The sequence below is a fragment of the Pleurodeles waltl genome, chromosome 2_1 (assembly GCF_031143425.1).
Source record: "Pleurodeles waltl isolate 20211129_DDA chromosome 2_1, aPleWal1.hap1.20221129, whole genome shotgun sequence".
Classification (NCBI taxonomy): Eukaryota; Metazoa; Chordata; class Amphibia; order Caudata; family Salamandridae; genus Pleurodeles; species Pleurodeles waltl.
In genome coordinates, this window is record NC_090438.1 from 462778385 (window position 1) to 462850473 (window position 72089).

General features: G+C 45.4%; 1 protein-coding gene across 1 annotated transcript; it reads right to left on the bottom strand.

Annotated features, from left to right (window-relative positions):
* Nucleotides 1–2712: 2712 nt before the first annotated feature.
* GLA (galactosidase alpha) lies at nt 2713–54605 on the bottom strand. The gene is made up of 7 exons (XM_069213499.1): nt 54215–54605; nt 31784–31958; nt 26519–26696; nt 25299–25390; nt 21819–21980; nt 16393–16590; nt 2713–5384 (listed from the first exon to the last, which is right to left on the bottom strand). Exons 1-7 carry the CDS (start codon nt 54364–54366, stop codon nt 5061–5063), a joined length of 1281 nt encoding a protein of 426 aa, XP_069069600.1. The 5' UTR covers nt 54367–54605; the 3' UTR covers nt 2713–5060.
* Between the last annotated feature and the right edge of the window lie 17484 nt (nt 54606–72089).

The window sequence follows — 72089 nt, forward strand, 5'->3', positions numbered from 1 at the left end:
TCCTACTGTAAACAGGCACAAAATGCCATGTTATTTTCAACATGATAAAAGTATTTGACCACACTGAATTTAGGTGATGGGTATGTAGAGGAATATATTAAGGTATTCACGTGTGTCCTCCCACATCCAACACCAAAATTCAGTTTGTTGCAGGCAAGAACTGTCCTGGCATCCTGTTCTCCATCTTTCAAGTGCACCTAAGTGTTACATGTAGCTTAATTAATCTTTCAGGCAAGATTTGACACTGTGGTGTCAACAGAAAGCCCACAGCCCCACCCTCCATATTCTATTGAGCTCAGAGGAGCCACCTGTGCTTTTTCAGGTCAGCCTATTATCTGCTCCTGGAAGGAATTTCACACCCGTTTCTAGGTTAGGCAAAGGCAGGGGAGGGGGGGTGGCTTTAAAAAAAAGTTATTTTCCTTAATTGTTATAAACGCTCTGACTTAAGTCAGTGAATAGAATTTAATAATTATTAAAAAATAGTTGTTTGATCACTATTCTGGCTGGTCCCAATCCAGAGATAACTATTAGTGTTTATTTAATATGTAATATGATTTTCTATACAGGACACCTAGGCCTGCCAGAGTGAAAATGGCTTTTATGACCTTGTCCCTGTGGTGACATACTATGAATTTTCTACCTGTTCCACTTTGAAATACTATGCACCCTGCCTTATGGGCTACAAGGCTGAAATAGTGGTGATTCACTAATGTTTAAAATGCAGGACATTATCTGTCAGAAGGGTTATTTTGACAGGCAGCACTGCAGATTTTATACTTCAGCAGTCACAATTCACCGGGGTAGGCCTGAAGCCATGTTTGCTTTACCACTTTTGTGGATGGCACAAATAAGTGCTTCAGTCCACAAGTGACACTTAACGTTTAGGCCGTTTGCCCTTTCCAAGCCATATTCTAGCAGCTTACAGGGAATTTAAACCTGCAGCTCAAGCCAGCAAAAATAGGGTTCAGGAAAAAAAAAAAAAAAAAAAAAAAAAAAAAAAAAAACACATTTAAAACTTGGAAAAACCATATAGAAGGTGTATTTCATAAACTAAGCAATTGTTTCTTTTTGGGCCTACAGGAGTCAGCTGGCACAGACGTTATGAGGTGACCATTTTCGGCAACTGCAGAATCAGTCATGGACATCAAGTGGCACTAAAAAGGACATGCCTCAGTATGTCCTCATTGTGACTTGGACTACCTACACATTTATTACAAGTAGTTATCATCATGTCCTATCATGAATACTGATTAGCATTAATTTGTCAAAACATATGAACAATTTCTTCAATGAGGACTCCCGCCCCCAAAACCTCTCGCTCCAAGACACTCAATATTGGAAGCCGGTTGCAGCTTAGGACAGCAGTGATTTTACACTTATCCTGGTGGCAGCAACAGCTTAGTATGTAAAAGGAAGTTTAGTTAAACAACTGATAGGTGTGTACATAACCCATCCTTTTTTGAGCCACGGGGAACAAATGCCAGGAGGCGAGTGGTGGGGCAATGGCAGTGGGCTGAGGCTCCAAATGCCAGGGCATACTTTAATCCCTCAGTGTTGCCGACTTCTAGCCCTCTTTATGTAGAGTTGTAATTATAAATCTGACAAATTGAAGGGGTGCTGCATTCACACTGCAATTAGACATAGAAAAAACACAAGCCCTTACCTGAAGGCCAGCACTTTGATAAAGACTGGCCTCAGGAGCGAGAGCATGGTAACACCCTGGACCAAGATAATCTATTATTTTACCTTTTTTTGGTGCTTCACAATATAGAGCTCGGCTTCACGGTTGCAGGTGGCTTTCGGGCTCATCTCTGCACCTCTATCACCAGGTGAAGAATTGTGCTTGGAGCAGAGACAGACCTACCTCGTGCTAGTATCCGACATTTGCTGATGGCAATCCTTATGCGGCTAGAACCCAGTCTTAGGTGGGGGACATGTACCTAGCACACTGGTAGAATTTTAAGAAGGGGGGTGGGGAAGAGCTCCTTGAGAGCAGAGCCATCTGTAATTGGGGATGGCACCGATTTAACAGCCCCCAACATCACATACAGGTTGTTATGGGCGCAACACCAGCACAAAAGGGAGTTATGAAAATCGTCGGGATCCAGCCTGGCGCAGAAGTGAAATTCACAAGATGAGGGATCTGCGGTTGTAAGCCTTTGCCAGAAAATTAAATTAACATGAGGTCCTAGCTCGGTGCTGACCTGAAGCAGGATCATAACAGTAAATTGAGACTGACTCCAAGATTTAAGTCAGTGAGCCGGAGGAACCATAAAATAGTTTATTGGTTCATCCTTTTGGGATGATGTGAGGAGTATGCTCTGTACCATCTTACCCTCTTCCTCCATCAACCAGATATGCACAAGCAGAAACTTTAAAGTCATACACAAACACAAAATATAGATCATAATCTGTTCAACAGTTTGGTTGTTTCTCTGAATCAGTAATGCTACTGCTCGGCATTCTATCGAGTGGTCTGAAGGTGATGTAGCTGGCTTTATACAACTATGTCTAATTGCTTAATAGGACAACTGCTAGCTGTTTAATCTAGTTCGAGCAGAAAGCACAAACACTGTCTAATCAAAAGGTTGTGGACTTCTTACTTTCAGGAAAGCCACTGACCCTTCACCTGAAGGTCCTAGTTACATGAAACTGTTTTGTAAAAATTAACCATAAATAAAAAAAAAATTAAAAACACACGACATGGACACATGACTTTGTGAGCATTTAATGGTTTCAATGAAAAATCCAGCACTTTATATTCAACCTCAATTTGAGACTAACAATCATTATTTCGCAAAAAGTGTACAATTTCTTGATTGAGATAGCATTGAGCGGTGTTCCCTTCAGCCCTAAAGTGCACTTTGCAGAAGACATTGTTAAAAAACAAATAAAAAAAAAACAAACACTTAATTACCTTAATATCCAAAACACATTTAATCTATTGATTTAATAAAAAAAAAATAATAAAAAAAAAACAGCATTTCTGAGCAGTAGAGGTTTTGCTTTCATACTTATCACTTAACGTCCCTTTGCGGAATACAATATATACACATTGATTAGGGCAGTTTTAAAAACTGACTAGTCAGCAGTGGAACGATTTTTTTCCAGAGTGTTAATTTGGTGTTTATTTCAATGGAGGTTCTTTCCAATTGAGATATTTTCCAGTTTAGTTATAAATGTAAAAGGCGAGAAGGCAAGAATCCTCTTTCCAAACAACTTAGAATGAAGAGATTTGGAATGTATTGTATTCTTTAACCTTATTATTAAGGGGGGGAATTTGTACCAGCTTTACTAATAAATCTAACACAAGTACCAGACAGAAATTTGAAGATAAGTGGAAAGTGATCATTATATTGGTTATTCATACAGAATTCAATAAATTCACAATAATGTATATTTGAAGGCAACACGTTATAACTGGTTCCACAATGGAGAAATTACTCAATGGAGAAGACACAAACGAGTTAAGAAATTTGATTTCTTTTTCTTCTATACAAACAGCTTTGAGCAGAATTTATTTTACAGTAACTACTTTTTTTTCATCTCCTCTTTAATGTTTAACAGCACTGCATACTTTTTTTTTATATTCATGCAGTATTAGTGTACATTCATTGCACTACCCAAATATTTCATAATGAATTTGTGCTGCGTTGGGTGGAGAATGCACGTTTTTCTGCGCATTAAATCGCATGCACCTTCTTCAAACAACATTTTCTAAGGTGTAAAACAGAAGTGCTAGAAGCTTTCTGCAGAGCACAGCACAAGTGTTTAAAAAAAAAAGCTAGGAAGGAAATGTCCCCCTGGGGTAACTGGCTCCCAGTTCACTTGGCTTAGTGGTCAGAGGACACGCAAAATATCTAGGTTAAAAAAAAAAAAAAACAAGTGAAAATACTAAGTTCTTTTCATTGTAAGATTACTGTGAAAAACAAGGTTCCAGGAGATGGAATTCAAATCTTTAGCTGAAGTGAGTAAAAAAAAAAATCCCCTGTCCATAGAGGCAGACAAAAAGAAGTCATTGTAGTGAAGGCAACGATCTATCCAAACAGTTCCATCACCAGACTCCTGGTAGACTGGTGCAGGGTCAATTTTTAGTTTTTAAACAGACATCATAGGGCAAGACTGCAATCTATTGCAGACATCATAAACGTTTGCCTGCTACAAATGATTTCAATAAAGTAAAATGTATTAAAGATCCATCTAGTACACACGCTTTGCCAATTGTCACCTGTTACATTTCAAGCATACCCTCTATGAAAGTGACATCAGAAAAATATGGGTCAATTTGAGTGTTATTATAGTAGCACTTTATGACATCTTATGTCCCTTTTTAATAAATCCTCTGAAAATATTTACATCAACTGTAGGGGCTACAACACAACTTACTCAATTTGACCAATTACTACTTTAACAAGTTAAGTGTTAGTGCATTTTCAATACGGCTGCCCATTAACAATGGCGAACGTTTATCAGAGTATTCTGGAGTCTATTCCATCTATTAAATTCAAGTAGCATGAAGAACAACATCTTAAAATCACCTAATAGAAAGACTGTTTAACATCTTATTTTGCGTCCATTCCAACCACCAAAACAACCATTTATTGACAAAGCATTTCGAACGTTTTGATATTTCAGCAAGGGGAGACTGACTCTGTAAGTAAAAGATGATTCATTGGAGGATGCCCCACAACCTCTGGACCACACAATTTGTAGGTAACAAACAATAGAAGTAGTTTTAAGGCTTAAATGTTGCTTTTCTGCTAGGTCGAGCTGAAACAGTTGTTGGTAAACAAGGTGCCTCGACACCACGTTATAACAGCAGTGTTCCTACCACAAACAGGAGGTACTTTTGAAAGTTGTAGTCTTGCTACGCCCTGTGACTGCTGAAAGTGCAGGGGAGCAGCAGGAACACTACCTCTAGAGAATAACTCTAGCCAGAATTGCTTAAGCTGGAGGAACTTTCTAATCAATGCAGCTGCTACCCAAACAGGAGTTCAGAGTTGAACATATACCCACAGCTTCAGGTCCTAGCAACAGAAGAAAAATATTGTCTCTCGTGCTCATAATATATCATTTCGGTGCTTGTCCTCGTGCACAAAAGTAAGCTTTGGGTAAAGCTCTCTATGCACGGTTACCTTCAGCAACACAGTACTTGTTGGGTTTACTTTGATTTCTAAGGCATGGTTTGAACGCTGCCATCCAAAGTCCCATCTGTAAGGCAGGATCTGGGTAATGCCGCATCCTTTAATGCATGCAGTCCCATCACCAATGAAATATAACGGAAGCTTGAAAACTCTGGGGCCACCAATTTCAAGTCTGTTGAAAACAGCAACGGCAAATGATGCATTTGCTAAAGGTCGCTCCCACAGTTCAAAATTGTTCACCTGCAAACAAAGAAAGAATATTTCAGGCTACACCAAAAACTACAATTTAGTCACAAACATCAATCAAGATACTAATTAAGTCACGGTTTCTATTAAGTGAAAAAAATGGGGTCATTGCAGGCCAGAGGACTGAGACCTTAAGCAAAAGGAAACTTAACCAGAGCATATACCATTACCTTATTACAATCCAGTGTAGGAGGCTGGCCTGTAGTGGGTACCAAGGGGTACTTACTCTGTACCAGGTCCAGTTATCCCTTATTAGTGTAGAAGAGGTGTTTCTAGCAGCTTAGGCTGATAGAAGGTAGCTATAGCAGAGCAGCTTAGGCTGAACTAGGAGACATGCAAAGCTCCTACTATACCACTGGTCTCCTATGCATAATATCATAAGAAAACACAATACACAGATATACTAAAAATAAAGGTACTTTATTTTTATGACAGTATGCCAAAAGTATCTCAGTGAGTACCCTCAGTATGAGGATGCCAAATATACACAAGATATATGTACACAATACCAAAAATATGCAGTAATAGCAAAAGGAAGTAATGCAAGCAGTTTAAAGTTACACTAGATTGCAATAGGAGCACATCGGTATAGGGGCAACACAAACCATATACTCCAAAAGTGGAATGCAAACCACGAATGGACCCCAAACCTATGTGAGCTTGTAGAGGGTCGTTGGGACTAAGAAAACAGTGAGGGTTAGAAAAATAGCCCACCCCAAGACCCTGTAAGGTAGGTGTAAAGTGCACCTACAACCCTCAGAGAGCACAGAAGTCGTGATAGAGGGGATTCTGCAAGGAAAACCAACACCAGCAAAGCAACAACAGTGGATTTCCGGACCCGAGTACCTGTGAAACAAGGGGACCAAGTCCAAGAGTCGCGACAGTGTCGGGAGTGGGCAGATGCCCAGGAAATGCCAGCTGAGGGTGCAAAGGAGCTGCCACCGGATGGAAGAAGCTTGGTGTTTTGCAAGAACGAAGAGGACTAGGAACTTCCCCTTTGGAGGATGGATGTCCCACGTCGTGAAGAAGCTTGCAGAGGTGTTCCCACGCAGAAAGACCACAAACAAGCCTTGCTAGCTGCAAGGGTCGCGGTTAGGGTTTTTTGGAAGCTGCTGTGGCCCAGGAGGGACCAGGATGTTGCTACTTGGATGAGGAGACAGAGGGGGCGCCCAGCAAGTCAGGGAGCCCTAACAGAAGCAGGCAGCACCCGCAGAAGTACCGGAACAGGCACTTAGAGGAGTGAACCGGAGTCCTCCCGAAGTCAGAAAAGGGAGTCCCACGACGCCGGAGGACAACTCAGAAGGTTGTGCACTGCAGGTTAGAGTGTCGGGGACCCAGGCTTGGCTGTGCACAAAGGAAATCCTGGAAGAGTGCACAGGAGCCGGAGCAGCTGCAAATCACGCGGTACCCAACAATGCAGTCTAGCGTGGGGAGGCAAGAACTTACCTCCACCAAACTTGGACTGAAGAGTCACTGGACTGTGGGAGTCACTTGGGCAGAGTTGCTGAGTTCCAGGGACCACGCTCGTCGTGCTGAGGGGACCCAGAGGACCGGTGATGCAGTCTTTTGTTGCCTGCAGTTGCAGGGGGAAGATGCCGTCGACCCACGGGAGATTTCTTCAGAGCTCCTGGTGCAAGAAGGAGGCAGGCTACCCCCACAGCAGGGCAGAAACTGTCTGAGGGGTTGGCAGCAGCAGCTGCAGCGAAACCCCGGGAAAGGCAGTTTGGCAGTACCCGGGTCTGTGCTAGAGACTCGGGGATCATGGAATTGTCTCCCCAATGGCATTGGGGCATTGGGGAGACAATTCCATGATCTTAGACATGTTACATGGCCATGTTCGGAGTTACCATTGTGACGCTATACATAGGTAGTGACCTATGTATAGTGCACGTGTGAAATGGTGTCCCCGCACTCGCAAAGTCTGGGGAATTTGCCCTGAACGATGTGGGGGCAGCTTGGCTAGTGCCAGGGTGCCCACACACTAAGTAACTTTGCACCCAATCTTCACCAGTTGAAGGTTAGACATATAGGTGACTTGGAAGTTACTTAAGTGCAGTGGTAAATAGCTGTGAAATAACGTGGACGTTATTTCACTCAGGCTGCAGTGGCAGGCCTGTGTAAGAATTGTCAGAGCTCCCTATGGGTGGCAAAAGAAATGCTGCAGCCCATAGGGATCTCCTGGAACCCCAATACCCTGGGTACCTCAGTACCATATACTAGGGAATTATAAGGGTGTTCCAGTATGCCAATGTGAATTGGTGAAATTGGTCACTAGCCTGTTAGTGACAATTTGGAAAGCAGAGAGAGCATAACCACTGAGGTTCTGGTTAGCAGAGCCTCAGTGAGGCAGTTAGTCATCACACAGGGAACACATACAGGGCACACTTATGAGCACTGTGCCCCTGGCTGGCAGGGTCCCAGTGACATACACTAAAACAACATATATACAGTGAAATATGGGGGGTAACATGCCAGGCAAGATGGTACTTTCCTACATCCAGCCATCCACAATTTGGAGCTCTGTCAGAGGACTTTGAAGCAGAGCATGCATTTATTTTTTGTGTGACAGAAAAATTCCTGGGTGCAGCCTTCAGTGGTTGTACTTTAGGTTAAGGAATTCTGTTCTGTGAAGTGTCAAAGATGGTCAGGGTAGCGTTCAGCTGATGATTACATTGTTAAACACCGCCTGTAAGAAACAAGGAGTCTACTCCTTCAGCCTGAAGAGTGCTGCCAACTTTTGTAGGTTTAGGCTGCATAGGAAACATGGGAGAAGGTCGTCCTGAACTAGTAATGGTGGGCGGACTAGTTGGAAGCACCGGTGCCACTGTACCCGACTGCCTATGGTATGAGAAGGTAAGACAGCATTTTAATCAATAACATGTTGTGAGGTAAAGTAGCGTGTAACTGCTTCATGAGCACTGCTAGGATGCCCAGTAAGAGACTGCATCTGGTGGATTGAGTAACTGATGATTGGGATAGCCTTACAGTTATGAAAGAACGATTCTGTGAGAGTGTCAGCTTTGGGATGTCTGGAAAAAAGAGCCACAGCAGTTAACAAAAAAAAAAATAATAATAATAATAAACCACACACAACACACACACGACCGCTAGAGCTAACCTCGAGCGTTCCCATTGCCTAAAAATGATCAGAGAACAAACAATACGTATTAGATACTATTTTAGGCAGTATTCACAGCTAAGAGTTTGTAACCCCGTCTCATGATCCCTGCGCAAAAGTCTGGTCTCATGAAGTAGACTTGATGTATGTTTAACACTGTTACAAAGTTTTTACTAAGTGTGGGCTGGAGAGATAAAATCAGATTCTCAGAACTGACAGGCAAATCGGTGATCCAGTTGATAGCACTGGTTTGATCTGAATATGTGGTGCAATTTGACACTGGATCACAAGGGGGTAAACCTCTTCCCTGGGTTCAGCCTCTCAGATTAGAAGATAATTGAATGAAGAAACCAAACACTTCAAATCACAGCAGCGAGCTTGGGAGTTACGTTTTTTTCTGAGCCACAGGGAGGTTTGCCTGCTAAAGGTGTGTAGCCTGTATCTTTTCTTGGAGGTAAGGCAAGGCTGATTAAAGGTATTTCGTGGGAAAAAAAAAAAAACAAACAAAAAAAACAACAAAAAAAAAAAAAAAAAAAAAACACACACACACACACACACACACACACACACACACACCACCACAGGTCTTGCAAACTAATATTTTGTTTGGGGAAGTTATTTATCTGGAATGATCGTTCTATATCATGGGTGTCTTAATAACATTAACATCTTTAAATTGTAGAAATTAAAGACTGTCCCATTAAAACTAGTGATTTGCTCTGTTCCTATTTGTCTATGAGGTGGAGTTCGATTTAAAGAACATTACATATAAATGATTTAGATGGGCTGGTAATACCTAGTAGAAAAGGGCACTGCATAATTATGCTGAAAACTTTTGAATACATTGTCTCAAAAAGAAGTCTCCTTCTTCTCGTGTTTATGTTAACTGCGCGAGAAAACGAAGGAGACTTGCTTCTCGGCAACTGCAGATTTACAGGTTGTTTTTTGCAGATATGTCGTGTGGACGCTGCCATTCAGTGTTGGGGTTGGAATATCAACTTATCAGTGCGAATAGAATGACTTGCAATCACGTCCTCCAAAGCCGACATTCATGCAGGAGAAAGACCCCTCAGAATATAATAATCAATGTCCATTTTGTGCGTCGCTTAGCCTCGAGAGGTGGGACGGACACGTGCATGAGAAAACCAGTGGTTACAAGTTAATTAACATTTTCTGTTTACAGAATGCATGTCCTACATATTAGACACAGACCAGAATGCAGTATCCACTTCACACAAAGCAGTATGTATGCTGTATAGTGGAGGGCAAACAAGCAGACATCTGTAACACAATCTAAACATTTCAAGTTCGGGAACCTTAAGGCTTTGAACTCTTAAAACGCAACCTATCCGACTTCACTTGTGCATTACTTAGCCACCGCTTATATGATAGTTATTGAAATCCTTTAAGAATTATGGCATGGAGTAATTCTGTGTGCCCAACGGAAATGCATTAAACAATCCAAATAACAGATCAAAGTCTAGTGCCCCCCCCCCCCCCCCGCAGGTGTGAAATATTTTAGTAAACTTGTCTATGTCCCACTTACGTCTTTTCTGATGATCTGCAAACTTGTTTGATGTACAAGAGTGCTAGTAAGTCTAGAAGTTGGCTACATTATGGTGTGGCTTATGTCAGGGTAAATATGTGCAGTGCACTTTTAGAGACCAGTCCGAGGTCGAAGAGTATCTGCACTGGTCTGCATTGTCATTTTTTTTGAACGGTTGACAGGGCGAACAGTTAAATTCCACATGGTCAGAGGGGAAGCAGAGGATGCAAACTGATCGTCTAATCACATGAACTTGGAACTGCACTTAAGAGCAAAAGTGGCAGGGTGTGTCCTCATTACCACTTATGTTTGTAAGAAACACACCACAAATCACAACATCTAGAGCAGCATATGCTACAAACAAAAAGCTTCTCAGACTTGGAAGTAGGTACGCCTGCTACCCTATTGGAAGCAGACTAGCAAGCAAATGTTCCAATTCTGGGTAGATGTTCTTTCCTATACAGATTTGCAAACCTCACTGGCTACCTACCACTTGTCATGGCCTAAAGAGAAGGAGAAGCACTGGACCCCAAGGCAGAAGGCCTGAGCTAGCAAATGGGTCTTTTTTTCCTTCTTAAGTTTCACATATTCTTCTATTCCTAAATATTCTAGCTGCCATCTAGTTTTCTCAGATTCTGAGCACCATAGGGAAATCAACTAAGCTAGTTCAAACATGTCTGAACAAGATTGTTAACTGCAGACGCTGCATCTACTGAAATTGGAACCAGCACCAAAGAACAGGGGGGCGCTGAAGGAAACAGGACTTTTGCAGATTTCCCTCCCCAACTACTAGATGCTGGTTTTCAACTGACTGTGCACTAAGGCCTGCTAATCAGACCTCACTGACAGTGCTATGGTCCCTCAAACAAGTAAGGCCTAATTGTAACCCATCTGGCATGGCATTCATAATTCCCTAGTATATGGAACACCTGGTACCTAGGAAATGGGCACTAAACAGGGTCCCTAAGGACTGCAGCATTTCTTCTGCCACTTTAAAAAGGACCCACCATTAATCAATCAATTTTGAACCATTTAAAATACACACACAAAAAAAACACCACTACTTAAAAATCCGTTGTTCATGCAATCGTTATTCAGGCAAAACAGTTTACCACAAAGTACTGAACAACTACTGTCTAGAGACTTTAGTTGTTTAGCAGTAGTGGTTCAGGCAAGTAGTGGTTTAGACCTCGTTGTTTAGGATGTTTCCCGTAGGAGACTGGTGTCAGGATGGGGAAAGGGGTCGGCGGGGGGGGGTGCATTGCTCTTAAAACCAGGGCACAAATTACAGCTGTGAGTCCTTTAGGTCTCACCTACACACAGCACTTAACTGTCTGCTGTTGAAAGACCTCTTGTGGACCAAACCAATAACTTAGTGGGCTATTATTCAAAGACGTTCCTTACACATTTTGCATATGTCCCTTATCTGGGCAATAGGTGCTTTACTGTCCTTTTAATTGGAGGTATCATATCCTTCCACTGCTCACATTCAGGGACCTGTTCTTTATTCAGCACTCCATGAGAGTGCATGCGTTTTCTTGCTCTCCCTTGCATGCCACTGACCCAGTCCCCTAATGTCCATCTTACACTGCCAGTGCTGCCCAAGAACCCTCCCAGCTAGCCTGCAAGAGCACAGGAAAAGGTTTTGTTTTGCAGGATACAGCTAAACAGCTGACTTGAAGGCTTGCTTTTGTCTCATCTCCTGTATTACACATTTTGCATCAAAGCACAGACCTCTGCACACTTTTTACGATACTGGGGTAGAGGCAGTATGCTGCACTCTCAGTTGGGCTTTGAGCATGAAAGTGTACTTAGGACTAAAAGGAAATGTCTTCTGGAGGCCCTTAAATCTGTGCCCTGTCCTACTGCAGAAAACCAAATGTTTGGAGCATCTATTTCAGTTCAGGCTTTTGTGGAAATTAAATTAGACCTCAGCATGCGGTTTCTTTTGACTTCGGACACTCCCTTATTTCGTAATTCTGTTTAGAGATTAATAGAAACGTATTTGAAATATAAACAATGGCAGTTATTAAAAAATATACTGACTTCCATATGCCGTTTTGAGATCCCTGGAGATCTGTTTACTTTCCTTTCCTTTTTTCCCCTTTAACAGTGCTTTACAAGAAAGCATTGGCAATGCTAATAGAACAGCACTACTGCCATTGCCAAAGCTTTTTGTAGTTCTAGGGTTCGTGAATTACTGGGACCACATCCCATGCTGGTACTTCAAATTACTAACTGGTTTACCAGTTGTAGCATTTGTTACTCCCCGTGTCACGTGATTCTCTTCATATTAGGTCCAAACAGTCCCGCCTTACTCAATGACATGCAGGCTAGTGCATTGCATGGATAAGGGTGGGAGTAGAACAAGCCTTGGCAAAGTCAACAAATAGGACACTTAGCTAAACTTTCCTTAAATAAGTTACTAAGTGTCAATGCGGTTGGTTATAAATACTGTAAGTTAATAACTCCCGCAGGGAGATGGTCAAGGGGACCAGCAATATCCTCAAGAACAGTTACCTTCATAGAAGCAGCAGTCCTTCAGCAGTTCCAGGCACTTTAATCTGCCTTGAAATGGACTACTAGCGAGTAATCCTGATACAAGGGATGAAGACGCTGCAAGAATGTGACTGGTCGACAGGGGTCTTCCTGCAGGAATTCCTTGGTACAAAAATATTTGGGGGGGGGGGGGGGGTCCTGCTTACAGGGTTGGCAGCCCATTAAGTCCTCACTGAACGGGCTGAAGTCCAGCCACCACTGGACTACCTGTCACAGGCCAATCCTTCCGGAGTCAATAACTTGCCTTCTAAGGGACTCATCAACTCTCCAACAGCACTCCTGGCCTCAGTAAACTGTGTTGGGCCTCTGTGCTACACAATGGCAGTGGTAGCAGCTGGAAGACTTTGGGCGACCGCTTGCTCTAGGTTGCTTCTTCAACTATTGACACCCTGTGCTGCAAACTGGAGGCCTAGCAACTGGCTCTTTGTGTTCTTTTGGCTTGACTAGGCTTTGAAGACAGCTTCTCCTTGAAGAAGACATGGTATACTAGCCACCAGGTGCAGTCTTTGTCAGTGCAACCTCTTTGCTTCTCCCTCCATGTAGCAGGGCAGTCCCTTTTTGGTCTTTCTTCCAAGTCTGTCGAGATCAGAGTGCCGTATTTATCTAAGAAAATTCCCTCAGAGTAGGATGCAGTTGGTAGCCAATGGGCTACAAAGTTCCTTCCTTCCTGATGACCATTTCCTGGGAAGTGTGGAATATGGCTATCCCAGGATGCACCATTCTGCCCACTCATTGTGCCAAGACCCCCTTCCCAGCACTCGGGGCTCTCCAGCCCATTCCCAGAGGTTTGGCTACACACCCCTGGAAAAAACTGGTTTGACACTTGGCTTCTCTCAGCAGCACCAGCTCGTCTGCCTAACCAGGGTTCCCCTCTACTAAGTGTTACCCATTTGCCCTTCAAAAGGTGCTTCTACGAAGCTCGCCTTTTGGGCTAACATGTGACTTTCTGCAGGAGGGAGGTAACAACTCTCTCCATTGCAGGTCCTTTCCAGGAAGTCTTTAGCACGTCTTCCCAGGAGGGCAGAAAGACATCTGCAGGACAAGCCCTGTACACATCAGTAAACGGGCACTGGAAACCTTGGGCATCTAAAGTGGAAACTTCTAAAACCGCACCTTGCCCACCAGTGACCAAATTTGATGTAACCATTAAAATTGGATTTAATGCACAGATTCTTCTGATACTAAATGGTCCCATCCTTGGTAGTTCTATCCAGAAGCTGGCAGGGCTGGGGTGCCAGCCTGTGACTCTGTACTTTCCAATGGGGTTACTAGCCTTTCCACAGTAAAGCACACAAAATTACATGTTTCATTTGCTCATTAGCCTTACCCTAGGAGTGGCTTACATATTTTAAAAAGGAAGGTTTGGGCTTTGCAAATACTTTACATGCCAAAGGAGTTAGTTTCACACTGCCCTTACAGTCAGCAGTGGCAAACTGGAAGCCATGTTTAACCTGGTCATACTTGTGCAGTCCCATGGAGATCTCAGCCTACTGGCCCCAGGCAACCCAGGTACAATACACTAGGGACTTACAAGTAGGTTGGGTTATGCCATTTGGGAACAAGCCAATTAAACATACACCATTTTAAGGGTCAGAGCAAATGCATCAACTCCTGTTTACTAGGGCATTTCCACTACACTTATAACTAGTAGTTAAAATGGAGGCAAAAAGTTGGGTTAAACCTTCAAAAGGCCTGTTTCCTTACTGGCATCCTTCTCAGATTTTTAATTCAGGCAGGAATACATAAATGGTTCATGACCACAACTGATGAATTACAGACCTCTGTGACCCCCCCATCCTTGTTAATTAGGGTATGATGCCAAATTTCTTACAATAATACTTTAACACAAGCAGGACCCTCCTAGTTTCAGGTGAACCAGTCCTTTGGGGACAACATGGTTGTGGAACGATTTCGGGGAGCATGGAGATTGGGTAGGTCATATGGACCGCTACGTTCCTGGAAACAATTAGTTCTACTAGCACCAAGGTTATACCTAAGGGTCCTGATCACCTGACTAAGGATTATTTCATTGGCAGAACGACTAGTGACCATGTGAGAAAGTGTCAACTTTTCAAACCTGTAAAGAATTTTCTTGCAAAACGTACTTACCAGATTTTATTCTGGTGCATATGAGAGAAGATACTTTTAATTTTGTAAATTGGTGTGGCTCTCCTTATTGAGTTGTGAGACTCATTTGACTGTGTGCATATGGTAAATGTCTAACACTCTTCCCTGATATGCCTCCATGATCACACTACCCCCCCTAAGAGGAGCACCATGGGATTGCTAGAGACAACCCCTGTCTGCTAGAAAGGGAACTCCTGGACTCTGCAAACTATACCACATTTTGGTATACCATATAAAGAAACATCTTTCTACAGTGCTCTATACTTCAAGTGACTACTCCCATCCAAAATAAAATAAAAAAATAGCAGCAAACCAAAGTGCCACTGACTTACACTTTCACATGTGTGACAAGAGAGCAGAGAAAGGATTTGGCAGCTCTACTCTCTCCCCGTTGCAATGCGCTTCAAGCATTTACAACAGTGGCCAGCCAACCATGCTCTCCTCCCAGAAGTCAAGTTTATCCTATTGGAATTTGAAAACTACACCAGGAGCCGCAGTGTATCACACTGTGTCCCAAGCTCCAGGTGCTGTACTGCCAGCCCTTCTCCCTTCTGGCTGCCTTTACGATGTGAGCTTGGAATAACGTCAAAGTACTTGGCCATGGGTGGGGCCAGACAGCTTCAGGACACCTATCCCGAGACGACAGTCCCAGTTCTCACAAATAAAGCGCTAGGGATGCCCACCAGAAAATGAAGGTAAGTTTGAAAAGGAGGTAAAAATCTGCAGGGACAGGCAAAAATGGTAATAACAAAAGCAAGGGAGGAGGGTATTATGGGACATGGTGTGATGGTAAAGCAAGAAATGGCTGAAAGAGAGGTGGGGATGGAATCCATGACCGTGATTGTGAGGGAGGGAAGGAAGGAACACTACTTAAGCAGTAGTAGGAGAATGTAACTTATGGATACCCTGGTAGGCCTGTTCTGAAAGCCAAATCTCTCACCCCAAACCCTTGTATGCACTTGTCTGCTGTGTGAGTGTGGTCAAGTCAAGATAATAGCTCTTGCCAACTGCCATAGGTGCCTGTAGGGAAGACTAAAAGGAAAGTCGTTGTTTAGGTATCCATTCAATGAAAAAGCTATGGTAAATGTTCACACAGTTCCAGACACCAGAGCACTATTTTCACATCACTCAGTAGTGCTGAATAGCACAGCCCTCTGTAGGTTTAGCCAGATCTCGGAAAAGACATTCGACGACAGGTTGGTTGCTCAAGTTACACAGCTTTCAGCAGCACTTTAACACAGTTACTTACTTCAATATTAAAGAGCATGCCAATTAATAGAGGCTCTGGCCAGCCAGGGAAGCATAATGCACCACCCAAGTAAACAATAAACCACTGTGGCATTTCAGACAGCTGTAAATGATGAACTACATCTGGAGTCACTTCAGCAAACCCTTGGTGGCTTACAATGAGTATGTCAATTTACAAGATTCAAATTGAAACACCATGTACAAATATGGTCATTTTAAAAATATTATGCAGCAGTTCAACTCCCTTTTGTGGTTAAGCATGTGATGGAAGCCATGTTACAGCAAGTTTCTCAAAAATGCTTTTGCCCTCCCTCTTTTTGCAAGTTTAGTACCTTGATCTCATTTTAACAGATGAATTATCACTTCACCAGAACAAAATTCCATCACCACATGAAATGGATTACCTTAAAGAATTGCCGTCCTTGAACACCCATTGGATCCTGGTTGATGGCGATTACATCTCTGTTCTGCAGCAGTGCCTTAGACCTAGGGTCTATCATCCTGAGGTCATTCGACATGAGTAGTGGTGCTGCCATGATGGCCCAAAGTGCCATATGGGTTATCTGCTGATCCCAGCTCAAACCAAAGTTTCCAATCACCAGCTGATAGACCAGTAAATAGAGGAGAGAAAAAAAAAAGCAGAGAATACTTAAAATGATGGTATACAGTGAACAGTTTTCTTTAGTATGGTACATTAAAATATGGTGATTTTAATTTTACATAAGTGAACTAAATTGTCAAAAGTATTTGCTTTAGTGAACACCAGTGCACAAACACAAAATGTTATAGAAAACCATTTGATGATCTAAAAATATAGCAGCTTGATTTGGGTTCACCCGTACAATCTGTGGCTGCACATACGTACACACAAACATTTAAGTTAAATAGACTTCTTAATTGAATCAAGACACGCGAAAGCTATATATATATATATATATATACACACACACACACACACACACACATATATATATAAAAAAAAAAAATATTAAAAAAAAAATCCTCAGATCTGTCCAAATATATGTTCATAGAAGTGTTACAATAGTTTTAAAATGCCTCTCGAAAACAACCCAATAAGGAACCAGTTTTCAAAAATGGTAACATCTGGTGCAGCAAGAGGTAAATAAAACTGACAAAGTACTCCTCAAAGGTATAGGCACTTTTTAAATGGGAACAATTTTTAGGAGTCCTAAAATGGATATTGCCACAGGTTCCACTACAATCAAACTGATTAGAGGCTAGCACAAGCTCCGTAGGTAAATCTCATATACAACTGTAGGAAAGTATCATCTTTCCTGGCATGTTACCCCCATTTCTACTGTATGTTTGTTTGTTTTTGCCTAGGTGTCACTGGGATCCTGCTAGCCAGGACCCCCGCGCTCATAAAGTATGCCTTGTATGTGTTCCCTGTGTGGTGCCTAACTGTATCACTGAGGCTCTGCAAACCTGAACCTCAGTGTTAATGCCCTCTCTGCTTTTAAAATGGTCACTGCAGGCCAGTGACACATTTTACCAATTCGGATTGGCACATTGGAACACCCTTATAATTCTCTAGTATATGGTACCTAGGGTATTGGGGTTCCAGGAGATCCCTATGGGCTGCAGCATTTCTTTTGCCACCCATAGCGAGCTCAGACAATTCTTACACAGGACTGCCACTGCAGCCTGAGTGAAATAACGTCCACGTATTTCACAGCCATTTTACACTGCACATAAGTAACTTACAACTCACCTAAATGTCAAACCCTCACTGAGTGAAGGTTAGGTGCTAAGTTACTTAGTGTGTGGGCACCCTGCCACTAGCCCAGGTGCCCCCACATTGTTCAGGGCAAATTCCCCGGACTTTGCGAGTGCGGGGACACCATTACACGTGTGCACTACAGATCGGTCAATACCTATATGTAGCGTCACAATGGTAACTCCAAACATGGCCATGTAACATGTCTAGGATCATGGAATTGTCACCCCAATACCATTCTGGTATTGGGGGGACAATTCCATGCATCCCCGGGTCTCCAGCATAGAGCCCAGGTACTGCCAAACTAACTTTCCGGGGTCTCCTCTGCAGCTACCGTTGCTGCCAACCACTCAGACAGGTTTCTGCTCCCCCCCCCCCCCCCCCCCGGGCCTGGGCAGCCTGGTCCCAGGAAGGCAGAACAAAGGACTTCCTCTGAGAGAGGGTGTTACACCCTCTCCCTTTGGAAATAGGTGTAAAGGGCCTAGGAGTAGCCTCTCCTGGCCTCTGGAAATGCTTTGAAGGGCACAGATGGTGCCCTCCTTGCATAAGCCGGTCTACACTGGTTCAGGGAGCCCCCAGCCCTGCTCCGATGCGAAAATGGACAAAGGAAAGGGGAGTGATCACTCTCCTGACCATCACCTCCCAGGGGAGGTGCCCAGAGCTCCTCCAGTGTGTCCCAGACCTCTGACATCTTGGATGCAGAGGTCTGAGGGCACAATGGACAGCTCCGAGTGGCCGGTGCCGTCAGAGACCCCTCCTGATAGGTGCTTACCTTTCTCTGTAGCCAATCCTCCTCTGTGGGCTATTTAGGGTCTCTCATGTGGGTGTCTCACCAGATAAATGCAAGAGCTCACCAGAGTTCCTCTGCACTTCCCTCTTCGACTTCTGCCAAGGATCGACCGCTGACTGCTCCAGGACGCCTGCATAACCACAACAAAGTAGCAAGAAGACTACCAGCAACATTGTAGCGCCTCATCCTACTGGCTTTCTCGACTGTTTCCTGGTGGTGCATGCTCTGAGGGATGTCTGCCTTCACCCTGCACTGGAAGCCAAGAAGAAATCTCCCGTGGGTCGACAGCATCTTCTCCCTGCCAACGCAGGCACCAAATTTCTGCATCACCGGTCCTCTGGGTTCCCTCTCATCCGGACGAGCGTGTTCCCTGAACACAGGAGCTGGGTTCAGGTGTCTGCGACAGTCCAGTGACCTTTCTGTCCAAATTTGGTGGAGGTAAGTCCTTGCCTCCCCACACTAGACAGATAATAATCCTGTGTAAACTGCAGCTCCCCAGAGTGGGTTCTCTGTGTTGCTGTGCGCCCCCTCTGTCTCCTCCTCCAATGGGCGACCTCCTGGTCCTTCCTGGGCCCTGGCAGCACCCAAAATCCTCAACCATGACTCTTGCAGCTAGCAAAGCTGGTTTGCAGTCTTTCTGCGTGGAAACCACTCTGCATCGTCCAGCACGTTGTGGGACATCTTCTGAGAAAAGGAGAAGTTCCTGGCACCTTCCGTTGTTGCAGAATCTTCGGCTTCTTCCACCCGGAGGCAGCCCTTTTGCACCTTCATCCGGGGTTTAGTAGGCTGCTTACCCCCCCCCCCCCCACCCCCCCCCCCCGGACACTTGCGTGACTCTTGGACTTGGTCCCCTTCCTTTACAGGTCCTCAGGTCCAGGAATCCATCTTCAGTGCTTTGCAGTCAGTTGTTGTCTTTGCAGAATCCCCATCTTGACTTTACTGTCTTTCTGGGGTAGTCGGGGAACTTTACGCCTACTTTTCAGGGTCTTGGGGTGGGGTATCTTGGACACCCTTAGTGTTTTCTTACAATCCCAGCAACCCCCTGCACGCTACAATAGGCCTGGGGTCCATTTGTGGTTCGCATTCCACTTTTGGAGCATATGGTTTGTGTTGCCCCATGGCCTATTGTCTCCTATTGCATTCTATTGTGTTCTACAGTGTTTGCACCACTTTTCTAACTGCTACTTATCTGATTTGGTTTGTGTGTGTATATATATTACTTACCTCTCAAGGGAGTATATCCTCTGATATACTTTTGGCATATTGTCACTAAAATAAAAAGTACCTTTATTTTTAGTAACTCAGAGTATTGTGTTTTCTTAGGATATATCACTTAGCACTATAAGTGGTAAAGTAGGAGCTTTGCCTGTCTCCTAGTTCAGCCTAAGCTGCTCTGCTATAGCTACCTCTATGAGCCCAAGCTGCTAGAACACTTCTAATCTACTAATAAGGGATAACTGGGCCTGGCACAAGGTGTAAGTACCACTAGGTACCCACTATAAGCCAGGCCAACCTCCTACAACAACTGATCCACTGGTTGCATTTAGCCAAACTCAACCAGGCAATGGCAGCTCAGTGGTAAGTCATTATGTCCGAGTGACCAAACATGCATGAGTATCGAGCACCATCATTCTTTTCAGTAGCCAAATAGAGTCATCACCTCTACGCTGTTACTCCACAAGAAAATATAACAGGGGGGCATTGCTAATGGTATTCCTTTGATTTCTGTAAGAGAATCAATAAATAACATGACTGGTCTGACACATGCCAATGGATGAGTTTGGAAAAACTGCTGTGAACTTCAATGATGAAAAGGTTTAACAAATCCTTAACTAGAAGCTTCTCTGTATCAACAATCAATCCTACAGCTGGTATAAGAGTTGGAAATGTCATTAAAAGATGATCCATTTCTTCTACCGCTGGTTCCAACCTGGATATTAGCTAGTATGCTGTGATGACACGTTAAGGACAGTCGGAGGCAGTCTCTAAGACTGCCAACCTTCGTTCCTTAGTGGAGACAGCTTAGCGGTCAGGAGAGTCCCAGCTTACAAAACATGCTAGAGAGACTAAAACGAGGTAGAAAGCTTATATCGGGAAAATCACGTGAACTAGGGTTAACCTTACAGTTAAGAGACTTTTTTGTAGGTATATGGGAAGTCTGTGGTTCTGGGCCACAATCCTGTGTGAGTTCTGCAGTTTACTACAAGTTTCAGGGCTACAACACCACTGCACTACAAATGCACACCAAATTACTCCCTTAGCATACTTGACTAATGGTAGATGGTCAAGACTACTCTGGAGTGTACATCTAGACAAGCATCCTTAAATAATGCGATGGTAAGTGTTAGACACTTCAATATTAACTCACACAATAATACTTAAAGGCTGCAGTGTCCAGTCAGTGCTAGAGCAAGTAATTATAAACACACAGTAAATGAATTACAATCTGGACCTGCAAAAAGAAGCCAGAGGTGCTAGCAATTTCTTAGGGTTGGGATACGGCCAAAGACTTTTCTATATCGTCTAATCAAAGAGTGCTAGATTGTTCCTCCTTATGGCCAATGAATCCTATGAAGCTGGCTCAGGTAAACGTAGGCATCTTCTGAACTCGGATGGTCTTGGCTTCTTGGAGCGTTTTTCAGGGAAGGGATTTGTATTTGTGCTATTCGTATACATGTGGTACTGCCAAATGAAATTCATGAACTGGTCCAGCCTAAGGAACCAAGCTAAAACAGCTCAGTGGACTGATCCTTCAGCTGTTTAGTTTCCAGCATCTAAAAGAAAGTACTCAAATATACCGTATAACAAAACACCAGTCACCCAAGGCAGCCAGGACATCCTTCCAAGAAGACACAGGTGCAGTGCCAAGATCTGATGTTAATGCTGACAGGGTGTCAGGAGCCACTAGTAAGACATTTCCCAAATCAGGACACCAATTTAGGACCCAGTTTGATACAAGACACTAAAACAGGAAACTTAACTTACTATGGTGCTCAAGTACAATTGTATGAAACAATACTGTGAAATGCTGGGCAACTACAAAATAGACATGCTGTGGAAAGACTGCACCATTAATCCTTTTAATGATATAATGAAAAATTAACACAGTCCTTGTTCTGACAACAAACAGTCCCTCTAATGTTAAAAGCCACAAGGAGGATAAAGCACAAAATGCTAAATGATGTAGCATGTAGTCTAACCAATACCATCAACTATCACCGATTTTTACTATATAATAGACAAAGAATGTACAATGAAAAACAAAACTGATCTCAGCCTGTAAGAATAGTGCTTGTTCATACCATATCAGGGTCGTTCCAGCCTCCTGGTCCAGCCGCCTCTACAATTACATCCTGGTGTCCCGCTGACCAGTCCACAATGCTCTTGACGCTGTCCCAGGAGTCACAGATATCATTATAGTTTCTCCAGTGATTACAGTACTTTCTGATCTCTGTGAAATTGGGCTGTAATGAAATGTAAAAGTAAATGACAATGTAATGTGAACAAGTAAAACAAGCCTGAACATGCACTTCAAAATAAGCAGGTCAATAGCCTTGCTGGTACAGTGGCACCTTTAATATTTGCAACCCTGTAGTGTAATTCGTTTGGCTATGCTGCAGGCGAGTTTACCCCCCTTGAGATAGTATTACGTCAAACTGATTACAATAGAACCGTAGAAAAATCTCTACACCGACTAGCATGGCTGCTACATTGTATTAACCACAGCAGCTGCTTTTTGTCAGAAAAAGCAAGCACTGACTAGAGCAAGTTCTTAAAAAAAAAAAAAAAAAAAAAAAAACACACCTCACACAATTCTTTTTTTTTTTTTTTTTTTAAACAGCTGAATTGGCATACTCTGTACACCAGCCTAATGATTTGGTTTTGCCACCTTACTGTGATCCAATATGTCCTACTTGGAGTTAAATTACGTGGAGCGCTTGTGTTTTTAAAAAAAAAAATGAAAACTTTTTTTTATTTTATTTTTTTATACTGATTCTGCCATTTTAATATACAGATAAAGTAAACACTGCTCTATATTTGGGCTGTTTTGGTTACTGCAGTCACTCATTGGGATAAAACATTGCAGAGAAAAAGCAAGGGACTGCTAAGCAAATACTATAGGATAGCAGAGGTAAAGCGCCAGGTTAAGATGATCGCTTCGGGAATGCAACAGGATACAGCCCTAGGAAAAAAAAAAAAAAAGAAGGAATAAGAGTATACGGATAGAGCATAGCAAAAAGGAGTACAACCTTTTAATTTAACTGTGTTCCTGCTGGAAGCAGAGACACCACTGTTATGTAGAGAAGTGTCATTGGTACAGCCTTGGTGGAGGCGATGACAAGCGTGCAAGGTTGGCGTGCCAATGATGCATGAGTTTATGGGTGGAGGTACAGAAAAGCAGTTACAGGGGAGGCAGAAGGGTTTCGAGTTCACTGGTGTTATGGCTAGTGGATGAAGGAAACCTACTGGGTGTGAATGTGGGATTAAACAGGGATGCTTTGTAACTGGTGCAGGGAGGCATGGGATAAGTGCAGAGAGTACTTTGAGGTGTGTACAAGTCTGCTGTTTGGTGTGCTGTAAATTACCCGAGGTATTCTAATATTTGTACATTTTAGAAGAACATAAAATAAATATACTTTGGTGTGAATATGATGACTCCATGGGAAAGGTATCTTTTTTTTTTTTAGCTGGATACAGTTTGCATAAAACACCCACACCTGCAAAGAAAACTATCAGCGGGCTGGATGCCACTTCAATCTGAGATGCTACAAAGACAAAAAGGGCTTTTTGGGGGGGGGGGGGGGGGGGGGGGGGGGGAAGGGGAGAAGAGGTTTAAAACAGAAAAAAAAAAAAAAGTGGACCAGATGTCCACAGCCAGTAATCTCAACCTCTGCCAAAGCAAATTTAATCCTGAAGCACATTTTACCTTGAGCTTTCTCTCAAAATATGTACAAGCATAAAAAAAAAAAAAGGTAAGCTATTCAGTTGTTGAAAAAGCCACTGATCATTAAATAAAAGGCTGCAGAGACACCTTGGGTCTAGTCTCAAAATAGGTGCATTGGACGCATGGTTTAAATATTGATGGAGGTGTCAATCAAGGGCCAGTATCCATTAAAATGCATGTTTGATAGCTGAAAATCATGTGGAAAGTTACTAGAGTGAGAACACCCCTAAGGCCATGAGACACGAAGGAACAATGCGACTCCTCATCTATTGTTACTTTATTGGCATAACTGACTACTTACGAGAAAATAGCCTGGGTACCAACCTTGAGGTTCGAACGCTGTAATAAATATTTGCGATTTTATATTGCATGCCAAGCCATCTCTATCATCACTGTTGCGAGCTGCCCAGTCTCCTCTTATTCGCTCATGCGATGGAGCCCATGCCTGTGTGGGCTCGACAGGAATTGTTGCATTGTATTCGGGGAAATATGCGATATCCTATCATTATATGCACAAGACATCTTATGTTACAGAGGGCCCCACTGGAGTATTAGGGTCCAGTTATGGCTGTTGAGCGAGTTTGGACTGATGTCTGGATTGCTAATGCTAATAGCAGAAGGGACACCAAGCTAGGGGATAACGTAGCCCCATGGAGGGCCCTGGGAGAAAGACTTGAAACCCCAGGTGATGCATCTGAGTGGGGGTGGACAGAAGCGGAAAACTAGGCTGCATGAGACCCTGGGTGAGGAGAGGGTGAACACAGCTTGCCTGGCAAGCCCTGCTGCCTCGGAGGCATAATGATTAATTCCAACCTGCCCACTTCCCCTACTCCGGTCTGCTTAGAACTACCATATTCCTTTAGGGTTTGATCCCCCTACTACACACTATGTACTGGGACTGTTTGTTGATGTTGCATTGTTATAATCAACCAAAACTGAAAAAAAAAAAAAAAAAAGTTTTAAAAGAAGCAAAAAATAAGTGAAAATATTAAAAACATTTTGTAAATGTGAAGAAATTTGAAATTGAAGGCTAAAATTGAAGTTCGTATCGTCAGACTGATTCATGGGATCAGCGCAAGTGCAGCAAACTGAATAATACGGAACGTGGGTTTGTGAATTAAATAAAATATTTAATCCTTTGTGTATTTGATGATTGCTTGTGTCTCTATTTGTAAACTGTGTTCTGGTTTTAATCCCTCAAATTGCTTAGACCGACATCCCTGGCTCCCAGTAATGACTAAGTGTGAGGTCACGGCTCTCAGTAATGACTCAGTGAGGGTCCCCGGATTCCACTAACTATTAAGTGAGGGTCCATAGAAGTCAAAAGGTTAGACTACTTAGGCCAAAACTGATGGAGATCAGATGCCTGAAATGGCCACACTTTAGCATTAGTGTTGGGTTGATTGACATTATTCAAAGACCATGACCGGCAGAGAAATGGTTAAATAAACGACCAGAAAAAGAGACTGATTAAGTCCTAGAAAATAAAGGTAAGACAAAGATTAGGGAAATAAAGAAACTCAAGCTTGAGATGATTTCGATTAAAGGAAATAGGAACCAATGCAAGAGACTATACTTCCAACTATAGTAAAGGCGGGCAAGTCTTCCCACGACTGACCAATGATTAGCATACACTTCTGTGATCTGAAAGTTGAAAATCAAAGCACCATCTTAGTTTCCAAGTAATGGCAATGTATTTTAGATGTAGCCTTCTGAATACATATTTCCATTGCTTACAAGATGCTTGTACTTTTCTAATTGTAAGAAAGGAATTATGTGGATGGCAAGACCCAGCTAATCATGGCATGAAAACAAAGTAACCTTTAGCATCACCTACCTTCTGAAGTGAAAATTCATACAGAGGCCACTCGCATGAATATACAATGCTTCTGCCAGTCTTGTTCAGTGCAATGGACATGTTTCTGTATCCTGCAGGAAGGAGTTAAAAATTAAAAATGGTCAGTCTCCATTCAAATATAAAAATGGCATGCAAGAACATGGTGGCGGGGTCAGCTTGGAGAGGTGAATTGAAGGCGTGGGGGGGGGGGGGGGGAGGCAGTCTCAACAAAACCCATGGCTCGGTGGAGACTAAATAAATACTAACTATAGATAAGAATAAGTTTGCCGCACACAGACTTTACAATTACTTCTGTAACGGATTCTATGATAAGCATGTAGTGCAGTGCATCAATTTCGTTTTTTTACCCCTTCATCGTAAGTCGTGTTGTTGCGAAAGAACAGTTTTGACCGAACTTTACTTGGCATTCAGTCCACCATTTGCCCTCAGCCTTGAAAAACTAGGACAGGATGAAACCAGTGTTGGCTGCCTTGATTGTGTTATGTAATCAAGTATTCTTTCATAACGACTACATAAGTTTGACCACCTGCAAAAACATTGAAATTGATGCAAACTCTATGCCCATCACAGACTTAATGAATACTTTTGTAAGTGATTCTATGTGTGCTCCAACCTTTCTCTTAGGTTTAGAGTGCACCCTTAATTTTTAGGGAGCCTAGACATCAGAGGTAGCAGAATGTTTGTTCACAGCATCACCGTTTTATTAGGTCAGATCAACTTTTGGTTGGTACGATTTCTCTTTACTAATGCCACACACTTGCATTAGGATGTGAAACTAGTTTGTCACTTCGGCTATTGTAAATGTTAGCTATCACCAACTGAAGAAAAACACTCCTTTCACACCTGAGACCACTGTTTGATGCTTCACATTAAAGTACAATGATATTGTTCTTTTCTCACAGAGGCACTTGGATTATGTTCAGAGGACAAGTAGTTATCTCTAGTGGAGTCCATCCAAAGTCAAATCCTGACTTGCAGACACTTTGCGTGCACAATATCAACAGATAGAGCTATAGTACAGTAAAAGCACTGCATGGTGTCTGTTAAGAGGCCACTACAGAGCTTCAACTATCTCCTAATTTACATTAGTTATCTGACTGGCCGGAAGTATCATTTTGCACTGGTATGTCAGATATAATCAAAGGATGGTTAGTTAGCCTTACAATGCCTGCATGTCACATATAGGCTTCTTATGGTACCTTCAGCCAACAGGTCCAAAGTCCCAAAGCCGCAGCCATCAAACTTTAGTAGATCTACTCCCCACTCAGCAAATGTTTTGGCATCCTGTTCATAGTGACCAAAGCTACCAGGAAATCCAGCACACGTTTGATTTCCGACATCTTGATAAATCCCTAGCTTCAGTCCTTTAGAATGAACCTGCAATCACAAAAAAATACCATTAGAAAGCTATGGAGGCAATATGGGTCCTATAAGTGAAATACTGTAACAAGGAATTCATAAAACCAGATGTTGACTTTCAGAACTTCTTGGAAAAGTTTCCCAACAGGTAGTCCTAGTCAGTCAAGGGTTATTGGGCTCAGACTAAATCTGCATTTTACCACCGGTGTCTTGGGGCTTAACCCTTCTTTTGAGCAAACAGAGCATCAGCTACGATGCTTTAGCACCTGAAAAGCAGGGTCAGGAAGTTCAGCATTCCAAGCCTTAGTAGGGGGAATGAATGTGGGGTTAGTGACTCCGAACTCAAGCATCAAATCAATCTCCAGCCTTTACTTTATGAAAATGAAATACTTTAGCACTACTTTGCATACGTTTCACAATCAACACCGTGCATTTATCTTTGGTGCCAACAGCAAAATACCTCTAACCTGAGAGAATCTGAGAAAGCATGCAGAGTACACTTTCAGTAATGACCTGGGAAGAGAAGGAAGAACTTACCTGTCAGTTAAAGAGATGAAGTGAGTCTACCATGAGGCACGACAAGACTACCAAGAAGGCCTGCAAAAGGCTGACCTGACTGTAAGGAATTGCACAAGGATAACTGATCAGTCCTGGAACCATGAATTTGCTTCAGTCCAGCTGCCAGAGAAAAAGGCAGGACAAACTCCTTGGTCAAGGAGCTGCTATACCACCTTCAAGGATGAAGGCTGGTAAGCCTGCATCCTCCCCAAGCCCTTGGCTGTCTGTAGAGTGTGCCTATTCAATACAAAGGATCACTTGGGTCCAAAACAGATCTTTGAACACCAGTGAACAAGACTATCTCTGCCCCAACTCAGACATTGGAGACTGGGGAACAATTCACTGCGACATCAAAGTGATAAAATATATTTTAACACAAAAAAAAAAAACACAAACAAAAGGTTACACGAACTTTCTAGTTAAGTTCAGATTTTACATGCAGAAAACCATACAAATTCAGCTGTTATAGTTTGTTATTTCAAGTAACTATAACTTGTATGCTCATCATGCACAGTTCTCATCAATAATTTTACTGATAATGTTGAGTTACATAATATCTGGAGTAATTAGAAGTGCATGGTGAGGTGCGAGTTCTAGTTACTTGAAATAACTAACTGCTAAATTTCTATGGTTTTGTGCAAGTACAATCTGAACCCAATTATAATGTTCCTGTAACCTTAGTTTGTATTGTGTGAATTTCCAAGGTTTTTATTTTATTCTATTTCCCAACTATAACATCCCTATAACCTTTGGTTATTTAAGTGAATTTCTATTTTTTTTACGCTTTGGTGGTTGGCCACATGCATCCAGTCCCCCATGCCTTCAACCACATGCCGTGCACACCCTTCAAGGATGAAGCAAGGATTAGGCACACAAAAAGTGGGGAGAAACAATGAGAAGGTGGGAAGGGCAAGCAGGAGGAAAGAAAAAAAGAAAAGAAAAAAAAAAAAAACAAGCAAAAACAGGGGGGTGGGGTGAGGAAGAGGCAGAGCAAGGAGAAAGCAGTGCGAATGAGGTAAAGTCAAGGAGCAGGCATGCATAAAACAGATGAGAAAAGAGGGGGCCATTTAATGTTTGCAAAGTTCCTAGTCTCTCGCACTCTCTCTTTTTCTTTTTTTGCTCCCTTGTCTGTTTTTCCTCTTTAGGACCCTGTTAAAGCCAAGTCCTAAAATCGCTGCCAACACTTCCGGGATCCTTAATCCTGTTGCAGGTCCAAAAAAAAAAAAAAAAAAAAAAAAAAAAAAAAAAAATGGCAGCAGCACCACCAGATCTGGAATCCTAATTGTCTTTTTTTTCTATTTACATTATAAAGTGCTCGGTGCAGATTAATGAAAATGCCGAGGAGTTTCGTCCAAAGCCTTAGACTGGCAACAGTGTTTTGCCAAAGCTTCAGTTCCAGATCATCCGAGCATTTATTCTCAGAAGAAATGGCAGTAAGCTAGAATCCTGACACATTACGTTTAATAACGAGTGATATTTTTAAAGTGAAACACATGAATAGATGATTATTAAGCATGTGGCCACTTTATTCTCAATCTAAATGCACTGTTGCAATTGTGAAATAGGACTGTGGCATTTAGATGCTATTATAGCAGAGTCAAATATTAAGCTACAGTGCAATGAATCCTTATTCAAACATTATCAGTGCATTATGGGAGATGTATGCTATTACTACAGGGTCACAACGCATTTGATTGATAAACACATGTGTTGTGTACACCTTAAACCACTCACCTGTGATCAAGGCATTCAGCCGAAATGTTTGGATGTTACCGGAACTGAGGCTTTGGCATTTTTGTTTGGACTTTAAGTATGGGTTTGGGGCACCCCGTCCGGAGGAGGTTGTTGGAAATATTATATTATATATATATTTTTTTGTTTTAAAAATGGGCTGAGGGCTAGTGGAGCAAGATCTTTTTCTGTATTCATTGGACATGGACTATGCATTAGATTCATCTAGGTATGAAGTAATAATGTAGACCATTCTAGTATCCTTGGCTGGATGCAGTCTAAAAAAGAAGCACTGGCAAAGCTAATAGGTCTCACTGTTTTTTTCCTATTGCCCTTGCAAATTCAATTAGCATAGGAAGGGGGGGGAAAAAATAAAATAAAAAAATAAATAAAAAAAACACACCCTGGTTTGCATTTTCCACTTGTATGCTAGACCTTTTTCGAATGTTGGAAATACAGTAACTTAAAAAGGATTTGCACACTTCCACAGTATTGCATTTCACTTGACAATGTATAATTGAAACGATAAACAACCACATTGCAAAAATGCACAAGTCTATGCGGTTTCTCCTAGGCTCTGTGTTGCCTGCTACACCCACTAATGTATTTCATGTATGATTGACAATGCTTTCATTCACCCACTGTCTCACCACTCTGTAAGAGTTTTCTTTTGCACATGTGACATGATGCATATATCTTACAGAACAACTTTGTACCAGTATTCCTCACTTTTCAGGTAAAATTGTTCCTTTTCTCTCCCTTGTGAATTATGAATGTCCCTAGAACCTTTTGCATGCCTCATGTCTTTCTGCCTTAATCTCTTTTTGCCCATATTCCTGCTACTTATTAAGAATTAATTCCAGCACAAATTGCTTCTCCTATAGCCCACTCTAATGGTCACCATCACATCAGTAATGTTTCAGAAAGGAACTAGAGTAATATGTATGGATAGTTTCCTTTGGAGAGGGAAAAATACAATAAAAAATCCCAGTAACCAATTGAAGAATGTGTGGGAGACAGCTGAATAAAACCTGCAATCATGGAATGCTTCACGGGGGGTTGGAGGGGCGGACACACACCCACACACAACACATCTACAGGTTTCAGAGTCACCTGTTCCAAGTCCTATACAACACTGGCCAGATAGCCAATCGTAAACAAAAATTAGCAGCCAGCTCTAGGTAGCTCTTAAGACATACAGGACGATCATATCTCAAACTGTAAAAGTCCAAGCACCTGGTTTCTTGTGTTTATTTAACTGTCCCTTCCCAAAAAAGGCAATGATTGGACAGAGGTTACTGAATGTTATTTCCTGTGTCACTCTGAATTATAGTTTCTAACCCTCTCCACCTCAAGGTGGTCAAGTACCCTGGGTATTCAATTTTTGTTGCACCAGTCCCATCACCCTGAGTGTAGCACACAACACTACCAATTAAACAGGAATTTAAGACGTGGTCTGATTACCTACACACCAAAAAACCCTACCCATGTAAAAGTGATTAACATATTAGGCGAATTAGGTAGCAGCATTTACATCCTCACAAACATCAAAGATTTAGGACAAATGGTAAATATATTCCCGTCTAAAGAATGTTTTTGCAGACTGCTGGAACACAATTCCACTACATGGCTTGCAAGAACTGTGCAACCATGTGCTGTTCAATTTTGTTGCCTTGTCTTTCTCTTCAGTGAACTAAAAAATGAGCAAGTTCACAAGGCAGTCTCCAATAATTGAGGTCTCTAGCTTACCCTCCCCTCATATATGGTGTGTGGGTTGACAAAGTCTGTGCTGTTTACTGTCGGGTAGCAACACAGGCCTTCTTGACAATTGCCAGCCACAAGATTAATGAGAAATAAGGACTTGCTGTTTTGGAGCGCCTCTGTTCAGGCTTCACAGTTTTGTCACAAAAGCTAAATAGGATTATCAGCAAGCCAGTAATGTTACATTGTTGATAATGTGACCTTTATGCAGGGGTCAGCCCAAATTCTTTTGCTAAAGACCATCTTTGCTGGCTGCAGAACTCTGTGCACTTTAACCTGATAACAAGTGGTAAAGTGCTTGTGCTCCTCCTTTCAAACTGGAGCAACTGGCATACCCACCTTACCAATAAGTTTCTAGTATATAGTGCCAAAAGTGTATTTAAGGTCAGTAAATTAAGTGTCAATGGTGGCCTGCAGCACCCATTATGCCACCCACTGCAGTGACAAAGCAGGCTTGTCACCAGTAGCCTGGCTGTGCAGCTTTAAACTGCAAATTCAGCCCATCATAATAATGCAGACAGGCTTAAAACCCTACTTTTAAATATTTATAAGTCACCACTAAGTCTTACTGCCCATTAAGGCAGGATGCATTGTATTTAAAACTAGGCTTTGCAAATGGTAATTTTACACATGTCCTAATAGTGACTAACACCTCAAAACTATTTTCATTGTACCAGAGTTGGCGGTTTCATAGAAAGGCACTGGGATACCACATTAGGTCTAATAAAGGTTATATCCACTTAGGAAAGTTACGTATATAATTAGTAAATGTTTTGAGAGAAAAAAAGTTTTTTGTACCAGCTTGGAAAAAGTCATCAAATCATATTTTAAAAGATAAGTCTGATGGCCTCAACCAAATCCATGCACTAGACGAGTTCATGACTTCATGCCATTGGGCAGCTTGGCTTTTACCTGGCTGCATACTGCACTAGGAAATGTTATACAGACAGACCTGTAATGATCCATGAAGTCACCATTTAAAAAAAAAAAAATAGCCATTGTTTTTATTTCAGCTTCCTTTATCTAAATGGTTTGAAAAATTAGCCACTACTCACGTAATCAGCTAGTTTACGGATCCCACTAGGGAAGCGGGTTGGATGCGGCTGGAGACGGCCCTTGAGATCTCGAGAACTATCTAGCCAGCAGTCATCAATGCAGACAAATTCATAGCCAGCCTCCTTCCATCCTTCTGTAACCATGACATCTGCCATCTGCATGAACAGGTTCTCACTGTTGGGGACAAAAATCAAACATCACTAAAGTTACAATTGAAAAGAAATCAATCAGAAAAGACAATGAATTCTGGCAGCAAGAATGTCCTCATTAAGGCACTTATCCATGTAAGTCACACCCCTCAAACCCACCATTCAGAAATTACAGGATTAGTCAGCTTCTCTACCTTCATATTTTATTGGACGTAACTTGCCACTATATTTACCATCACAAGAGACATTTAAAACTGCATTTATAAACTTAGGCAAACACCAACATTTCTGTAGCCAACCCGCCCATCATATGATCCATGCATATAACAATCCAACACAATTAGGTGCCCATTCAAATAACGGTTTCTCTTGAGTAGTCAGCAAGCAGAAAGAGTAGCCACTCTCATGCCCTCCAGGTTGAAAACATGGTCCTGAAAAGTTATTTTAAAAGGGTTGCTAGCACACCACTTCACAGATCACAAGTCTCTCAAGGGTCCCTCATTCAGTTCTTTTGATTCTGTAATTTCAGTACAGTTCCAGCCGGCCAACCAGTGATTAATTTGTAAATGAATGAGTACCTGTACCTAAAGCGCCACTCAGATGCCCCGTGCCAGTGCTATTAAATGTCAGTGCACCGAATACCAAGGCTATGTAGTCTCAAATTCACCTCAGGCCTCTAATCCACTACCAGACACTGCCTGCCTCTATCTCTTGAAGGTTCCCACTTTCTCCCTTTGTAACTGTTTCCCTGTCTTTCGCCTTTCCAGTGTGTATGTTTTTCCCCATTCACTCGATATGTGATAAGGGAAAATAAGTGGTGGTCCTCAAAAACAAGTGGTAGTGGGCATCACCAGCTCAAATTAAGCATTGCAGTTGATGTATTTAGTCAAAGCAGGTGTTACGCAAGACTGCACAAGGTTCATATTTCTAGTGAAATGTATTAATTATTTTTCACATTTATCCACGTTAGTCTGTTTTATGCTGCTGTAATCAGTATAACTATGAATTGTTAAAGAGGACCAGCAGTATTGCTCATAAACGGTATCTTTCTCAAGAGGGCCCCGCTGTGACTATCATGTGTGTGAAAAAATGTGGAACTGACCTGATGAAGCACGGAATATTTAAAAAATAAAATAAAAAAAAAGTGAATGAAGAACTGTTTAGTGACTTACCATCTGTGGAGTGTAATGCTAGCAACTCTTACAATATATTTATAAACATCTTTTGAAGAAATTCATACTTCCTAATGTTCTACTGCAAGTTAAACACTTTTCTTTTAATTAGGTGTATACCACTTTTGGGATTAAAGTCCTCTACAGAGAGTGTGAAAGTTGTGCAATCCTGCCCTCTATTTATTTTCTGATCACATATGTTTTTGTCCTGCTTTTAGTTGGAAAATCAGTGCAGTCACCTGGTGAGACTATCCCTTTACTTCTCCATCACCATCACCAGAGGTGGGTAAGTGTATCCTCCTTGATCCGTACTGTCAACTGGGCACAAATGTTAGAACAAGTCTCATGAAGAGTGGGCATGCTTCTGCAGTTACCAGAGGATCGACAATTTCTGCTTCTCCCATCTAGGTCTTTGTCCAGTGCTCCTGCCAGATACTAAAAGCCAGTCTCAGGCAATATGCAAGAGACGGTACCAGGAAGGGGGGCAGTGGAAAATATTTTCATGTGTGAGAAAGTGCATGCAGGTAATCCTAAACTGGTTACTTAATTTTTTTAGATGCACACTGCATTTGGCTCAGCCACAGACCAGTCCACGAAATGCGCAAGTCAGACTGTTAGTTCGATAAAAGGAGTATTTGCATACCAACACAAAGGAAAATACGGCATTCACAAACAATACACAAAGTAACCTGAGGTCAAAGCTCTAGCTTTCTAACAGGCGGTGTTAGACCTGGTAGCTTTAGTGTGGTCTTACCCCAACTTTTTTGCCAGTCTCCATTTTTTGTTTTTTTAAATCTGGTTTTAGAACTCTGCGCACTTTACCACTGTTGATTAGCACTAAAGTTATTGTGCTCTCTCCACTAAACACGGAAACATTAGCAGATTTAAATGTACTAATAAGTCCCTAGTAAAATATGCTCAGAATCTGCTTTACAGAGTTGCGCAAGCACCTAGTTGACAGTGAACTGTGACCTCAAGAAGCTTGATGAGGAGGCGAACCTCTGAGCTAGCACCAGAGTGTCGGGTATCAGGGGTAGAAAGGGACACACACAAAGGTGGTCTGGGCTCCCACCAAAAGAAAGGTGAAGGGGGGGGGCGCAGGAAGGGTGGAATAAGGTTCTCTAAAGACCCCCAAAAATAATTCCCAAAGGAGTAGTGGTAACCAGTCCCTGCCTACTACTAAAAAAGGGTTATTTGACCATAAGACAGGGAGGTTTGTTCCCTTAGAGTGCTCCATGTTTGGTCACTCTAAGGGCAACTACAAATGTCCCAAGAGAGCATAACCTCCCACCAGTGGGCAGACACCTGGGTTGGCTAGTATAGAGCTTGGGGCGAAGGTAGTCCCAGAAAGTTTTGAGGAACAGATAGAGATAACCCTTGTGCCCTGGGGGATAGACTAATGGTGCTTAAAAAAAAAAAAAAAAAAAACTCACATGCCTACAAATGTTTCCAAGTATAGACAGTGGGTCACTATTAATGGTCAACTGGTCATGGGAGCCAGCATGACAACTGTCATGTGTCAGCTGAGCAGGTCCTACCGAACACATGCCACCAGACATCTGCCAAGGAGTGGGGTGGGGAGTAAAGGACACAGGAAACTGGTCCCTGAAGTTCCCGCAGTGGAGTCTGACGGAGTCCCAGAGGAGGAGCCCCAAAAGAGTCAACTGGGGAGGACATTGCTGCCCTAGGTGACCTAACCGAGCTTGCTGGCTGGCAAGTTTAGAGTGGGCCCACCAGGGAGGAATTCTGCAAAGCGCAGAGAGTGTCCCACCCTTAAGGGCTTGAGGCGACAGGCCTCAGCCCATGCAGCAGTTAAAGCCTCTGGGGATCACCTAATCTACTGGGTGAATGATCTCCTCTGCAGGGAACCTAAGGCTCTGGGTACAGGGGCTGCTTGTGTGATGGTGGTCCTCCAGTATTACTGAGCGTTCCTACTGGGTTTGGCTCATAACATACCCCAGGGAAGATATTTAGGGCAAGACAACACCTTAGCCAGGCTTGTTTCCCACTTCTATTGGCCGAGAATGAAGACAGCCTCAGATACATTCTGCAGGACCTGACACCTGCCAGGCCAGTGGGAAGTCAAGGAAAAAGCTTCCCTGATCCCAGTCATTGGAACCTCCTTTAAAAAGGGCTGGTATCAATGTTATTGGACCCCACAGCAGCCCTCGATAACAGGCTTATCCAGGTCTTGGTGAACCATGCCACACGCTTCTCAGAGAAAACCCCTCAAAAGGATGGTGACTGCACCTGTGGTGACTAGAACGGAGATGGGGATCCCCAAGGAGATAGTGTCTGACTGAGGCAATAGTTTCATGTCTGATTACATGAATTATATGTGGGATCAGTGTGGGGTAATTTACAAGTTCACCACACCCTATCACCCCCAAACCATTGGTCTAGTTGAAAGATTCACCAAGACCTTGAAGGGAAAGACTGCGGGCCTACCTGAGGCCATGAGGCATAAGTGGAATGTCCTCTTGCCATGCCTTCTCTTTGCCTACAGGGAGATGCCACAGAAAGGAGTAGGGTTCAGCCCCTTCGAACTCCTCTATGGCCACCTTGTCTGGGGACTTCTGAGTATTGTCGAGGAGGGGTGGGAGAAAGCTCTGAGGAAACCCCACCAGGATGCGGTCAGTTACCTGCTGGCCCTCTGGAACCAGATGTACTGCTGTTGGAAAAAGGCCCAGAGCAATCTCAAGGCCAGCCAGGAGGTAATGGGACATGGTATGTTCAGCAGACCACTAGTAGAGTTTTAACCTGACCAGAAAGTATGGGTCATGGGGACAGTAGGGCTCAGAGCTCTCCAGGACCTCTGCACTGGCCGATACGAAGTCAAGGAGTGTAAGGGGGACGCCACTTAGTGAACCTCCAAACCCCCTAGGAACCCACTAAGGGTGCTCCATGTCAACAGGCTAAAGCCTCACTGAGAGGACCGAGGTGAGCATGCTCCTTTGGACATATGAGAGTGTGAACCTCTCCCGGACCACCTCTCTGCACAACGAGAGGTCAGTGGAGAGTGCCAACCTCTCTGCCACAATGACCCTAGAACAGTAAGGTGAATGATACCAGTTGCTGAGACAGTCAGCCTCAATGTTTTCAGTCATCCCTGAACTCACACACACACACACACACACACACACGTGTGTCCATGGTATTGAAACGGGAGACAGCCCCCCGTAAAAAACTAAATTTACAGTTTGTCCAACAGGGTGAGAGTCTGCATCAATGAGGAAGTCTCTAAGATGTTGGCCTTACGGGGTGATTGAGACCTGTAACAGTCCCTGGACCAACCCTGTGGTGCTGGTACCAAAGGCTTCTCAACCAGGCACCAAGCCATAGCTCCGGTTCTTCACAGACTACTCAACTATCACCAGTACTGATGCACACCCATCCGCAGAGCAGATGAGCTCACTGACAGGCTAGGCGCTGCCAAATTCCTCAGTACTTTTGAATTGAGATCAGGGTACTGGCAGATCGCCTTTACTGTCAGCTTTCTTAACCACAGAGGGGCAATACCAGTTCCGGGCGATGCCCTTTGGATTGAAGAATGCCCCTGCTACCTTCCAACAGTTGGTTAACAGGGTCCAGGCTGGAAAGGAGGATTTCTGTACTGCCTACCTAGACAATATTGCAGTCTACAGTTCTAGCTGTGAGGAACACCTGCATCACCTCCATGAGGTGCTTTAGGCCCCGCAGCTGGCAGGCCAGACAAACAAGGCCAGTAAGTGCAAGTTTGGGCAAGGTTCTGTGGTATATGTAGGACACCTGGTAAGTGGAAGAAAGGTAAAGCCCCCCCAGGCTAAAATTCAAACCATCATGGCCTGGCAACCGCCTAAATCCTAGACAGATGTTACAGTCTTCCTAGGCCTCATTGGCTACTAGGGAAGATGTGTTAATGTCTATGGCACAATTGTTGCCACCTTAAGCGAGGGGACTTCCAAGAAGCAGTCCAGATTGGTCCTCTGGACAGAGGCTCACAGAAACCCTTTGATTCCCTCAAAGAAACCATGTGTGCAGCACCTGTGCTCAGGACCCCCGATTTCTCCAAGAAATTCAGCATGCAGACAGATGCTTCAGAACATGGCACAGGGATAGTCTTAGTACAGCTGAATGAGGAGGGCCTAAACTGTTAGCCTTCAGTAGCAGGAGGCTATTTCCATGCGAACAGAGGTGGAGTGTCATTGAAAGAGAAGCTTTTCCTGTGGTCTGGGTACTGAAGAAGCAGAGACCATACTTGTAAGGAAATGCCTCCTTGGCATGGTTGCCCCCTGACTTTTTGCCTTTGCTGATGCTATGTTTACAATTGAAAGTGTGCTGAGGCCTGCTAACCAGGCCCCAGCACCAGTGTTCTTTCCCTAACCTGTACTTTTGTATCCACAATTGGCAGACCCTGGCATCCAGATAAGTCCCTTGTAACTGGTACTTCTAGTACCAAGGGCCCTGATGCCAAGGAAGGTCTCTAAGGGCTGCAGCATGTCTTATGCCACCCTGGAGACCTCTCACTCAGCACAGACACACTGCTTGCCAGCTTGTGTGTGCTAGTGAGGACAAAACGAGTAAGTCGACATGGCACTCCCCTCAGGGTGCCATGCCAGCCTCTCACTGCCTATGCAGTATAGGTAAGACACCCCTCTAGCAGGCCTTACAGCCCTAAGGCAGGGTGCACTATACCATAGGTGAGGGTACCAGTGCATGAGCATGGTACCCCTACAGTGTCTAAACAAAACCTTAGACATTGTAAGTGCAGGGTAGCCATAAGAGTATATGGTCTGGGAGTCTGTCAAACACGAACTCCACAGCACCATAATGGCTACACTGAAAACTGGGAAGTTTGGTATCAAACTTCTCAGCACAATAAATGCACACTGATGCCAGTGTACATTTTATTGCAAAATACACCCCAGAGGGCACCTTAGAGGTGCCCCCTGAAACTTAACCGACTATCTGTGTAGGCTGACTAGTTCCAGCAGCCTGCCACACTAGAGACATGTTGCTGGCCCCATGGGGAGAGTGCCTTTGTCACTCTGAGGCCAGTAACAAAGCCTGCACTGGGTGGAGATGCTAACACCTCCCCCAGGCAGGAGCTGTGACACCTGGCGGTGAGCCTCAAAGGCTCACCCCTTTGTCACAGCCCAGCAGGGCACTCCAGCTTAGTGGAGTTGCCCGCCCCCTCCGGCCACGGCCCCCACTTTTGGCGGCAAGGCTGGAGGGAACAAAGAAAGCAACAAGGAGGAGTCACTGGCCAGTCAGGACAGCCCCTAAGGTGTCCTGAGCTGAAGTGACTAACTTTTAGAAATCCTCCATCTTGCAGATGGAGGATTCCCCCAATAGGGTTAGGATTGTGACCCCCTCCCCTTGGGAGGAGGCACAAAGAGGGTGTACCCACCCTCAGGGCTAGTAGCCATTGGCTACTAACCCCCCAGACCTAAACACGCCCTTAAATTCAGTATTTAAGGGCTACCCTGAACCCTAGAAAATTAGATTCCTGCAACTACAAGAAGAAGGACTGCCTAGCTGAAAACCCCTGCAGAGGAAGACCAGAAGACGACAACTGCCTTGGCTCCAGAAACTCACCGGCCTGTCTCCTGCCTTCCAAAGATCCTGCTCCAGCGACGCCTTCCAAAGAGACCAGCGACCTCGACATCCACTGAGGACTGCCCCTGCTTCGAAAAGACAAGAAACTCCCGAGGACAGCGGACCTGCTCCAAGAAAGGCTGCAACTTTGTTTCCAGCAGCCTTGAAAGAGCCCTGCAAGCTCCCCGCAAGAAGCGTGAGACTTGCAACACTGCACCCGGCGACCCCGACTCGGCTGGTGGAGATCCAACACCTCAGGAGGGACCCCAGGACTACTCTAAGACTGTGAGTACCAAAACCTGTCCCCCCTGAGCCCCCACAGCGCCGCCTGCAGAGGGAATCCCGAGGCTTCCCCTGACCGCGACTCTTTGAATCCAAAGTCCCGACGCCTGGGAGAGACCCTGCACCCGCAGCCCCCAGGACCTGAAGGACCGGACTTTCACTGGAGAAGTGACCCCCAGGAGTCCCTCTCCCTTGCCCAAGTGGAGGTTTCCCCGAGGAATCCCCCCCTTGCCTGCCTGCAGCGCTGAAGAGATCCCGAGATCTCTCATAGACTAACATTGAAAACCCGACGCTTGTTTCTACACTGCACCCGGCCGCCCCCGCGCTGCTGAGGGTGAAATTTCTGTGTGGGCTTGTGTTCCCCCCGGTGCCCTACAAAACCCCCCTGGTCTGCCCTCCGAAGACGCGGGTACTTACCTGCAAGCAGACCGGAACCAGGGCACCCCCTTCTCTCCATTCTAGCCTATGCGTTTTGGGCACCACTTTGAACTCTGCACCTGACCGGCCCTGAGCTGCTGGTGTGGTGACTTTGGGGTTGCTCTGAACCCCCAACGGTGGGCTACCTTGGACCAAGAACTGAACCCTGTAAGTGTCTTACTTACCTGGTAAAACTAACAAAAACTTACCTCCCCCAGGAACTGTGAAAATTGCACTAAGTGTCCACTTTTGAAATAGCTATTTGTGAATAACTTGAAAAGTATACATGCAATTGAAATGATTCAAAGTTCCTAATGTACTTACCTGCAATACCTTTCAAACAAGATATTACATGTTAAATTTGAACCTGTGGTTCTTAAAATAAACTAAGAAAAGATATTTTTCTATAACGAAACCTATTGGCTGGATTTGTCTCTGAGTGTGTGTACCTCATTTATTGTCTATGTGTATGTACAACAAATGCTTAACACTACTCCTTGGATAAGCCTACTGCTCGACCACACTACCACAAAATAGAGCATTAGTATTATCTATTTTTACCACTATTTTACCTCTAAGGGGAACCCTTGGACTCTGTGCATGCTATTCCTTACTTTGAAATAGCACATACAGAGCCAACTTCCTACAATACTCGTTTGGCAACTCACTTCCAGGTTCAGACAGACCACAGGCCCCTCGGTTGGCTCATGAGGATAAGGGGTGAAAATCCTAAACTCTTGGTGTTCCATCATAAAGTCCATTCTGTGTAGGAAGATGGAACATTGCCCAAGGTCTGACCACGCCATGCAAATGCTCTCTCTGGATTCTTCTTTCTTAGTGAAGAGAGCTCCCAAGGGGTTGGGTGGCTCTCCCAACTTTCAGCTGTGTGTGTGGGGGAGAGGGGGGTTTGGGGGGGGGACACGTTAGACTTGACAGCCTTGGGGTGGTCCAGACACCCCCCAAAAGTATTTTGCCTGCCTACCTTTTTTTCTAATTTTTTTTTGCTGGTTTTAGGACTCTGCACGCTTTTCCAGAACTAAAGTGCTTATGATCTCTCACCTAAACATTCTGCTATTGGCTCCTACCCAGTTGGCATATTTTATTTATTTATAAGTCCCCAGTAAAGTGCACACAATGTGCCTAGGGACCATAAATTACATACTAATAGTGGGCCTACAGCACTGATTGTGCCACCGACATAAGTATCCCCTTAACCATGACTCAATTGCAAGGCCTGTGTGGTCAGTTTACTGCCACCTTGACTTGGCATTTAAAACCCCATGACAATCCTTAAACCCCCCTTTTATTACATATATGTCACCCCTAAGGTAGGCCCTATGTGACTCACAAGGCAGGGTGCAGTGTATTTAGAAGGCAGGACATGTACATGCCATTTTTCACTATTGTAAGGCCTACTCCTCTCAAAGAAGACCAGCATTGGGAAATCCTTAATATACTTTTAAGCTGTAATTCCAGATCAGAACAAAGTAGCTATATCATCCTCTTTACCTGTTAAGTCGGAAAAACATTACCATTTTAGAAATGCCACTTTTAGAAAGTAGCCATTTCTCTACTCTTACTGTGGTGTATGCCTTACAGCCTGTCTCCAATGCACGTTAGGGCTGGGTGACAACTGCATGTGATATTTCCATCCACACAGCCACAAACAAAGGACGCTCAATTGCATCTGCATATTGATGGATCTTCCTGGGCAGGAAGGATGGGGAGGGGCTCACACTTCAAAGGGTAGTGGCCTAACCCCATACAAAGGATTGATTACCCCCCCCCACAGATAGCCTGGCAGACAAGGCATTGCTGAAAGTGAACTGGTGCACTCAAAGCCACACTCTGAAGCCCTCTTCCACTCCGCCCCCCACACATACCCCAAAAGCACTTTTGGGTATATGTAAGGAAATGCCTCCTTGGCATGGTTGCCCCCTGACTTTTTTGCCTTTGCTGATGCTATGTTTACAATTGAAAGTGTGCTGAGGCCTGCTAACCAGGCCCCAGCACCAGTGTTCTTTCCCTAACCTGTACTTTTGTATCCACAATTGGCAGACCCTGGCATCCAGATAAGTCCCTTGTAACTGGTACTTCTAGTACCAAGGGCCCTGATGCCAAGGAAGGTCTCTAAGGGCTGCAGCATGTCTTATGCCACCCTGGAGACCTCTCACTCAGCACAGACACACTGCTTGCCAGCTTGTGTGTGCTAGTGAGGACAAAACGAGTAAGTCGACATGGCACTCCCCTCAGGGTGCCATGCCAGCCTCTCACTGCCTATGCAGTATAGGTAAGACACCCCTCTAGCAGGCCTTACAGCCCTAAGGCAGGGTGCACTATACCATAGGTGAGGGTACCAGTGCATGAGCATGGTACCCCTACAGTGTCTAAACAAAACCTTAGACATTGTAAGTGCAGGGTAGCCATAAGAGTATATGGTCTGGAAGTCTGTCAACCACGAACTCCACAGTACCATAATGGCTACACTGAAAACTGGGAAGTTTGGTATCAAACTTCTCAGCACAATAAATGCACACTGATGCCAGTGTACATTTTATTGTAAAATACACCACAGAGGGCACCTTAGAGGTGCCCCCTGAAACTTAACCGACTATCTGTGTAGGCTGACTAGTTTTAGCAGCCTGCCACAAACCGAGACATGTTGCTGGCCCCATGGGGAGAGTGCCTTTGTCACTCTGAGGCCAGTAACAAAGCCTGCACTGGGTGGAGATGCTAACACCTCTCCCAGGCAGGAATTGTCACACCTGGCGGTGAGCCTCAAAGGCTCACCTCCTTTGTGCCAACCCAGCAGGACACTCCAGCTAGTGGAGTTGCCCGCCCCCTCCGGCCAGGCCCCACTTTTGGCGGCAAGGCCGGAGAAAATAATGAGAAAAACAAGGAGGAGTCACTGGCCAGTCAGGACAGCCCCTAAGGTGTCCTGAGCTGAGGTGACTCTAACTTTTAGAAATCCTCCATCTTACAGATGGAGGATTCCCCCAATAGGGTTAGGATTGTGACCCCCTCCCCTTGGGAGGAGGCACAAAGAGGGTGTACACACCCTCAGGGCTAGTAGCCATTGGCTACTAACCCCCCAGACCTAAACACGCCCTTAAATTTAGTATTTAAGGGCTACCCTGAACCCTAGAAAATTAGATTCCTGCAACTACAAGAAGAAGGACTGCCTAGCTGAAAACCCCTGCAGCGGAAGACCAGAAGACGACAACTGCCTTGGCTCCAGAAACTCACCGGCCTGTCTCCTGCCTTCCAAAGATCCTGCTCCAGCGACGCCTTCCAAAGGGACCAGCGACCTCGACATCCTCTGAGGACTGCCCCTGCTTCGAAAAGACAAGAAACTCCCGAGGACAGCGGACCTGCTCCAAGAAAGGCTGCAACTTTGTTTCCAGCAGCCTTGAAAGAACCCTGCAAGCTCCCCGCAAGAAGCGTGAGACTTGCAACACTGCACCCGGCGACCCCGACTCGGCTGGTGGAGATCCAACACCTCAGGAGGGACCCCAGGACTACTCTGATACTGTGAGTACCAAAACCTGTCCCCCCTGAGCCCCCACAGCGCCGCCTGCAGAGGGAATCCCGAGGCTTCCCCTGACCGCGACTCTTTGAATCCAAAGTCCCGACGCCTGGGAGAGACCCTGCACCCGCAGCCCCCAGGACCTGAAGGACCGGACTTTCACTGGAGAAGTGACCCCCAGGAGTCCCTCTCCCTTGCCCAAGTGGAGGTTTCCCCGAGGAATCCCCCCCTTGCCTGCCTGCAGCGCTGAAGAGATCCCGAGATCTCCCATTGACTTCCATTACAAACCCGACGCTTGTTTCTACACTGCACCCGGCCGCCCCCGCGCTGCTGAGGGTGAAATTTCTGTGTGGGCTTGTGTCCCCCCCGGTGCCCTACAAAACCCCCCTGGTCTGCCCTCCGACGACGCGGGTACTTACCTGCAAGCAGACCGGAACCGGGGCACCCCCTTCTCTCCATTCTAGCCTATGTGTTTTGGGCACCACTTTGAACTCTGCACCTGACCGGCCCTGAGCTGCTGGTGTGGTGACTTTGGGGTTGCTCTGAACCCCCAACGGTGGGCTACCTTGGACCAAGAACTAAGCCCTGTAAGTGCCTTACTTACCTGGTTAACCTAACAAATACTTACCTCCCCCAGGAACTGTGAAAATTGCACTAAGTGTCCACTTTTAAAACAGCTATTTATGAATAACTTGAAAAGTGTACATGCAATTTTGATGATTTGAAGTTCCTAAAGTACTTACCTGCAATACCTTTCGAATGAGATATTACATGTAGAATTTGAACCTGTGGTTCTTAAAATAAACTAAGAAAAGATATTTTTCTATACAAAAACCTATTGGCTGGATTTGTCTCTGAGTGTGTGTACCTCATTTATTGTCTATGTGTATGTACAACAAATGCTTAACACTACTCCTTGGATAAGCCTACTGCTCGACCACACTACCACAAAATAGAGCATTAGTATTATCTATTTTTACCACTATTTTACCTCTAAGGGGAACCCTTGGACTCTGTGCATGCTATTCCTTACTTTGAAATAGCACATACAGAGCCAACTTCCTACATTGGTGGATCAGCGGTGGGGTACAAGACTTTGCATTTGCTGGACTACTCAGCCAATACCTGATCACACGACAAATTCCAAAATTGTCATTAGAAATTGATTTTTGCAATTTGAAAAGTTTCCTAAATTCTTAAAAGACCTGCTAGGGCCTTGTGTTAGATCCTGTTTAGCATTTCTTTTAGAGTTTAAAAGTTTGTAAAAGTTTGAATTAGATTCTAGAACCAGTTTTAGATTCTTAAAAAGTATTCCAACTTTTAGAAGCAAAATGTCTAGCACAGATGTGACTGTGGTGGAACTCGACACCACACCTTACCTCCATCTACAGATGAGAGAGCTAAGGTCACTCTGTAAACTAAAGAAAATAACCATAGGCCCCAAACCTACCAAAATACAGCTCCAGGAGCTTTTGGCAGAGTTTGAAAAGGCCAACCCCTCTGAGGGTGGCAACTCAGAGGAAGATGATAGTGAATTGGAGGAAGATTCCCCCCTACCAGTCCTATCTAGGGAGGACAGGGCCTCTCAAGCCCTGACTCCAAAAATACTAGTCAGAGATACTGGCTCCCTCACAGGAGGGACCAGCACCTCTGAAATCACTGAGGATAACCCCAGTGAAGAGGACATCCAGTTAGCCAGGATGGCCAAAAGATTGGCTTTGGAAAGACAGATCCTAGCCATAGAGAGGGAAAGACAAGAGATGGGCCTAGGACCCATCAATGGTGGCAGCAGCATAAATAGGGTCAGAGATTCTCCTGACATGTTGAAAATCCCTAAAGGGATTGTAACTAAATATGAAGATGGTGATGACATCACCAAATGGTTCACAGCTTTTGAGAGGGCTTGTGTAACCAGAAAAGTGAACAGATCTCACTGGGGTGCTCTCCTTTGGGAAATGTTCACAGGAAAGTGTAGGGATAGACTCCTCACACTCTCTGGACAAGATGCAGAATCTTATGACCTCATGAAGGGTACTCTGATTGAGGGCTTTGGATTCTCCACTGAGGAGTATAGGATTAGATTCAGGGGGGCTCAAAAATCCTCGAGCCAGACCTGGGTTGACTTTGTAGACTACTCAGTGAAAACACTAGATGGTTGGATTCAAGGCAGTGGTGTAAGTAATTATGATGGGCTGTACAATTTATTTGTGAAAGAACACCTGTTAAGTAATTGTTTCAATGATAAACTGCATCAGCATCTGGTAGACCTAGGACCAATTTCTCCCCAAGAATTGGGAAAGAAGGCGGACCATTGGGTCAAGACAAGGGTGTCCAAGACTTCAACAGGGGGTGACCAAAAGAAAGGGGTCACAAAGACTCCCCAGGGGAAGGGTGATGAGACAACCAAAACTAAAAATAGTAAAGAGTCTTCTACAGGCCCCCAAAAACCTGCACAGGAGGGTGGGCCCAGAGCCTCTTCACAAAACAATGGGTACAAGGGTAAAAACTTTGATCCCAAAAAGGCCTGGTGTCATAGCTGTAAACAGCATGGACACCAAACTGGAGACAAGGCCTGTCCCAAGAAAGGTTCCACTCCAAACTCCCATCCAGGTAACACTGGTATGGCTAGTCTCCAAGTGGGATCAACAGTGTGCCCAGAGCAAATCAGGGTCCACACTGAAGCTACTCTAGTTTCTGAGGGTGGGGTGGATTTAGCCACACTAGCTGTCTGGCCGCCTAACATGCAAAAATACAGACAGCAACTCTTAATTAATGGGACTAGAATAGAGGGCCTGAGGGATACAGGTGCCAGTGTCACCATGGTGACAGAGAAACTGGTTTCCCCTGGCCAATACCTGACTGGAAAAACTTACACAGTCACCAACGCTGACAATCAGAGAAAAGTACATCCCATGGCAATGGTTACTTTAGAATGGGGAGGGGTCAATGGCCTGAAACAGGTGGTGGTCTCCTCAAATATCCCAGTGGACTGTCTGCTTGGAAATGACCTGGAGTCCTCAGCATGGGCTGAGGTAGAACTAAAAACCCATGCAGCGATGCTGGGTATCCCTGAACTGGTGTGTGTGAAAACAAGAGCACAGTGCAAGGCACAGGGTGGAAAAGTAGAGCTGGAGTCTGGAAAAATGGCCCAGCCTACCAAGAGAACAGGAAAGTCAGTTGGGAAACCAACTGCAACACAGCAAAAGAAAGGGAACCTCTCTTCTCAGGAAGAAGTTCTGCCCTCTGAGGGAACTGAGCCTTTGGAGCTTGAACCGTATCAGGTTGAGCTCTTAGGCCCAGGGGGACCCTCAAGGGAGGAGCTGTGTAAGGGACAAGAAACCTGTCCCTCTCTTGAAGGCCTTAGGCAGCAAGCTGCTGAAGAGTCCAAAGGCCAGAAAAATGGAACGCATAGGGTCTATTGGGAAGATGGACTCCTGTACACTGAGGCCAGAGACCCCAAACCTGGTGCCACTAGGAGAGTGGTAGTGCCTCAGCTGTTCAGGAAGTTCATCCTAACATTGGCCCATGACATTCCCCTTGCTGGACATTTGGGACAAACCAAGACGTGGGAGAGGTTAGTCAACCACTTCTACTGGCCCAATATGTCCAACATGGTTAAGGAGTTTTGCCTCTCCTGCCCCACCTGTCAAGCCAGTGGTAAGACAGGTGGGCATCCAAAGGCTCCCCTCATTCCACTTCCAGTGGTGGGGGTTCCCTTTGAAAGAGTGGGTGTGGACATAGTTGGTCCACTGGAACCTCCCACAGCCTCAGGAAATATGTATATCCTGGTAGTAGTGGATCATGCTACCAGATATCCTGAAGCTATTCCCCTTAGGTCGACTACTGCCCCTGCAGTAGCCAAGGCCCTCATTGGTATCTTTACCAGAGTGGGTTTCCCTAAGGAGGTGGTGTCTGACAGAGGTACCAACTTCATGTCAGCATACCTAAAGCACATGTGGAATGAGTGTGGGGTGACTTATAAATTCACTACACCATACCATCCACAAACTAATGGCTTAGTTGAGAGATTCAACAAGACATTAAAGGGCATGATCATGGGGCTCCCAGAAAAACTCAAAAGGAGATGGGATGTCCTCTTGCCATGTCTGCTTTTCGCTTACAGAGAGGTGCCACAGAAGGGAGTAGGATTCTCACCCTTTGAACTTCTGTTTGGTCATCCTGTAAGGGGACCACTTGCCCTTGTTAAAGAAGGCTGGGAGAGACCTCTCCATGAGCCTAAACAGGACATAGTGGACTATGTACTTGGCCTTCGCTCTAGAATGGCAGAGTACATGGAAAAGGCAACCAAAAACCTTGAGGCCAGCCAACAGCTCCAGAAGTTTTGGTATGACCAAAAGGCTGCACTGGTTGAGTTCCAACCAGGGCAGAAAGTCTGGGTTCTGGAGCCTGTGGCTCCCAGGGCACTCCAGGACAAATGGAGTGGCCCTTACCCAGTACTAGAAAGGAAGAGTCAGGTCACCTACTTGGTGGACCTGGGCACAAGCAGGAGCCCCAAGAGGGTGATCCATGTAAACCGCCTTAAGCTCTTCCACGACAGGGCTGATGTCAATCTGTTGATGGTAACAGATGAGGATCAGGAGGCAGAGAGTGAACCTCTCCCTGATCTTCTGTCATCAGACCCAAAAGATGGCACAGTAGATGGAGTGATCTACTCAGACACCCTCTCTGGCCAACAGCAAGCTGATTGTAGGAGAGTCCTACAACAGTTTCCTGAACTCTTCTCCTTAACCCCTGGTCAGACACACCTGTGTACCCATGATGTGGACACAGGAGACAGCATGCCTGTCAAGAACAAAATCTTTAGACAATCTGACCATGTTAAGGAAAGCATCAAGGTGGAAGTCCACAAGATGCTGGAATTGGGAGTAATTGAGCGCTCTGACAGCCCCTGGGCTAGCCCAGTGGTCTTAGTCCCCAAACCTCACACCAAAGATGGAAAGAAAGAGATGAGGTTTTGTGTGGACTACAGAGGGCTCAATTCTGTCACCAAGACAGATGCTCATCCAATTCCAAGAGCTGATGAGCTCATAGACAAATTAGGTGCTGCCAAATTCTTAAGTACCTTTGACTTGACAGCAGGGTACTGGCAAATAAAAATGGCACCTGGAGCAAAAGAGAAAACAGCATTCTCCACACCTGATGGGCATTATCAGTTTACTGTTATGCCCTTTGGTTTAAAGAATGCCCCTGCCACCTTCCAAAGGTTGGTGAATCAAGTCCTTGCTGGCTTGGAGTCCTTTAGCACAGCTTATCTTGATGATATTGCTGTCTTTAGCTCCACCTGGCAGGATCACCTGGTCCACCTGAAGAAGGTTTTGAAGGCTCTGCAATCTGCAGGCCTCTCTATCAAGGTATCCAAATGCCAGATAGGGCAGGGAACTGTGGTTTACTTGGGACACCTTGTAGGTGGAGGCCAAGTTCAGCCACTCCAACCCAAGATCCAGACTATTCTGGACTGGGTAGCTCCAAAAACCCAGACTCAAGTCAGGGCATTCCTTGGCTTGACTGGGTATTACAGGAGGTTTGTGAAGGGATATGGATCCATTGTGACAGCCCTCACTGAACTCACCTCCAAGAAAATGCCCAAGAAAGTGAACTGGACTGTAGAATGCCAACAGGCCTTTGACACCCTGAAACAAGCAATGTGCTCAGCACCAGTTCTAAAAGCTCCAGATTATTCTAAGCAGTTCATTGTGCAGACTGATGCCTCTGAACATGGGATAGGGGCAGTTTTGTCCCAAACAAATGATGATGGCCTTGACCAGCCTGTTGCTTTCATTAGCAGGAGGTTACTCCCCAGGGAGCAGCGTTGGAGTGCCATTGAGAGGGAGGCCTTTGCTGTGGTTTGGTCCCTGAAGAAGCTGAGACCATACCTCTTTGGGACTCACTTCCTAGTTCAGACTGACCACAGACCTCTCAAATGGCTGATGCAAATGAAAGGTGAAAATCCTAAACTGTTGAGGTGGTCCATCTCCCTACAGGGAATGGACTTTATAGTGGAACACAGACCTGGGACTGCCCATGCCAATGCAGATGGCCTTTCCAGGTTCTTCCACTTAGAAAATGAAGACTCTCTTGGGAAAGGTTAGTCTCATCCTCTTTCGTTTGGGGGGGGGGGTTGTGTAAGGAAATGCCTCCTTGGCATGGTTGCCCCCTGACTTTTTGCCTTTGCTGATGCTATGTTTACAATTGAAAGTGTGCTGAGGCCTGCTAACCAGGCCCCAGCACCAGTGTTCTTTCCCTAACCTGTACTTTTGTATCCACAATTGGCAGACCCTGGCATCCAGATAAGTCCCTTGTAACTGGTACTTCTAGTACCAAGGGCCCTGATGCCAAGGAAGGTCTCTAAGGGCTGCAGCATGTCTTATGCCACCCTGGAGACCTCTCACTCAGCACAGACACACTGCTTGCCAGCTTGTGTGTGCTAGTGAGGACAAAACGAGTAAGTCGACATGGCACTCCCCTCAGGGTGCCATGCCAGCCTCTCACTGCCTATGCAGTATAGGTAAGACACCCCTCTAGCAGGCCTTACAGCCCTAAGGCAGGGTGCACTATACCATAGGTGAGGGTACCAGTGCATGAGCATGGTACCCCTACAGTGTCTAAACAAAACCTTAGACATTGTAAGTGCAGGGTAGCCATAAGAGTATATGGTCTGGAAGTCTGTCAACCACGAACTCCACAGTACCATAATGGCTACACTGAAAACTGGGAAGTTTGGTATCAAACTTCTCAGCACAATAAATGCACACTGATGCCAGTGTACATTTTATTGTAAAATACACCACAGAGGGCACCTTAGAGGTGCCCCCTGAAACTTAACCGACTATCTGTGTAGGCTGACTAGTTTTAGCAGCCTGCCACAAACCGAGACATGTTGCTGGCCCCATGGGGAGAGTGCCTTTGTCACTCTGAGGCCAGTAACAAAGCCTGCACTGGGTGGAGATGCTAACACCTCTCCCAGGCAGGAATTGTCACACCTGGCGGTGAGCCTCAAAGGCTCACCTCCTTTGTGCCAACCCAGCAGGACACTCCAGCTAGTGGAGTTGCCCGCCCCCTCCGGCCAGGCCCCACTTTTGGCGGCAAGGCCGGAGAAAATAATGAGAAAAACAAGGAGGAGTCACTGGCCAGTCAGGACAGCCCCTAAGGTGTCCTGAGCTGAGGTGACTCTAACTTTTAGAAATCCTCCATCTTACAGATGGAGGATTCCCCCAATAGGGTTAGGATTGTGACCCCCTCCCCTTGGGAGGAGGCACAAAGAGGGTGTACACACCCTCAGGGCTAGTAGCCATTGGCTACTAACCCCCCAGACCTAAACACGCCCTTAAATTTAGTATTTAAGGGCTAACCTGAACCCTAGAAAATTAGATTCCTGCAACTACAAGAAGAAGGACTGCCTAGCTGAAAACCCCTGCAGCGGAAGACCAGAAGACGACAACTGCCTTGGCTCCAGAAACTCACCGGCCTGTCTCCTGCCTTCCAAAGATCCTGCTCCAGCGACGCCTTCCAAAGGGACCAGCGACCTCGACATCCTCTGAGGACTGCCCCTGCTTCGAAAAGACAAGAAACTCCCGAGGACAGCGGACCTGCTCCAAGAAAGGCTGCAACTTTGTTTCCAGCAGCCTTGAAAGAACCCTGCAAGCTCCCCGCAAGAAGCGTGAGACTTGCAACACTGCACCCGGCGACCCCGACTCGGCTGGTGGAGATCCAACACCTCAGGAGGGACCCCAGGACTACTCTGATACTGTGAGTACCAAAACCTGTCCCCCCTGAGCCCCCACAGCGCCGCCTGCAGAGGGAATCCCGAGGCTTCCCCTGACCGCGACTCTTTGAATCCAAAGTCCCGACGCCTGGGAGAGACCCTGCACCCGCAGCCCCCAGGACCTGAAGGACCGGACTTTCACTGGAGAAGTGACCCCCAGGAGTCCCTCTCCCTTGCCCAAGTGGAGGTTTCCCCGAGGAATCCCCCCCTTGCCTGCCTGTAGCGCTGAAGAGATCCCGAGATCTCCCATTGACTTCCATTACAAACCCGACGCTTGTTTCTACACTGCACCCGGCCGCCCCCGCGCTGCTGAGGGTGAAATTTCTGTGTGGGCTTGTGTCCCCCCCGGTGCCCTACAAAACCCCCCTGGTCTGCCCTCCGACGACGCGGGTACTTACCTGCAAGCAGACCGGAACCGGGGCACCCCCTTCTCTCCATTCTAGCCTATGTGTTTTGGGCACCACTTTGAACTCTGCACCTGACCGGCCCTGAGCTGCTGGTGTGGTGACTTTGGGGTTGCTCTGAACCCCCAACGGTGGGCTACCTTGGACCAAGAACTAAGCCCTGTAAGTGCCTTACTTACCTGGTTAACCTAACAAATACTTACCTCCCCCAGGAACTGTGAAAATTGCACTAAGTGTCCACTTTTAAAACAGCTATTTATGAATAACTTGAAAAGTGTACATGCAATTTTGATGATTTGAAGTTCCTAAAGTACTTACCTGCAATACCTTTCGAATGAGATATTACATGTAGAATTTGAACCTGTGGTTCTTAAAATAAACTAAGAAAAGATATTTTTCTATACAAAAACCTATTGGCTGGATTTGTCTCTGAGTGTGTGTACCTCATTTATTGTCTATGTGTATGTACAACAAATGCTTAACACTACTCCTTGGATAAGCCTACTGCTCGACCACACTACCACAAAATAGAGCATTAGTATTATCTATTTTTACCACTATTTTACCTCTAAGGGGAACCCTTGGACTCTGTGCATGCTATTCCTTACTTTGAAATAGCACATACAGAGCCAACTTCCTACAGTATAAGTACTGGGTCTCTAACCACACAAAAAAAAACAATTTGATATTTTTTGGATGAGGAAGTGAACCTTGGTCAGATGGACTTGCTGTGCTGCTCAAAGGACTCAAGTGGACTGCTTTCTGCTTGTCCTGTTGCCTGCTGCTCCCTGACCCTGCTGGATGGGCGAACCATCCACTACTGTTTGACCAACATGCCTCTGCCCTCCCTCCAAAGTGATCTCCAAGGGCTTGCCCCCTGATCTCGGCAGTCTCAGGGACATCAACGACTGCCTACAACTCTTCTGGTGCTGCTTGACTATGTCATCTGTCAGCCTCTCCCTTGCCTGAGGTGCCCCCTCAAGGCTCTGGGCCTTGAGAAGTGGGTTCTGCTGGACTATGCCTGCTGCAAGTCTCACCCTTGCCTCTGATGTGCCCCCCTCCAAGCTCTGGGCCTCAGAAGTGGGTTTTGTAGATGTTTGCAAAACACAAAATATTGCCTTGATTGAGGGAGAAATTCAACTGCATCACTCCTTCGACACTGCTGCTGTTCGATGACAGTGGATTCACAGATGCACGGTGTGGAAAATACAGATGCATCGTACCCTCGAAGTTGATGCTTTGCTCCATCCAAGGTACTATTTCAGCAGACCCTGTGTGAATTCTGTAGCAGACCTATCATCCATCGTAGTAAGTCTGAACTTTGGATTTGCACCAGACCCTTGCAACCTCAAGTAACCTTTTGACAACAAGTGACTTCTAAGCACTATTTTGGATTTAATCTTTAAAAATTAATCTCGGCTTCTACTGGTGGGATTTGTCGTTTTGGTCTTGTTTTACTCAAATAAACACTCTCTGTTTTATTTAAGTCGAGTCTTTTTGTTGTGCTTTTACTGCGTTACTGTATGCATTATTGCACAAATACTTTAAACACTGTCTTAAGGTAACCTGCTTGCTCCTTCCCAAGCTACCAGAGGGTGAGCACAGGATAATTGAGGATGTGTTGTGACCTACCCTGACTAAGATTGAGGTCCCTTCTTGGACAGGATGCATATCTACCAACTAGAGACCCAATTTCTAACAGGCAGGTTCCCGAGTCCCGCTCCCCTCTTGGTAGTGTTTATTCACACGCAGCGCTAGGAGGAACCAGTTGCCAGGTGTTCTTGAGTTCCTCAATGTTCGGGTCCTCCCCATACGTTTGGGAGGAGGGTAGGGTGTGTGAGTGTTAGGCTACTGGTGCTCATCCTCAATCAGGCCTTGGGCCATCATGGAGGATACCTCCTCTCAAAAGCAGTCTCTATTAGATCATGCTCCCTGCCTTTCTGCTGTGGCCCCCGGCATAAGGGGTCAAAGTCCTCACTACGCACGCAGGCTACATACTGTTTTATTGGCACACCAGCCCCACCTGGCATATGGGGCTCACCAACTTTAACCTGCAAACGGGCAATGACCCACTCGAGGTCTCCTCACACCTCACTACAGGGATCCAATCCCCCTCCCACTGGATAATTTCTTTATAGTCCATTCACAGACACATACACTTAAAATGTATGTAACACACACAAGCCCTGCGTCATCCCTGTATTGTACCAATCACACATACACCCAGTAACTTGTATAAAACACGTACGGACCAGCACTACACACCATACCAATATAGGCAAAGGGATTTTAAATAAGTGAGTCTGTAGGCCTCAATCTAGTGAGGCAGGTAAAAAGGCCTGTTAACTTCTACTGGTCACTGTACGGTAAGCTGCCACCCCCATGTGCCCCTTCCAGTCCAAAAGGACTGCAATCCAGGACACATGCTTATGTCATGGCATACATGACAACCAGTGCTTTAAATGGGCCGGTACTGAGTACCAACACTTTTATTTTGAGATTTAGAGTACCTGCACATCTCAAGAAAAACATAAGACTTTTAAATGGAGAGTACGAGCACTTCTCAGAAACAAGCAGGTACTCAGACACAGAGTACCTGTCCTTTAATGTTTGCATTTCAAGCACTGGTGACAACAAATCAGCATCCACTTTGGGCACATTTCTATCACGGTGCAGGGAACTTTTCGGTTCCAACACCTCCCTCTTAGAAAAAAATGAACTACCTATTCGAAAAATGCAAAAGCAGTGGCAAATATATATATTTTAAATATGACCCGGTCTGTGTCCGAAGGGTTGAGAAGACGGTAATCCTAGAACAGCAAACCTTTTATGCCGTTTTTAGAAGAAGAAAAAAAACAAAAAAAAAACACCCACCACCCACAAACCTAAATTTAGCTATTTGCTCAACTTCCTTCCCTCCAGGAGAATCTGCAAACCCTGGGTATCTTTATAACCCTCAAGATGGTGAAGGAAAAAAAAAAAAACACACACACACACACATTACACTTGCTTGGCATGAATAACTTCTGGGCCAAAACGTTCTAAACGTTTAAGCGAAATCACCCCCAACACATCAAAAAACACAAGAAAGCTTAAAACTGGGAAGAACTGAGTAGTCACCTGATGCAGTTGTGCGGGTCAGATTTACAGTCTGTGTTACACATGAACCTCTGCCAATGAAGCCACCCCATGGTGGGAGTCAGAGCCAGTCCATTGTCCAACGCCCGGGTTCCACCCAAGCAGAACAACAACAGCAGAACAGCAGACATCATTAGCTCTTCCTACAAAAACACCAAAAACTCTCTAATCCGCTTCGAAAACTCCTCGATTTATCTTCCGGCTTCTCTCCCACGCCCAACCCCTCAGCCAATGGCGTGACAGCTCAGACTCGTTGTCCAATCGGACTCACGCTGAAAGTTAGGGAAGTATCTCAGGAGGCTGTGCGCGCTCCACCTCCGGTTTCAGGGGTATCGGAGTCAAGTGATTTCAGTGTGATGAGACCCCTGAGATCATCTGACACAATGTGACTCGTGACGTAGCCGCAGTGGGAGGACTGACCTGTTTCTTGGACCGCGTCAATATCAACAAACAGAGCCGCCATGTTAGACTGGTATTTTGTTTACAGGGTAAAGTAATAGCCGTAAATTTCATTAGCGTTGTGTTTTTGCCACAGAGGAAACTATAAAGGGCTACCTCTGAAGGTTGCAAACCCCATATATTCCACATATTTCCATATCCCTTCGTGTACATGGAGGGTTAACTACCGTAAACTTTTTTGAACATAGCTGTTCAGCCATTTTTCTGTTTTACTTCAAGGTCTTGCTTTGTTCGATAAAAACAGTGAACTACGCAAAACCTATAACTCGTTCGCTAGTGATCCCCGCAGTGTCTTTTCTCGCTCTTCACGTTCTGCATAGCCCAGGGCACACGCTGGCCAACTTTAAAGCAAAGGGCGAGCTCTTCTCGGAGACGGAGCACTAAAGGTTGTGTAGATAAACAAGCGGACAAGCAGGTCTCAAATAGTGGGTAGGTACGCGCAGGTAGACTGTCTACCCACAATTTTAATAGGGTGTACGCCGGGTCCCCTGCAAAAAAGTTTAGCCACAGTGAAAAATTTACTAGCATTCCAGCCAAGAATGAGCAATTTCCTAGCTATCAAGAAGGAAAGTTTCAATTCTATTAACCCTTTGTACGCCACCGACGTAATGGTTACGTCCGTGGCGGCTTATCTCAGGCGCCACTGACGTAACCATTACGACTGTGTACCGGCCCTCAGGGGGAGCGCTACGCTCCCCCTGAGTGCCCCCACCCCCTCCAGGTCAGGGTTGGAAGGGGAATCGCTTCCCTGTCCACCTCTGACCACCCCCCGCCCCCAACATCCCACCCAGCGCCTGATGATGTCAGTGCACGCTCCATCGCACACTGACCTCATTAGAGGCCTGCTAGCGCGGATCGAAAGAGAAATGCTTTTGCATTTCTCTTCCGGTCACTGGAGGGGCCGAAAAAGGCATGAAAGGAGAGGAAAGGCCTTTTTTTTCCTTTCATGTCTTTCTCAGCATTTCTGCTACCCACTAGACACCATTTTTTTTTGTTGAATGAGGCAACGGCCCATTGGGCAAGGGCTGCTCCCCAGCGGGGGAAATAATTTTTCGGCCATTTCTGCCCCCAGGGGAAAGGAAGGGCCAGAAAACACCTAGACACCAGGGATAATTTGTTTTTGTAGTTTGTTTTTTTTATGTGTGGGGAGCCAATTTGTTTTAGGCCATTTTAGCGGGGGGGTGTAGAAACCTCTACACACCTGGGATTTTTTTTAAGTATTATTCTTATGTATAGGGAGAGCGGCCCTGGGGGGGCAAAATATTTTCAGTCCATTTCTGTCCCCCGGGGACAAATATAATTAGGGATATAAAAAAAAAAAAATAATAATAATTTTTGTATGTGGGGAGCGACCCCTTTGGCAAGGGTCTGTCTCGCGGGGGCCGAAGCCATTAGACACCAGGGATTTTATATTAACGCATAAGGGGAGTGGCCCCTAGGTCAAGGGCAGCTCCCCGTGGGGGAGGAGAATATTTTTAGGCCTTTTCTGCCCCCCTTGAGGCAGATCAGCCTAATATAATTAGGCACTAGACACCAGGGAGATATATATATTTAGTTTATGTTTTTATGTATGGGAATTGACCCCTTAGACAAGGGTCGCTCCCCTGGGGGACAAATTGTATTTAGGCCATTTCTGTTTGGGGGGGGGGGGTAGCCCCCTGGGCAAGGGTCACTCCCCACAGGGGCACATTACTTTTGGCCATATCTCGGCCTATTTTTGGAAGGCACATCTGCCCCCAAGAGGGGCAGAAAGCCCACCAGACACCCAGGAAGATTTTTTTTATTTTACACACAAAATAAGAGGGTGGGGGTCTGGCCATACCCCCACCGCAAATAAATGGGGCCAAAGTTGTTCTGCCCACCAGTGGGAAGATTGGGCAATTACCCCCAAACCATACCCAGGGGTGGGGGGGGGGGGCAGAAAGCCTAATAGATGCCATGGAATTAAAGAAAAAACAAAAAAATAGTGGGGTAGTGGCTACCAACCAGTATGGGCCTGGTTATGCCCCCACCCCAACTGAAGGGGGTAACAGTCTCTCAGCTCTCCCCCGTACACTAAAACATCTTATCCCAAGGCAAGCAAGAGGACATTTGATCATTTTGGGTTTTGGTTGTACATTTGGCCCATGAGAGCTTTGTAACTCTCAAAATCGTCCCACTTGGAATGGTGAGGGCTGCACTTTTTTGACTTTGGGATGCTGCCATGTAGAAAAATCCACAAGACCTAGACACATCTGAAAACTAAACATCTGGTTGATTCCAGGGTGGTGTGCTTCACATGCATCCCACACCATTTTTTTACCCACAATGCCCTGCAAACCTCCAACTTTGCTGGAAATCACACATTTTTGTGATGGAACCTTCTGGAATCTGCAGGAATCCACAAAATTCCTACCACCCAACATTGTCTCATCTATACTGATAAAACGTCTGCTGCACTTGTCAGCCTAAAAATGCTTTTTTTCAAACTGCCCTTTTGGACCCGCTTTGGTTCCCCCTCAGTTTCGACATGGTTTTGGCTTTTCCCTGTCACAGGCACTTGGCCCACCTACACAAGTGAGAGATCATTTGTATCGGGAGACTGAGGGGAACGTTGTCCCGGTGCGCTGATCCGACACATGTGGGAATTTTTTTTATATTTTTAGCTATATTTGAGGTTTGCGGAGGATTCTGGGTAAGAAAACTTTGGGGGATCCACGCAAGTCACAGCTCCCTGGACTCCCTCAGGTGTCTAGTTTTCAGAAATGTCTGGATTTGGTAGGTTTCCTGTTATATCTGAGTTCTTAGAACTCCTGTGCGTGTGGAAGGAATGTGGAATGAGAGACTCAAGGTGAGAGAGACAGGACGGCTGCGGGGAGGAGACGGAGGTCGAGATGCTTTTCCTGTATATGAACTTAATCTATACAATAAAGACAAGGTTTATTACTTTACCGAGATCTTCATCTTCGATTGTTACATTTCCATAGATGGCTGCTGAGCCCAGGATGAAAAACGCAGGTGTCCCACACAAAAACAGGTAGTTTTGTATTTGATAATTTTGATGTGTCCAGATAGTGTTTTGGGACATTTCCTTTTGCGAGCACTAGGCCTAACCACACATGTAAGGCACCATTTTTATCAGGAGACTTTGGGGAGTGCTGAATGGAAGGGCATTTGTGGCTCCTCTCAGATTCCAGAACTTTCTGACACCGAAATGAAAGGAAAAAGTGTTTTTCTGGCCAAATTTTGAGGTTTGCAAAGGATTCTGGGTAACAGAACCTGGTGAGAGCCCCACAAGCCCCCCCATTTGGATTCCCCTAGGTGTCTAGTTTTAAAAAAATGCAGAGGTTTGCTAGGTCTCCCTAGCTGCCGGCTGAGCTAAAGGCCAAAATCTACAGCTAGGCACTTTGCAAAAAACATGTCAGATTTCAAGGTAAAAACGTGATGTATCTGTGTTGTGTTTCCTGTTGCGAGCATTAGGCCTACCCATGCAAGTGAGTACCATTTTTAATCGGAAGACCTGGGGGAACACAGAATAGTAAAACTAAATCATCAAATCATTAACATTTATAAAGCGCGCTACTCACCCGTGCGGGTCTCAAGGCGCTAGGGGAAAGGGGGGGGGTTACTGCTGCTCGAATAGCCAGGTTTTTAGGAGTCTCCGGAAAGCGGAGTGGTCCTGGGTGGTCCTGAGGCTGGTGGGGAGGGAGTTCCAGGTCTTGGCCGCCAGGAAGGAAAAAGATCTCCCACCCGCCGTGGAGCGGCGGATGCGAGGGACGGCAGCGAGTGCGAGACCAGAGGAACGGAGGAGGCGGGTGGGGACGTAGAAGCTGAGGCGTCGGTTGAGGTATTCCGGTCCCTTGTTGTGGAGGGCTTTGTGTGCGTGGGTGAGAAGTCGAAAGGTGATCCTTTTGCTGACTGGGAGCCAATGGAGGTGTCTCAGGTGTGCGGAGATGTGGCTGTTGCGGGGTACGTCGAGGATGAGGCGTGCCGATGTGTTTTGAATGCGTTGCAGGCGATTTTGGAGTTTGGCTGTGGTCCCGGCGTAGAGGGTGTTGCCGTAGTCCAGGCGGCTCGTGACGAGGGCGTGGGTCACGGTTTTTCTAGTGTCTGCGGGGATCCAGTGGAATATCTTTCGGAGCTAACAAGTGTTATAGCCCCTTCTCCGTCGCTACATTTTTTCCTCACAAATTTAAGACCGTGTGTAAAAAACGCATCTATTTGAGAAATGCCCTGTAATTCACATGCTAGTATGGGCACCCTGGAATTCAGAGATGTGCAAATAGCCACTGCTTCTCATCACCTTATCTTGTGCCCATTTTGAAAATACAAAAGTTTTCTTGATACCTATTTTTCACTTTTTATATTTCATTTAATGAATTGCTGTATACCCGGTTGTTAGAAATGGGGTTTTTGGTTGGCAGTCAGGTTGCCCTCTGTCCAAGCAAGAACCCTCACTCTAGTCAGGGTAAGTCACACACAATCCAAAATCAGCCTGTGCCCACCCTCTGGTAGCTTGGCACGAGCAGTCAGGCTTAACTTAGAAGGCAATGTGTAAAGCATTTGTGCAATAGATCATACAACACCATAGCATAACACCACAAAAATACACCACACAGTGTTTAGAAAAATATATAATATTTATCTGGGTATCTTCAGGTCAAAACGATCAAAGTTGCAATATGAATTTGTAAAGATATCACTGAAAAGTGATATAAAGTGTCTTAAGTCTTTAAAAAGCAAATAAAGTGTCTTTCAAGCACAAAGTACCTGGTTTCTGGTGGGAAATCTCCTCAGAAGGCCACAGGAGAAGAGATACTTGGAAAAATGGTGTGTGCGTCGATTTCTCCCCAGCACAAACAGACTTGCGTCGTTATTTTCCACGCGGGGAAGTCGTGCGTCGTTTTCCGGCGCGCGGACAGTCTCTTTCTGTGGATCGCGGGGATTACCAGATGGCCCGGGTCTGTGTGTGGATTCTCCTGCTTGTTTTCCGGCTGCGCGTCGTTCTGCGGGGCTGCGCGGCGAAGTTTTGGTCTCACGGCAGGCGTCGCGTCGATTTCTCCTTGGAAGTTGTGCGGCGTTGTCCTTGCGAGGCCGTGCGTCAAAGTTTCGGTCGCCCGGAAGGCGTCGCGTCGATCAGCGTCGGAGTGCGGAGATTTTCTTGCCGCAGAGTAAGCTGTACGTCGAAAATTTCGGCGCACGGAGCGTCCAGGTGAAAGCGAGAAGTCTTTTTGGTCCCGAGACTTCAAGGAACAGGAGGCAAGCTCTATCCAAGCCCTTGGAGAGCACTTTGACAGCCAGACAAGAGTTCAGCAAGGCAGCAGGCCAACAGCAAGGCAGCAGTCCTTTGTAGAAAAGCAGACAGGTGAGTCCTTTGAGCAGCCAGGCAGTTCTTCTTGGCAGGATGTAATTTCTGGTTCAGGTTTCTTCTCCAGCAAGTGTCTGATGAGGAAGGGCAGAGGCCCTGTGTTATACTAAGTTGTGCCTTTGAAGTGGGGGTGACTTCAAAGAGTGTCTAAGAAATGCACCAAGCCCCCTTTCAGTTCAATCCGGTCTGCCAGAATCCCAGCAGGGGGTGTGGCAGTCCTTTGTGTGAGGGCAGGCCCTCCACCCTCCCAGCCCAGGAAGACCCTTTCCAAATGCAGATTTATGCAAGTGAGGCTGAGTACCCTGTGTTTGGGGTGTGTCTGAGTGAATGCACAAGGAGCTGTCAACTAAACCTAGCCAGACGTGGATTGAAGGGCACAACAAGATTTTAGTGCAAAGAAATGCTCACTTTCTAAAAGTGGCATTTCTAGAATAGTAATATTAAGTCCGACTTCACCAGTCAGCAGGACTTTATATTACCATTCTGGCCATACTAAATATGACCTTCCTGCTCCTTTCAGATCAGCAGCTGCCACGTCAACAGTGTATGAGGGCAGCCCCAATGTTAGCCTATGAAGGGAGCAGGCCTCACAGTAGTGTAAAAACAAATTTAGGAGTTTTAAACTACCAGGACATATAACTACACAGGTACATGTCCTGCCTTTTACCTACACAGCACCCTGCTCTAGGGGTTACCTAGGGCACACATTAGGGATGACTTATATGTAGAAAAAGGGGAGTTCTAGGCTTGGCAAGTACTTTTAAATGCCAAGTCGAAGTGGCAGTGAAACTGCACCCACAGGCCTTGCAATGGCAGGCCTGAGACAAGGTTAAGGGGCTACTGAGGTGGGTGGCACAACCAGTGCTGCGGCCCACTAGTAGCATTTAATCTACATGCCCTAGGCACATGTAGTGCACTCTGACTATTTAATTTACTTGTAAGTCCCTAGTAATCATGGATAAACCAATCAATAGTACAATTTACACAGAGAGCATATGCACTTTAGCACTGGTTAGCAGTGGTAAAGTGCCCAGAGGTCAAAAGCCAACAACAACAGGTCAGAAAAAATAGGAGGAAGGAGGCAAAAAGTTTGGGAATGACCCTGTCAAAAAGCCAGGTCCAACACCGGTATAGAATGAAAACCCATTGCAAGGTGCAGCTCATTTATTGTCTCTGGGTAGCTATATATCCCCACAACCAAAAGGGTCCATGAGACGTAACTGTATATTGCTTTCAAAAATCTGACATCGCAGGAAAAAGTTACAGAGTAAAACGTGGAAAAAAATTGCAGTTTTTTTTTCACCTCAATTTCAATGTTTATTATTTCAGCTGTTATTTTCTGTAGGAAACACTTGTAAGATCTACACAAATTTCCCCTGGCTGAATTCAGAATTTTGTCTATTGTTCAGAAACGTGTAGCTTTCTGGGACCCAGCATTGGTTTCACACCCATTTCTGTCACTAACTGGAAGGAGGCTGAACGCACAAATGTTAGAGGACGGTTCTGACCATCAGGTCTGCCCGGATTTTTTTCTTTTTGACCACCTGGTTTTTGACTTTTTACTGTGAGGAAGCCTCCAATGAGGGGACTCACCCACAGTAAACACATGGTAAAATGGACTGTGCGTGTTTACCGCCGGTGCCGCCATGCTAAGGAAAGGCTGCTGTGGCGCATCAAGGGCAGGAGGCCCCAAGCAGGTTACATGTGATCATGTGTGCGCATGGATGTGCACCCATGTGAGGGCTGTGGGAGAAGGATTCCTGGTGTGCACAGCCCAAGAACTGCACTTGGGTAATCCTGGTGCAGGAGGAACTATGCAGAGTGGGTGGTGACCTGGAGTAGGTCTCATGAGAGGGTGTACACATGTGAGGGAGAGTCAGTGTGCTTACTGTCTTTTCACTGTAGGGACACTCAGTTCAATGCCAATGTCAGTGTGCTTAACGTATTTTCATTGTGGGGATACTATATTAAATTTCAATGGGAAAGGAGGGCCTAGAGTGCAACTCCAGTTCTCTGGGGTCCACCGAGACCAGAGTCACACCAAAGTACACTGTAACCTGTAAGAAAAGAATGATGCAGTAGGTTACAAGAGCATAGTTGTACAACTTATGGGTCATCCAGGGATGTCATCTTTCTGACTCAGCTCAGGATTAGGGCCAATTACTGCTCTGTCCAGTTGCTTGAGCAGGGCCTTGCATCAATCTGCCAGCTGTCATTCCGTGCCAGGAGCAGGCTGGAGAGCACCTGCGAGGAATGTCAGTGAGAAGGGGCTGAGACTTTCAGAGCACATGTGGCAACTTACTCCTGGAGGATGCCATTTTGAGCTATCCCAGAAGACTGTGCAAGAAGGAGGGGACGGGGGCAAGGAAGTGATGTGGCACAGCTGGATAAGCCAGAGATGCAGACCTGCTGGACACTTCCGCCCCCACTTAAAAGGTCCTGCACAGGGGAGAGCTCTCTCTCTTGGCTGTGCTTCACTGCTGGATACTGGAACTGCAGATGGGTGTCATGGATAACTGGAAGGAAGAACCTCCTGACTCTGCCCATGAAGGATTCCAGGCCAGTGAGGCGAATGCCAGGGCCAGGCAAGCTGGCCTCCTTACGCCCCCCCCACCCCGAGGACTAGTTGGGGGAAGGACTGGGCTAGCACAAGGAGAGCACGCTGCCCAGAAGGAAAAGAGGGAACCCAGATGAAAGGATGGCGCAGGAAGTCAGTGGGACTGGCTTCCTACCCTGGGACCCTTTGAGGCCAGGAGGGTGCACTTGGTGGCAAGGGCTTGTCACCAGGTGCGAAACGACACAAGAATGATAAAAAAAAATAAAATAAAAAAAAACACAACACACACGGACCTTGGGGGCCCTGAGATATCCCAGGAAAAAGGATGGCGACTTTTGGAAAAGCTGCTACGAAGCTCGTGGGGCTCCGCAGCTGCTCAAGAGTGTGCCCCAGGAGGAATAGGAGTGAGGGGAGTGCCATCGCACTCCCCCTCTGGAGGAGGAAGGGGCCCCGGACCCCATCCCGGGGCCCCATGAAGCCTGGCCCCAAGTGAGTTGATGGGGTGGTGCTGTCGCGCCCCCCCTGCCGCGGTGGGTAGGGGCCCCGGACCCCTTCCTGGGGCCCCCCTGTGGCAAAGCAAAGCCAGGGAGCTCCATTGCGCTCCCCGCGAAGATGTGAGGTTAGGGCTCCGGACCCCATCCTGGGTCCCAGTGAAGACAGAGGAGTGGGGGGCGCCGTTGCGCACCACCAGATGCCGTTGTCCCAGTAAAATGGCAAAATAGTGTTGAAAAATTGGGTTTTCTGATTCAAGTCTGCCTGATCCTGAAAGCTGGGAAGATGATGCTTTTAGCACCGCAAACCCTTTGTTGATGCCATTTTCAGGAGAGAGAAAAAAAAAAAAATTCACACTAGCCTTCTTCTGCAGCCCTTCTCCCTATTTTAAAAAAAAAAAAAAAAAAAAAGAAATGTTAACTGTACTTTGGATAATTTATTGTTCTCCTTCAGGGGAACCCACAAAGTCTGGGTACCTCTAGAATCCCTAGGATGTTGGAAAAAATAAAGAACCCAATTTTGGCGTGGGTAGCTTATGTGGGCGAAAAGTTATGAGGGCCTAAGCGCGAACTTCCCCAAATAGCCAAAAAAAGGCTTGGAACCTGAGGGGTAAAAGGCCTGGCAGTGAAGGGGTTAAGGACACGGAGGCGAGGATTATGCATATCTTTCTTCATTCAACTGCAAGTTCAAAGTTCAACAAGTCTACAAAAAACTACAACTCCCATGAGTCAATGTTCCCATGGTAACCATTGTCCAATCGACGCTGCTTCCGACTATGTGTATAAATATCCCTTGCTGCCTTTGTCCGCCCTTGACTTCACTGCAGAGCAAAGTTCAGAGTCCTCAGCTTGTTGCGGTCTCTGATTCTACGAGAGCAACATCACAGATTAAACAAAAGAAAGACTTGATTCCAAGAAAAACTAAACAAGTGACATGTGCCTACCCTGGATAGACTACATCTCTCTTCAAACACATTAAATATGTGAAACAATTATCAAATGAGCAATAACGAAATTTAGAATTCGTATACATCAAGTGTAAACATAGAAACCACCTCGACAGATGATGCTTCCAAACCGCTCCCGGGTGGGAGACACATTCCTTGTGTAGGGTGGGATAATCCTCGCCTCTGTGTCCTTAATATAATTGAAACTTTCCTTCTTGATAGCTAGGAAATTTCTTATTCTATGTCAGGACCGGAGGTGAGGAATATACAAGTTTAAAGCTGCTTAATGAATAGGTTTAAAGTATAATTTTTTAAAAGTAGACTCTGACGACCAATCCACGGCATTCATGATATCTTCTAACCTGCCGCCTACTTGGATGGCTTTGGAGGCCATAGCACCCCTGGTGGAGTGTGCCCCAAAGACCTGTACATTGATGCCAGCTTCCACCAAAATCCATCTGATACATCTAGCTATGGAAGGAGAAGAAACTGCCTTAAAAGGCTTCTTTATCGAGATCAACAATTGTCGCTCTCCAGGAGGCCGAAATTCAGTTGTCGCCTCCTCATAGCTTTTGAGGCATCTTACCACGCACAGTTTCGGTACGTGAGGAAAACCTGTATAGATTACTGACCTGATATTACACTTGGTCCTCCTGTATACCGTGAAGGTCACCCCTTCCGGGGGAAAAAAACCCTTGCTGAGACATCCAGAAATGGTTTTTTTGGTTGGCAGTCAGGTTACCCCCTGTCCAAGCAAGGACCATCACTCTAGTCAGGGTAAGTCACACACAATCCAAATTATCCTGTGCCCACCCTCTGGTAGCTTGGCACTGAGCAGTCAGGCTTAACGTAGAAGGCAATGTGTAAAGTATTTGTGCAATAAATCATACAATAACACCATATAGCACCACAAAAATACACCACACAGTATTTAGAAAAATATATAATATTTATGTGATAAGATGCAGGTCAAAACGATTAAAAATGCAATAAGTAAATGTTGAGATATCACTGTAAAAGTGATATAAAGGCCCTCATCGTCATGCTGACTGCCGCCAACATACCGCTACGCGTATTATGACCCACTCCTAGAAATCCACCACTCTACGGACACACACACACAGGTCTGCCAGCCCAAAGGACAGTGATAAACTAGAGGTACCAAGACCCACACCGCTACGCCAACAGAAATACACCCACAGCATTATGACCCACGAATCGCCACGGCGGTCATTGAACCACGGTAAACCGTTGGCAGTACAGACCGCCATGCTCAAAATACACAGACACATACAAAACAAGACCACCTGACACACATACACACACCACCCCCACACACTAACACCACTATAAAATACACACACTACCCACAACCCTTTCTGAAAAAAAAAAAATGACAACTGAGAGAGAGACACGCCAGGAGCACCCACTGAATCAAAGCCACATAACACCATTACCCATACACCATCCACCATCCACACACCTCACAGCACACACCCCAACACATCACCCCACACACACTACACCCATGGCACCACAAAGACACCCCTGGCTATCAGAGGAGGTGCTAAGGGTTATTGTGGAGGAAATAATCCAGGTAGATCCACAGCTATTCAGGTCACAGGTGCAGCAGACGTCCATTGCTAGGAAGATGGAGCTATGGCGGAGAGTCGTGGACAGGGTCAACGCTGTGGGACAGCACCCCAGAACAAGGGAGGACATCAGGAAGAGGTGGAACGACCTACGGGGGAAGGTGCGTGCCGGGGTAGCAAGACACCAGATAGCTGTACAGAGGACTGGCTGTGGACTCCCACCTCCTCCCCCACAACTAAGAACATGGGAGGAGCAAGTCTTGGTGATCATGCATCCTGAGGGCCTGGCAGGAGCAGGAGGAGGACTGGACTCTGGTAAGTCAAATCTTTATTACTTTCACCCCCCTACCTGCATGCCACCACAAACTCCTACCCCTACCCCCACCCCTATCACTCCACCACCTCACATATACCCCATCATCACAACCCACCCATCCCAATACCAGTCCCTGCATTTAACACCAATGCATGGACATCACAGACCTGCATGGACACCCATCACCACAGCATGCACACTAGTGACAATCACTTAGCCAACCAAATCACAACTCACACAAGCCAAAGCTGCCTTGGTAATAACAACCATAGAGAGGAACATACCCATGCATAAGATGTCACACGCAGTAACAAGAACACTGCATTTACATCCCCACAGGACCCCCACACAATGCCACCAGAGAGGAGGTGCCAGCAACATCCAGTTGCCCCCAGAAGAGGCCCACAGTGAGGACAGCAGCTGTGCACGCCTGGATCAGGATGACCAGCCTGGATCAGGATGACCAACCTGGCCCATCAGGGACCTCTGGACAGTCGGTGACCCAGCCACAGTCCCAAACCACCACAGAGCCTTCCTCCTCAGGAAACACCACCTCAGCACCCACCCAGCGGGCCCATCTCTCTGTCCCCAGGACAGGTCAATCAGCAGTCTGTCCACCACTACAGGGAACCCAGGCAACCCCACAAACACAGGACGATCAGGGACCTGAGGTCAGTGGCAGTGGGCACATGGTTCAGGGGACAAAGGCACAGGACAACAGGGAAGCTGGGAGGACTGCTGTGAGACAGGGAGAGGGAAGGCCAACTCTCCACAAGGCACTCACCAACATCCTGGGAGCATACCACTATTCCCAGAAGACTATGGACCAGATACTGGCCCAGCGGCTGCATGAGGGACAGTACTTTCGTAGTTTGGACTCTTGCCCTGGGCAAGACTGCTTGTTTAGGGATGACAGTACTTATGTTTGTAGGTGACTATGCCTGTCCTACAACAAATGACAACTGTAGTTCCAAACCTTCTGGCTCACTAGCAGTACCTCACCAATAACCCAAACAGTCAAAGGTGATTTGTGGCAGCCTTCATGCATGGAGTCAGAAATATGACATCTCAGGGAATGTCGTGGTTAAACAGAGATTACCCCTTTCTCACAGATACATTATATCTCAACCGGAGACAGGTAATAACAAAGATGCTGTAATGTTTCAATAGTTTTTATTCAGCATAACGCAGTAAATCATATTGGCTGCAATGATTAGGGTAATGAACAGTACAAGAGATAGAATTGTAAAGACGAGGGTCATGATTATGAAGACCCCCACCATCTTGTATTAGCATAGGAAGACATGAAGCATATGGTCCGTGTACCCTATCATAACAGGCCTAACCTTCTACCTAGAAGAGAGCTGGGTATGTTAAACCTAATCTGCCAATGACATGTCCCTTGAAGAAACCCCCAACCCTAGTTACCTTGAACGAAGTCTCGAGCTCAGACTTCGGCAGAACACGATGTCCGGATCAGCGTCAAGGCGACATGCAGCATTGATAGCAGTGATGGTATCTGGTCGGAATCCCTCTGATTATCTGTCTAAAGTGTGATGTATTTATACAAATCTACTTGGACCTCTGACGTAGGTTGTTCCAAAACAATAGATAACGCTGCCTGCTTAGGACGGTAATTTCTAATGTGAGCCCCTATAGTTTGTTTGTCTTTGTTGTATGAGTGGACGCCTTAGCGAGGTGACACTGATAGTCCCTTTTGTTTAGAGTTACGCTAACTGTAAACAGGGCAGCCATCTTAAAATATATATTTAAATAAATGGTCTAAGACAGATGAAAGATAAGTAGGTTAAAAGTCACTAGGTGACGGGGGCACAAGTCTGCTACCAAAAGCTAAGCTAACTCCCCTTATCCCATTAAAGAAAACTAGGATTCACTACACCCTCCACATTGCCGTAACAAGTATGACGCCAGTACTGGTCGCCACCGAAGGTGTGGTGATCCAAAAAGGTAAAAAGCTGCTCTGAACTAAAAGCAAAGCATAAAAACCAACGCTAAAAACAGTTAAAAAAAATAATAATAATAATAATAATATTGAACTTATAAAACATACTACAGAGACTTAAAGTCAACCATGACAAGCACAGCAGGCCAAAGTAGATCATTGTGGCGTGGAACTATAGTCATGATCTTGAAGACTAGCTCCGAAGTCACCTTGTAAAAAGTTATCAAAAAAATGAGGCCAAATCATCTGATGGGAGATCGATCACTTGGGCGGATGGATTCACGGAGCACAAGTGTGCAATAGTCTCAAGTGTGGGTCCACCTGCATCAGTGCCATTGTCCATAGATCGTAGAACCAACTCTGAGTGTTGATAAGTGGCCTCGCGGATCAGCCTCAGTCCCATGGGGCACGACCATGTATGAACCCTCATCGGGGACATCAGCAGTTCTGGGTCCACAGGAGATAATGGCAGGATGGCAAGGCACACAGTTGGCAAATGTTCGAAGAAGCACCAAAAGCAGCGAACGACTGGCTGTACGCACCAGAGGAGTGGTCGAAATGACAAAGACCAATTCCACTCTAGCTCCTCCAGCAAGGAAACATTGAAGGCCTGAACCATGTGTTCACGGCACAGGTGGGCTGGTGGCAGTTGTGCCATCGCTCCGTGTAGCTGTAAAGAGACAACCACTGCGAATCAGAAAAAAACAGCAGCAGTATCCCGCCAAGTATTGCAAAAATTATATGAAAGCCACCAAACACACTTGAAAAGAGTGAATGGATGGCCGATGGGATGACTCCGAAGATAACCTGGAAGATGGATACAAATCCAGACCCGACAGCCTTAAAGAAATGGACAATCCCAGTAGTGCTTGAAGCATTGAATATTCTGGATACCAGCTCACCAAAGTGCTTGGGGAAGGTGGCATTTAATAGGGATTGTATCTCAGCTGATGATCTCGCAATCTGGAGCGCATACGTCTCTCGAGCGGATGTCAATGCGACCTGTTCCTGAAACAGTAGCACCTTCAGTCTACTCAGCTTGTCATAATTTACATTAATGGTATCAATGTGAGGCCACATTTCTGATACTTTTATCTCTTATGTGGGGGGGGAATAAAACATGTCCACAACACGTAACGAACTTCGAGACCGAAATTGTGTAGGCAATGCCTGGTCACATATCCCAACAGCTTTGATCGCTCAGCACCACGTAACTGCCATTGTTAAGCACATGAAATGCTGGTCGAATCAAAGAGACGGGAGTACCCTTAAGAAAACAGGCCAAGTTTGCGACCCCCGCATTGCAGTGGCCATGAAGGGACACCTGCTTGCATATCATAGAAAGACTAACAGTAGTCTCACAGTCACTTCCGCTAAGAAAGACTTCTGTTTCGCCGTTCAGACATTTATAATCAAAAGGAAACTCCCACTCTTCCTTAATATAGCTATCACCCAACGCTCATACCTGCCCACAGCAAGATGTTTCAAGCACTGCGATAAATGAAAGGTGGATATGGGTAGATTAATAATGCCATATATAAGCCAGACAGTCGAAGGACTCTCAGCTATCGTAAAAGGCGACTTTTCCAACTTCTCTATATGAAGCATGGTAAATCTTACTTCCCTTTTAGCCATTGTCTGTTGTTTCTCAGAGAGATTAAAAGCAGCGAACAGTTCACTACCATTAATGCACCTCCATGGAACCCGGCCATTTTTCAGTGTTTGTAACGTCCAACCAAGCTGCATGATGGAACACAGCTGACTTTGTGCATGGTATAAACGGGACATGTCTGACTGAATAATATCAATCGTAGATGGCACTATATTCGTGAGCGAATAAAATCTGTTGGACTGGGTGTTCATGCCGTTATCGACAACTGCCAAAGTTCTTTCTAAATTTTTCTTATCTAGCTGCCTCAAGCGAGCAGCGGCTTCTATCTGAGAAAGTTATACAGCGTATATACATATCTTTTAGAGCGCTGTTTCCTAGGACCCAACAGAAAGTCCTGCCAGTCTGTATTTTCAGGTGTTCTTTAACTGCGGCTTACGTGTTAGACTGTACTCATTGTTGACACAGTTTACCCACGCTATACGTAGTAACTATCCCCGCATGTTGACCTGAGATGAAGCGAGGATCTGGCCAGCTAATCTTAAAACTCTGAGGAATCTAAAAAACGAGCCCGACATCCATTTATTGCCAATTGGCTAAATCAACCACCCGCCGGGATTGGAAAGTGAAGAATTATAGGTACCAGCCTGAACCTTTGCATCTAGCTCTTCTTCATTGTTATTCAAAAGGAATTGCCAACCATTAAATTTAGCCGGTGTGGGGATACTGGGCGTGTTCATTTCTTTTATTTTTGTTAACCCAAGGCAGGACATCTGTTGAACAGTGTCATTTAAAAAAATCATTTGTTCAGGTATCAGACATGCCCTAAGCAAGGCCTCCCTAACCTGTATTTGCCAATCCTGTGTCCTCCATAAACTTTTTAAATCCGTATTCTTCCAGTGGTCATAACCTTCAATGGTAAGACGGGAAACAAAGGCAACTGAATATATCCGTTTTGTATCAGTTAGCAAAATTTTCCTAATTTTTGAACAAGGCAGGTGTTTCTTGTATCATGCCCAGTAAAGTAAGTGAATTTCTCTAAATAAATTTTGGACTCCCCACTGGTGGTGTTGAACAATGTTCCAATTGTGTGCAATTAAGAACAAGTCTATGTCTAGTTGCACAGTGCAGGCAGTAATATCCCCAATTGTTGTAGCAGAACATTTCCCCATAATTCATTGTATTTACATAAACATCATCACTTTCAAATATCAAATAGTCCTTCATTTCAGTTAACATATTAACTGTCTGGACATCCCAATCATCAGAAACAACACAGGGTGTAATTACATCTGTCATTGATATTTTGAACACATATGGAATTTGAATAACCTCAGTAGGCCCGTATATTTGAAAAGGAACCTTGTCCCACACAATCCCATCAGAAACGGGTACTACTGAAATGTTCACCTGGGACAATTCTCTACGGACCTTGTGTGAGGAATGCTGTGGAGTCAAAACTTCATCTATTGGTGTTATAATCGCGCGTTCAGGGATGTAATGGCCATTTATAAGCAAAAAAAAAAAAAAAAACACACCACACACAGTCACAAATCCAATCCCAAAAAAATAAAGTAATGAATGTCAAGCAGAACCAAAAATAGTTCCATGGATATATCAAGTAGTTCTTCTTGACATTGATAGACCTTGCGCGTCTTGGAATCATTTTCAACTGTATGAGTCAATGAGTCCGAAGAAAAGTCATCAATGTCGACAAAGTAGCCAGAGCCAGTCACTGCAAAAACAGGAGCAAGGGCAGTACTCGTAAACGTGTTGACTTCTCGTGGGGGCTCGTGGTAAATTGTGCCATCAGTCTGTGTTGTATTGGTGTATAAAATGGCCAATTCTTGAGTAGGAGTTGTGGAATTGGTGACTGGAACCAGCAGGAGTTCATTCTCTGCCTTCCCCATGGTCGAGGAGGTACTCATGGCATTGCTGGCCATCGTAACATAGTCCTTAGTATTATTGGCCACTCTATTCTGAAGAGGAATGTCCTGTTTGGTAGTAAGAAGGGAATCGGGAACCACCCAAGGGACATCTGCGTCTACTGTGCAGGATCGGCCACATGGTGTAATTTGACATTTTCAATTGAAACACATCTGTTTCCTCGGGAACCTGGCAACGGTGGCAAGATTCCTGTTATGGTACCTTGTATTCCCAAGACTGAGACTGGTGCTCTGTAGGATGGACCTAATTCCTTCTTCACAGCAATCTTTTCACGAAGTAGATCCCCAACTTTAGGAATCCAGCTAGTGGAAGTTGTTGGAATATCCTTTATTCCTAACGTGGCAGCACTGGTAGAGGATTTTTCATCCCAAAATTGTTGAAGCTCCTGTAAGACAGTGAGACGGTCATTTATGTAAAAGAGTGTTTCTGCTGTCACCATACCAGAACCATCAAGATCTAGGTAATATATAGATATACCAAAGAGAACGTCAAAGGTAGTTCGTCCCCCCAAGGACCGTCTTGGCAGATTATTCAATGCTCTCTGGACCCCATATAGGTGATGAAGCCAGCTGCAGCCAGAACCTAATACCCTTGCTGTTAAGGACTGCTTTAGATCACAGTTCCGCCTC

Coding starts and splice junctions, on each gene's coding strand:
- GLA (XM_069213499.1), bottom strand. CDS start 54,366: ATGATGTCTGCTGTTCTGCTGTTGTTGTTCTGCTTGGGTGGAACCCGG. Junction 26,697..31,783: donor TCCGTAAACTAGCTGATTAC/GTGAGTAGTGGC, acceptor TTGTGATTGCAG/GTTCATTCTAAAGGACTGAA. Junction 21,981..25,298: donor ATGAATTTTCACTTCAGAAG/GTAGGTGATGCT, acceptor ATTTCATTACAG/CCCAATTTCACAGAGATCAG.